The 72,089-nt window shown below is 42.9% G+C and overlaps 2 protein-coding genes across 10 annotated transcripts; one reads left to right on the top strand and one right to left on the bottom strand.

The window, feature by feature from the left end:
- Positions 1 to 12,932: 12,932 nt before the first annotated feature.
- On the top strand, positions 12,933 to 19,510 carry kcnj1a.1 (potassium inwardly rectifying channel subfamily J member 1a, tandem duplicate 1). The gene is made up of 2 exons (XM_021588233.2): positions 12,933 to 13,095; positions 17,599 to 19,510. Exon 2 carries the CDS (start codon positions 17,616 to 17,618, stop codon positions 18,714 to 18,716), a length of 1,101 nt encoding a protein of 366 aa, XP_021443908.1. The 5' UTR covers positions 12,933 to 13,095; positions 17,599 to 17,615; the 3' UTR covers positions 18,717 to 19,510.
- A 6,479-nt stretch (positions 19,511 to 25,989) lies between these two features.
- Positions 25,990 to 64,901, bottom strand: LOC110507857 (Friend leukemia integration 1 transcription factor). Of its 9 annotated transcripts, none has more exons than XM_021588229.2 (10): positions 64,674 to 64,901; positions 62,037 to 62,125; positions 53,689 to 53,900; positions 53,218 to 53,372; positions 52,264 to 52,467; positions 45,183 to 45,251; positions 29,494 to 29,553; positions 28,924 to 28,983; positions 28,741 to 28,788; positions 25,990 to 28,488 (listed from the first exon to the last, which is right to left on the bottom strand). In XM_021588229.2, the coding sequence occupies exons 2-10, from the start codon at positions 62,079 to 62,081 to the stop codon at positions 27,962 to 27,964; spliced, it is 1,380 nt and encodes a 459-aa protein (XP_021443904.1). In that variant the 5' UTR covers positions 62,082 to 62,125; positions 64,674 to 64,901; the 3' UTR covers positions 25,990 to 27,961. The 9 variants fall into 9 exon arrangements, with proteins under 9 accessions (XP_021443904.1, XP_021443903.1, XP_036820947.1 ...); XM_021588228.2 differs by having other exon boundaries at positions 53,218 to 53,375; positions 64,674 to 64,900; XM_036965052.1 differs by lacking the exon at positions 45,183 to 45,251 and having other exon boundaries at positions 53,218 to 53,375.
- Positions 64,902 to 72,089: the final 7,188 nt, after the last annotated feature.

Genomic DNA, 72,089 nt, shown 5'->3' with positions numbered 1-72,089 from the left:
TCCTCCCCAAAAACAGATCGATCAAAAACCCGTATCATCTCCTCCTTAAAGTCCTGATACTGGTTAGTACACTCAGCCCTTGCCTCCCAGATTGCCGTGCCCCACTCACGAGCCCGTCCAATAAGGAGAGATATGACGTAGGCGACACGAGCAGTGCTCCTGGAGTAAGTGTTGGGCTGGAGAGAAAACACAATATCACACTGGGTGAGGAACGAGCGGCATTCAGTGGGCTCCCCAGAGTAACACGGCGGGTTATTGATTCTGGGCTCCGGAGATTCGAAAGCCCTGGAAGTGGCCGGTGGATCGAGGCGGAGATGGTGAACCTGTTCTGTGAGGTTGGAGACTTGGGTGGCCAGGGTCTCAACGGCATGTCGAGCAGCAGACACTTCCTGCTCGTGTCTGCCTAGCATCGCTCCCTGGATCCCGACGGCTGAGTGGAGAGGATCCGAAGTCGCTGGGTCCATTCTTGGTCGGATTCTTCTGTTATGGTGAGTGAATGAGGACCCAAAAGCGAACTAACTTAAACAGAGCTTCTTTAATAACCAAACATAGGTAGGCTCAGATAGACCGGCAGATTCCGACAGGACAGGACAAGGTTACAGCAAACATGACGATAGTCTGGCTCAGGCATGAAACACAAACAAGAATCCGACAAGGACAGGAACAGAAACAGAGAGAGATATAGGGACCTAATCAGAGGGAAAAAGGGAACAGGTGGGAAACGGGGTGAATGGGTAGTTAGAGGAGACAAGGAACAGCTGGGAGAAAGCGGGGGAGAAAAGGTAACCTAACAACGACCAGCAGAGGGAGACAGGGTGAAGGGAAAGGACAGAGACAAGACACAACATGACAGAGTGAGGGAGAGAGAGAGGGAGAGAGAGAGGGAGAGAGAGAGACAGATGATGTGGAGAGAGAGAGAGATAGAGAGAGATTATGTGGAGAGAGAGAGAGATTATGTGGAGAGAGAGAGATATAGATTATGTGGAGAGAGAGGTAGAGAGAGAGAGAGAGAGGGAGAAGGAGAGAGAGAGGGACGTGGAGAGAGAGAGTGGGGTGGAGAGAGGATAGGGAGAGAGAGTGGGGTAGAGAGAGTATAGAGAGAGAGAAAGAGAGAGGGAGAGAGAGAGGGAGAGAGTGACTTGGAGAGAGAGAGTGAGGTAGAGAGAGAGTGAGGGAGAGAGAGTGGGAGAGAAAGAGAGGTAGAGAGTGAGGTAGAGAGATGGAGAGAGGGGGAGAGAGAAAAGTATAGGGAGAGAGTGAGGTAGAGAGAGAGAAGTAGAGAGAGAGAAGTAAAGAGAGAGTAGAGAGAGTTTATAGGGAGAGAAAGAATATAGGAAGAGAGAGAGTGAGGGAGAGAGAGAGAGGTAGAGAGTGAGGTAGAGAGATGGAGAGAGAGAAGTATAGGGAGAGATAGAGGTAGAGAGAGAGTGAAGTAGAGAGAGTGTGAGGTAGAGAGAGAAAGAGTATATAGAGAGAGAGAGATTATGTGGATAGAGAGATTAGGTAGAGAGAGATAGGTAGAGAGAGAGATTATGTGGAGAGAGAGAGAGAGAGGGAGAGATTTTGTGGAGAGAGAGAGATTATGTGGAGAGAGAGATAGGTAGAAGGATACATTATGTGGAGAGAGAGATAGGTAGAGTGAGAGATTATGTGGAGAGATAGGTAGAGATTATGTGGAGAGAGAGATAGGTAGAGATTATTTGGAGAGAGAGAGATAGGTAGAGATTTTGTGGAGAGAGAGATAGTTAGAGACTATGTGGAGAGAGAGAGAGAGAGGGATTATGTGGAGAGAGAGAGAGAGAGAGAGAGAGAGAGAGAGAGAGAGATTCTGTGGGGAGAGAGAGAGAGAGATTATGTGGAAAGAGAGATAGATAGAGAGAGAGAGAGATTATGTGCAGAGAGAGATAGGTAGAGAGAGAGAGATTATGTGGCGAGAGAGATAGGTAGAGATTATGTGGAGAGAGATATTATAAGGAGATAGAGGATAGGGAGAGAGAGATTATAGGGAGATAGAGGATAGGGAGGGAGAGAGAGATAGGTAGAGATTATAGGGAGAGAGTATGTGGAGAGAGAGAGAGATAAGTAGAGAGTATAGGGAGAGAGTATGTGGAGAGAGAGAGAGAGAGTGGGGTTAGACAGGGATGCAGCTTAAGCCCCACCCTCTTCAACATATATATCAACGAAGTGGTGCGGGCACTAGAAAAGTCTGCAGCACCCGGCCTCCCCCTGCTAGAATCCGAAGTCAAATGTCTGCTGTTTGCCGATGATCTGGTGCTTCTGTCACCAACCAAGGAGGGCCTACAGCAGCACCTAGATCTTATGCACAGATTCTGTCAGACCTGGGCCCTGACAGTAAATCTCAGTAAGACCAAAATAATGGTGTTCCAAAAAAGGTCCAGTCACCAGGACCACAAATACAAATTCCATCTAGACACTGTTGCCCTAGAGCACACAAAAAACTATACATACCTTGGCCTAAACATCGGCGCCACAGGTAACTTCCACAAAGCTGTGAACGATCTGAGAGACAAGGCAAGAAGGGCATTCTATGCCATCAAAAGAAACATAAATTTCAACATACCAATTAGGATTTGGCTAAAAATACTTGAATCAGTCATAGAGCCCATTGCCCTTTATGGTTGTGAGGTCTGGGGTCCGCTCACCAACCAAGACTTCACAAAATGGGACAAACACCAAATTGAGACTCTGCACGCAGAATTCTGCAAAAATATCCTCCGTGTACAACGTAGAACACCAAATAATGCATGCAGAGCAGAATTAGGCCGATACCCACTAATTATCAAAATCCAGAAAAGAGCCGTTCAATTCTACAACCACCTAAAAGGAAGTGATTCACAAACCTTCCATAACAAAGCCATCACCTACAGAGAGATGAACCTGGAGAAGAGGCCCCTAAGCAAGCTGGTCCTGGGGCTCTGTTCACAAACACAAACACACCCTACAGAGCCCCAGGACAACAGCACAATTAGACCCAACCAAATCATGAGAAAACAAAAAGATAATTACTTGACACATTGGAAAGAATTAACAAAAAAACAGAGCAAACTAGAATGCTATTTGGCCCTAAACAGAGAGTACACAGCGGCAGAATACCTGACCACTGTGACTGACCCAAAATTAAGGAAAGCTTTGAGTATGTACAGACTCAGTGAGCATAGCCTTGCTATTGAGAAAGGCCGCCGTAGGCAGACATGGCTCTCAAGAGAAGACAGGCTATGTGCTCACTGCCCACAAAATGAGGTGGAAACTGAGCTGCACTTCCTAACCTCCTGCCCAATGTATGACCATATTAGAGAGACATATTTCCCTCAGATTGCACAGATCCACAAAGAATTCGAAAACAAATCCAAATTTGAAAAACTCCCATATCTACTGGGTGAAATTCCACAGTGTGCCATCACAGCAGCAAGATTTGTGACCTGTTGCCACGAGAAAAGGGCAACCAGTGAAGAACACACACCATTGTAAATACAACCCATATTTATGCTTATTTATTTTATCTTGTGTCCTTTAACCATTTGTACATTGTTAAAACACTGTATATATATATATATAATATGACATTTGTAATGTCTTTACTGTTTTGAAACCTCTGTATGTGTAATGTTTACTGTTCATTTTTGTTGTTTTTCACTTTATATATTCACTTTGTATGTTGTCTACCTCACTTGCTTTGGCAATGTTAACACATGTTTCCCATGCCAATAAAGCCCTTGAATTGAATTGAATTGAATTGAGAGAGACAGAGAGAGAGATTATGTGGAGAGAGATATTATTTAGAGAGAGAGAGATTATGTGGAGGGAGAGAGAGAGAGAGAGAGAGATTATGTGGAGAGAGAGATAGGTAGAGATTATTTGGAGAGAGAGAGTATAGGGAGATAAGAGAGAGAGAGAGAGAGAGAGAGATAGGTAGAGATTATAGGGAGATAGAGGATAGGGAGAGAGAGGATAGGTAGAGAGAGAGGTAACGAGAAAGAGAGAGAGAGATCACAGTATACTTGAACAGAGCAATACTCAATCATGAGGCATCAAAGCCAAAGGATCTGAGTAATATTAAGAAATGCTATAGATGGAAGGAATGTAGTTTGGAAACCTACTAAATAACAATTAGGCAACAACAAATTCAATCCCTTTCAGACAACTTCCTGGACAAAAAGTTCCACTGTAATCGGGAAGGTGTAAACGTGGAAGTAGAAAATCTTAAGAGTATATTTGACCTCTCGGCTTCCCTATCAATTCTAAAAATCTCAAATAGAAAACCGAAGAAAATGGACAACAATGACAAATGGTTTGATGAAGAATGCAACAATCTAAGAAAGAAATTGAGAAACCTGTCCAACCAAAAACATAGAGACCTTGAAAACCTGAGTCTACGCCTTCACTATTGTGAATCACTAAAACAACACAGAAATACACAACACAGAAATACACTATGGAAAAAGAAGGAACAGCGTGTCAGAAAACAGCTCAATGTAATGGAAGAATCCAGAGACTAACCACTTCTGGGAAAATTGGAAAATACTAAACAAACAACAACACAAAGAGTTATCAATCCAAAATGGAGATGTATGGGTAAACCACTTCTCCAATCTTTTTGGCTTTATAACAAAGAACAAACAACAAAAACATATACATGATCTTCATACAAATCTGAACTATTAAAGACTACCAGAACCCACTGGATTCTCTAATGACCTTGAATGAACTACAGGACAAATAAAAACCCTCCAACCCAGAAAGGCCTGTGGTGTTGATGGTATCCTCAATGAAATGATCAAATATACAGACAACAAATTCCAATTGGCTATACTAAAACTCTTTTACATCATCCTTAGCTCTGGCATCTTCCCCAATATTTGGAACCAAGGACTGATCACCCCAATCCACAAAAGTGGAGACAAATTTGACCCCAATAACTACTGTGGGATATGCGTCAACAGCAACTATGGGAAAATCCTCTGCATTATCATTAACAGCAGTCTCTTACATTCCCTCAGTGAAAACAATGTACTGAGGAAATGTCAAATTGGCTATTACCAAATTATCTTATGACAGACCACGTATTCACCATGCACAGCCTAATTGACAAACAAACAAACAAAAACAAAGGCAAAGTCTTCTCATGCTTTGTTGATTTAAAAAAAAGCCCTTGACTCAATTTGGCATGAGTGTCTACTATACAAATTGATGGAAAGTGGTGTTGGGGGATAAACATACGACATTATAAACAAACAACAAGTGTGCGGTTAAAACAGGCAAAAAACACACACATTTCTTCCCACGGGGCCAGGGCTGAGACAGGGATGCAGTTTAAGTCCCACCCTCTTCAACATATATATCAATGAATTGGTGAGGGCACTAGAATAGTCTGCAGCACCCAGCCTCACCCTACTAGAATCTGTGTATTCTGTTTGCTGATGTCCTGGTTCTTCTGTTCCCAACCAAGGAGGGCCTACAGCAGCACCTAGATCTTTTGCACAGATTCTGTCAGACCGGGGCCCTGACAGTAAATATCAGCAAGACAAAAATAAAGGTGTTGGAAGAAGGTCCAGTCGCCAGGACCACAAATACAAATTCCATCTAGACACCATTGCCCTAGAGCATACAAAAAACGCTACATACCTCAACCTAAACATCAGCGCCACAGGTACCTTCCACAAAGCTGTGAATGATTGAAATCAAAGCAAGAAGGTCCTTCTATGCCATCAAAAGGAACATAAAATTCAACATACCAATTAGGATCTGGATAAAAATACTTCAATAAGTTATAGAAATCATTGCCCTTCATGGTTGTGAGTTCTGGGGTCCGCTCATCAACCAATAATTCACAACAAGGGACAAACACCAAATTAAAACTCTGCATTCTGAATTCTGCAAAAATATCCTCAGTGTACAATGTCGAACACCAAATAATGCATGCAGAGCAGATTTAGACCCCCCTAATTATCAAAATCCAAGAAAAGAGCTGTTAAATTCTACAATTTCTACAAAAGGAAGCAATTCCCACATGTTCCATAACAAAGCCATCACTTACAGAGCAATTAACTTAAAGAAGTTCCCCCTAAGCAAGCTGGTCCTGGGGCTCTGTTCACTAACACAAACAGACCCCACAGAGCCCCAGGACATCAACACAATCAAATCATGAGATTACTTGACACATTGGAAATATATGTTTTTTAAAACAGAGCACACTAGAGTACTATTTGGCCCTAACAGAGAGTACACAGTGGCAGAATACCTGACCACTGGGACTGACCCAAAATTAAATATTTGGCTATGTAAAGACTTGATGAGCCTAGCCTGCTATTGAGAGAGGCCACCGAAGGCAGACCTGGCGCAGTGCACACGGGTTGGATGCGCGCTGTGTTAAGAAGCAGTGCGGCTTGGTTGGGTTGTGTATCGGAGGACGCATGACTTTCAACCTTCGTCTCTCCCAAGCCCGTACGGGAGTTGTAGCGATGAGACAAGATAGTAGCTACTAACAATTGGATACCACGAAATTGGGGAGAAAAAGGGGTCAAATTCAACAACAAAAAAAACACAACAAAAAATATTTGTGACCTGTTGCCACAAGAAAAGGGAAACCAGGAAAGAACAAACACTTGTAAATACAACCTATATTTTTGTTTATTTATTTTCCCTTTTGTACTTTAACTATTTGTACATCATTACAACACTGTATATAGGCACAATGTGACATTTGAAATGTCTTTATTGTTTTGGAACTTTTGTGAGTTTATTTTTTTAAATTTCACCTTTATTTAACCAGGTGTAATGTTTGCTGTTAATTTTGAATTGTTTATTTCACTGTTGTTTATTATCTATTTCACTTGCTTTGAAAACTAAAGTCAATAAAATAAAATGTTATTGAATTTAAGGGCTTTATGTCAAGGTCATTAGAGCCATCAGCGCATCTCTCATGTAAAGCTCCCATTGGGGGAGAGGGAGAGGAGAGAGGGAGAGTGGATGGGATCTGGGTGCATGGGAAGTTTATATTAGCATGGTGTCAAGGGAGAAACGTATTGTACAGCAATTTTAAGTTTCAAGCTTGAAGACAATAGTTTATTTCCAGAACCATAGTATTATGTACATTTATTCTGGGGGACTTTTTATTCATTAATTCAGCCATTTCCATACCCATGAGTAGACATGTGATAAACTGTATTTACAATGGAGTTGCGCTATTTTTGTGAGCTACATTGGATCCCAATAGTAAATAGGAAAACTGTGTTTACTGTGCACACAACCCTAACCCTAACCCTAACCCACTCTATAAGAGCATGATGGGATACTGTGAATGGAAAGAAAATACATTACATGTTCTAACTAATTAATTTAGCCATGTACACTGAACAAAAATATAAACGCCACATGTAAAAGTGTTGGTCCCATGTTTCATGAGCTGAAATAAAAGATCACAGAAACGTTCCATACTGTATGCACAAAAACCTTATTTCTTCAAAATGTTGTGCTCAAATTTGTTTACATCCCAGTTAGTGAGCACTTCTTCTTTGCCAAGATAATCCATCCATGTGACAGGTGTGGCATATCAAGAAGATGATTAAACAGCATGATCATTACACAGGTGCACCTTGTGCTGGGGACAAGAAATTGCCACTCTAAAATGTGCAGTTTTGTCACACAAACACAATGCCACAGATATCTAAAGTTTTGAGGGAGCATGCAATTGGCATGCTGACTGTAGGAATGTCCACCAGAGCTGTTGCCAGAGAATTTAATGTTAATTTCTCTACCATAAGCCGACCGACCTCATAACCGCAGATCACGTGTAACCACGCCAGCCCAGGACCACCACATCCAGCTTCTTCACCTGTGGGATCGTCTAAGACCAGCCACCTGGACAGCTGATGAAACTGTGGGTTTGCATAACCGAAGAATTTCTGCACAAATTGTCAGAAACAGTCTCAGGGAAGCTCATCTGCATGCTCGTCATCCTCATCTGGTTCTTGACCTGATTACAGTTTGGTGTCGTAACCAACTTCAGTGTGCAAATGCTCACCTTCGATGGCCATTGGCACGCTGGAGAAGTGAGCTCTTCACAGATGAATTGCCGTTTCAACTGTACCAGGTAGATGGCAGACAGCTTGTATGGCGTTGTGTGAGCGAGTGGTTTGCTGATGTCAACGTTGTGAAGAGAGTGCCCCCATGATGGCGGTGAGGTCATGGTATGGGCAGACATAAGATACGGACAATGAACGCAATTGCATTTTATCTATGTTAATTTTAATGCACAGAGATACTGTGACGAGATCCTGAGGCCCATTGTTGTGCCATTCATCCGCCACCATTACCTCATGTTTCTGCATGATAATGAACGGCCCCATGTTGCAAGGATCTGTATACAATTCCTGGAAGCTGAACATGTCACAGTTATTCCATGGCCTGTATACCCACCAATTGAACACATTTGGGATGCTCTGGATCGACATGTAAAACAGTGTGTTCCATTTCCCGCGAATATCCAGCAACTTCGCATAGCCATTGAAGAGATCTGTCGCACTGCATGACGCAAATGGTGGTCACACCAGATGCTGACTGGTTTTCTAATCCACACCCCTACCATTTTTTTTAGGTATCTGCGACCAACAGATTAATATCTATTCCCAGTCATGTGACATCCATATATTAGGTCTTAATGAATTGATTTAAATTGACTGATTTTCTTATATGAACTGTAGCTCAGTAAAATTGTTGAACTTGTTGCATGTTGTGTTTATATTTTTGTTCAATGTAGTAAAAACAGGTCATTGAGAACAGCTATACAGTATTGCTGTAATTGATGGACCTGGAGGTTGACTGCACATCTCCTTCACATCCAGGGACCATTGGTCTGACCCTTTACTCAAGCCCTGTCCTCATTTACCGTGGACTGATGGGAGGTCAGGCCACAGGGTTGTTGGATGTGACCCTTGAAAATGGGTCAGACACCTCCCACCCTCCCTCCTTTGCATTCCACTGCATTTTCACAGGGTTCATTAGTTGTGATTGATCCTCTTGTCAGAGCGCATGGCACCCCAATGAACTGAAATGTTACCAGCTCCCAGGAACAAGAAGGACCATGCACGAGGACAAGGCGGAAGCAGAGCAGGGAAATCAGAGCACGCCAATGACTCACACCACATATAAACTCCTCATCATGGAAGAAACGGGACTATGGAGGAATGGAGGAAGGGAGGGAGAGATTGATTAAAAAACTTAAATGATATTCCATAATCACGCTGCTCTGCTGGCTGACTAAACAGTGCAACAGAAAGTTATAGGTTTTAACTGCTTTTAAGGTCAGTCCCTGCATTAATGTCTACAATATTTCTCCTCTTCACTAAATTATCCTTTTGCATTTGGTATTAAGCAGAGGGCCACCATTATTAATTGCATGGCAATGATACATTCGTAATGAAGCATATCTGTTGGCACCAGAAAATGGTTCAATTATTCATTTATCGTCTGTGATAGGACTGACTTCAATAAACACAAACATCTTGAGCATACAGCTCTTGTAGATCATTGCCTTGGATTGAGCTGCTGGTCAAAGAGTGAAAGGATATTTCAAGAACAACACCAGATTAGACCATCCATTTACCAGCCAAACATCAATATACGTACACATGTTTGTTACAAGAGCTAACTTATGGGAAAGAGAACATCTATTGGTGTTTAAATGATGAATTATCTAATCGTGCATGGACCTACTTCTTTTATGTGGATACATTATTCATCCAGGTCTACTCAATCTCATGTAGTGTGTTTTTATCCCGTTGTTCGGACACTTTCATTTCCTCTATGGGGATCTTAACATAAATCACATGGGGAGATAAAAGTTAACATTCCAGGACCACTGAACAATTTATCTGCGACACCTCAGTTAAAAAGATTGTCAGATTGTTTTTGAAGTACTGGTTCTCTAGCTTTCTACCTCCAATCAGAGACACTATTTAAATTGAGAACTGCAAACATTTCTCTAGAATATGGTTGGGATTTCAACTTCAAAACAGAAAGCAAGGATGCATTCGACTGGAAGACTAGACCACTTCCACAAGATTGTGTGTTGTGCGTGTGAAGGATAGCCCTGACACTGACACCGTGGAGAGAATAAGTATAACAGTAAATAATTGAAGAATTGCACTGACAGCTGCTGTGCTCTGTGTGCATGTACAGTTGCAAGTATCGCTGCAGGTTTGTTATTGAGGTGAATAACTAGTACCGGCTGTGGCTGTTGGCTGGGCTGGAGAAAGAGGCTTGTTGTGTAAGTCATCTCTTGTAACGGGGTTTTCTACCACCCAAACAAACACCAGCTAAATGTGAAGAACTGTACCTGTAATTGTAAATGAAAGGGGATCTAGTTATGGTGTGGTGGTATCTACAACAGCAGACATGGAGAAACTAAACCAGTCAGAGGGAACAATAGGAAGAGCTTGTTGGGCTTTAACTTAATGTTCTGTCTTACAAATGGTGCTCTTTCCACCTCTTAGTGGCTCATAACATTCTACAGATGTAGGATCTTAATTTGAGCCTGTTTGCAACAGCAAGAAAGCAAGAAAACAAAACAGGAAATGTGAATTATAATGTGGATTATAATGACTGGACATTTTTGTATGGGTTGATACATATTTCGTAAGGGAAAATCACGTCTGAAAGTGGTAATGACACATTTTTGAATACTTTTTAAACCTCAAAAACAACACAAGTTTAAAATGTCCTGCATCAGGGTGATCAAATTAAGATCCTACATCTGTAAGAAATTACATTGGCACTCATATCATAACACACGCCACTGCACCTTCACAGAACAGAACAGGGTGAGAAAGGCCGCTGGAGAAAGGAATTGATTTTCAGGCTCAGATTCAATTTAGGCCTTTTCTTTCACTTCGGTGTAATTACTTTCTTCAAGCTAGACGGCTTCTTAATTGTCATGAAGTCTTGGGAGGGGAGGACGTGCCATGGACCTAGGTAATGCAACCTGTTCTAGCAAGGCAGGGGAGGAAGGGAAGCATGCACACACGCACACGCACACGCACGCACGGGCGCACACACACACACACACACACACACACACACACACACACACGCACACACGCACACTCTCTATGTGACTCTGAGAGTCTATACCTGCACTTCTAAGATGCCAGCATGGGACTGGAGCGGTCTAGCATGGGACCGCAGTGGTCTAGAGCACTGCATCGCAGTGTTAGCTGTGCCACCAGAGACTCTGGGTTTGAGCCCAGGCTCTGTCGCAGCCGGACGTGACCGGAAGGTCCATGGGGCGACGCACAATTGGCCTAGCGTCGTCCGAATTAGGGAGGGTTTGGCCGGTAGGGATATCCTTGTCTCATCGCGCACCAGCGACTCCTGTAGGGGGCCGGGCGCAGGGCACGCTAACCAGGTCGCCAGGTGCACAGTGTTTCCTCCGACACATTGGTGCAGCTGGCTTCCGGGTTGGATGCGCGCTGTGTTAAGAAGCAGTGCGGCTGGTTGGGTTGTGTTTCGGAGGACGCATGGCTTTCGACCTTCGTCTCTCCCGAGCCCGTATGGGAGTTGTAGCGATGAGACAAGATAGTAGCCAATAAAACAATTGGATACCACACAATTGGGGAGAAAAGGAGGTAAAATACAAACAAACATAAAAACGTAAGATGCCAGCATGGTAACCTGCAGCCACAGTGTGTCTGGTGTGTCCTGAGGAAAGCCTGCAAGCCACAACAAGGTATAACAGGAACAGTACCGTTGATATTGGGGCGGCAGGGTAGCTTAGTGGTTAGAGCGTTGGACTAGTAACTGTTGCAAGTTCAAACCCCCAAGTTTACAAGGTACAAATCTGTTGCTCTGCCCCTGAACAGGCAGTTAACCCACTGTTCCTAGGCCGTCATTGAAAATAAGAATTTGTTCTTAACTGCCTTGCCGAGTTAAATGAAGGTATAAAAAAATATATCTACAGTGGGGAGAACAAGTATTTGATACACTGCCGATTTTGCAGTTTTTCCTACTTACAAAGCATGTAGAGGTTTGTGATTTTCTTCAACTGTGAGAGACGGAATCTAAAACAAAAATCCAGAAAATCACATTGTATGATTTTTAAGTAATTAATTTGCATTTTATTGCATGACATAAGTATTTGATACATCAGAAAAGCAGAACTTAATATTTGGTACAGAAACCTGTGTTTGCAATTACAGAGATCATACGTTTCCTGTAGTTCTTGACCAGGTTTACACACACTGCAGCAGGGATTTTGGCCCACTCCTCCATACAGACCTTCTCCAGATCCTCCAGATCCTCCTGCCATCCAGGACCTCTATACCAGGCAGTGTCAGAGGAAGGCCCTAAAAATTGTCAAAGACTCCAGCCACCCAAGTGATAGACTGTTCTCTCTGTTACCGCACAGCAAGCGGTACCGGATAGCCTCGCAATTGTTATTTTACTGCTGCACTTTAATTATTTGTTACTTTTATTTCTTACTTTTTAAGGTATTTTCTTAAAACTGCATTGTTGGTTAAGGGTTAAGCATTTCACTGTAAGGTCTACCTAGACCTGTTGTATTCGGTGCATGTGACAAATACCATTTTATTTTATTTCATTTGAAATGCAGTAACACTATTTGACTTAACAGCAAATACAAGCACGTGTGTGTGATTGTGCATGTGTGTGTACTGTAAACAGCTTCCTCTTGATCTAGACATTGAGAGCCCTGCCCAAGACACGGGTGGTGTAGCAGGGGGCAGTCAGGCTGGACCTGGGTACTGGCGCTGTGTGGGGTAAACACATGCCCACGCAACAGTCCTGCTGGAGGGCTGTACTGGTAGCCTACTTTATGTTTGTGTGTGTGTGTGTGTAAACATCACCTGATGTGATTCCAATCCCAAGTGGTATAAAAGCACACACATCTGTAGCACTGAGAGAGCTGTCAGAACACTAACTACAGTTCAAAGGGCACACCCTCAGAGACTGGCTGGGAGAGAGACGGAGACAGAGGGGATCCCGTGTGCAACACAACTTTGTATTTCCACAGTTTCCACACTGACAGGATCTCATCTTCTGTAGTTGGACCAGTATCATCCAGTGAGTACTTGGTATTCTCCTGTTATAACAACAGTGTAATGATGATATCTATCATGTTTCAATGCACCGACTTTGAGCCTAGGGTGAGCTTGCCGTGTTACAGCTACTCTCTTCTACAAATATGTGTTGCAAATATTTTTAATTGACATTCCACTAATGTTCTTCTTGCTTCCAAGAAACACTATCAGTGAAAAGTGACATGTCTGCCAGTAAACATATTGTATGTAATTTTATTTTATTTAACTTTTATTTAACTAGGCAAGTCAGTTAAGAACAAATTCTTAATGGGATTGATCTGACTCCACTCCAAGCTTTCTATGCAGGTGCATGTATTGGCTAGTTTGTGGTCTTGTAAATTGTTGAGGATCTTAACATTAAAAGGAAATGGTCCTGGGAGAAATATTGGTTTTATTGTTATTGTTATTTGCGATATTTACAGTAACCACAGTCTCTCTCTCAAAAGGGGAACATAATTTGCAAACTTTCTGACCTCTCACTGTGGATGCAAATTATACAACATCTGCTTACATTTATCAGTGTAAATATTGAGTGAAGTATTTAATTGGCTCAAACAATAAAATGTGAATAAATGTAGTCATGACATTGCACTTAATCACAAACTGATGATTACAAGGGTGGAAATGTTCCCTATTACCTTGTCATTGGTTGCAGAACAGTGTGTATTATGCCGAAATAAATGATTATATGATTTTCCAGAGGAAATCATTCATTGTCGAAGAGTTATTACTGGAATGACAACTGAACCATACAATACTAATAAAATTATCACTATTTCAAAAGTATATTATTGTAATGCATCAGCCAAGGATCATATCAAAGTAAACCTGAAATGATCTCAGAATTTGTGCAGAAGAAATAATGATTAGGTGTGAAAGGGTTGTGAGGTCCAGAGAGAAAAGCTTCACAACAAAACAGTGCGTGATTATTGGATTTTTGTTTGTGAAAGGCAGGACGTTTCCAAGCTTTGAGCGTAGAAACAAACGCACCAGCTTATGGCACTGGTCATTTTGTGCACAACACTCCATAACAAGCACACCACCATCCAACTCAGTGTTTGGCCTAACAAGCGCACCACCACCCTGACCCTGTAAATAGCCCATCCAACCAACCAACCACCACCTACTCTGTTTGTGGAGTACAGGTGATCTCAAATGGTTTTCCCTCTGGTTGCACATTTAACATGTTGAGGGAAATTAGGTAGAACTGAGTACGGTCTTAGTGCCAGCATCTGTCTGTGGTGGTAAATAAAGAACCACGAAAAGTATAGCTGAAAACTCTCTAGGGAAGTAGTGTAGCCTGCAATTTATCTCAATATACTATACTTCAGGAGAGCAAAATCTAGAGACTTCCATAGATTTCGTGCACCAGCTGTTGTTTACAAATATGCACAGACCGCCCCCTTCTCGTCCCCTCTTGTCCCCTCATATATCCCGCTAGCTGAAAATCCATGTTATCATTCAGCCACAATTCCGTGAAACATAGGATATTACAGTTTTTGATGTCCCGTTGGTAGGATATTCGTGTTCGTACCTCGTCTAATTTATTGTCCAATGATTGCACGTTGGCGAGTAATATTGACGGTAACGGCAGCTGCATTCGTACTCACCTTCTGCGGATCCTCACGAGGTATCCCACCCTGTGTCCTCTGTACCTGCTTCTCTTCCTCTTGCAAATAACTGGGATGTTGGCCTTGTCGGGGGTTCGGAGAATGTCCTGTACGTCCTGCTTGTTGAAGAAAGAATCTTTGTCTAATCCGAAGTGAGTGATCGCTGTCCTGATATCCAGAAGCTCTTTTTTGCCATAAAATACGTTTGCAGAAAAATGATGTACAAAATAAGTTAGAAATAATGCAAAACCCCCAACATAATAGCACAAAAGACAGGAGCCCTGTCAGCTCCTGTTTTTTCCCTGACTTTCTTTTTCTCGTCCACCGGGCTTTTGACCCTTGCCTGTCCTGACCCTGTACCCGCCCGCCTGACCACTCTGCCTGTCATCTGAGCCTCTGCCTGTCACTGAGCCTGCCTGCCATGCTGTACCTTTGCTCCACCTCTGGATAACTGATTTCAGCCTGCCCCTGTCCCTGACCCTGAGCCTGCCTGCCGTCCTGCACCTTTGCTACTACTCTGGATAATCAACCCCTGCCTGCCTTGACTTGTCGTTTGCCTGCCCAGTCTGCACTTGGGTCTTACCTTGATTCCTGATATCTTGCCAGGGACCATCAATCAAATAATTCTGTGCTATCTACAGTTGATGTTGGAAGTTTATATACACTTAGGTTGCAGTCATTAAATCTTGTTTTTCAACCACTCCACAAATTGCTTGTTAACAAACTATAGTTTTGGCAAGTCGGTTAATACATCTACTTTGTGAATGACACAAGTCATTTTTCCAACAACTGTTTACAGACAGATTATTTCACTTATAATTCACTGTATCACAATTCCAGTGGGTAAGAAGTTTACATACACTATGTTGACAGTTCCTTTAAACAGCTTGGAAAATTCTAGAAAATTATGTCATGGCTTTAGAAGCTTCTGATAGGCTAATTGACATCATTTGAGTCAATTGGAGTTGTACCTGTCGATGTATTTCAAGGCCTACCTTCAAAATCAGTGCCTCTTTGCTTGACATCATGGGAAAATCAAAAGAAATCAGCCAAGACCTCAGAAAATAAATTGTAGACCTCCACAAGTCTGGTTCATCCTTGGGAGCAATTTCCAAATGCCTGAAGGTATCACATTCATCTGTACAAACAATAGTACGCAAGTATATACACCATGAGACCATGCAACCGTCATACAGCTCATGAAGGAGACGCATGAAGGAACGTACTTTGGTGGGAAAAGTGCAAATCAATCCCAGAACAACAGCAAAGGACCTTGTGAAGTTGCTAGAGGAAACAGGTACAAAAGTATCTATATCCACAGTAAAACGAGTCTTATATCAACAAAACCTGAAAGGCCACTCAGCAAGGAAGAAGCCACTGCTCCAAAACGGCCATAAAAAAGCCAGACTACAGTTTGCAACTGCACATGGGGACAAAGATTGTACTTTTTGGGGAAATGTCCTCTGGTCTGATGAAACAAAAATATAACTGTTTGGCCATATTGCCCATTGTTATGTTTGGAGGAAAAAGGGGGAGGCTTGCAAGTCGAAGAACGCCAAAGCCCTGACATCAATCCTATAGAACATTTGTGGGCAGAACTGAAAAAGAGTGTGCGAGCAAGGAGGCCAACAAACCTGACTCAGTTACACCAGCTCTGAATGGGCCAAAATTCACCCAACTTATTATGGGAAGCTTGTGGAGGACTACCCGAAATGTTTGACCCAAGAGAAACAATTTAAAGGCAATGCTACCAAATACTAATTGAGTGTATGTAAACTACTGACCCACTGGGAATGTGATGAAATAAATAAAAGCTGAAATAAATCATTCTCTCAACTATTATTCTGATATTTCACATTCTTAAAATAAAGTGGTGATCCTAACTGACCTAAGACAGGGAATCTTTACTAGGATGAAATGTCAGGAATTGTGAAAATCTGAGTATAAATGTATTTGGCTAAGGTGTATGGAAACGTCCGACTTCAACTGTATATAGTTGTAGTAGGCTAGATGATTATGTTTTTTAGGAAGGTTATGGTTATCTGACTGATTTGGGCCAGTGGAGTGAAATGTTTCAACAATAACTTTTCTGTAATGACTTGGGGTCTTAACTATGGTATGTGCCCAGGATTACAGGATTGCAGGATTTACGTGTAGATTCACATGTGCAAGTGATACATAGCAACTGCTAGTAACTAGAGCAACACTTTAAGTAAGTAATACGACTGATGGTTGGGGCAGGTGAAATCATTTAATTGATCATAGATTGACAGGGGCGTTTGTGCTACTAAGTTGTTTCACATATTTATATTTTGATGAGAATTAAGGTCAGTGGGACTTTTACCTTATGTTTTACCTAATTAGTTCACTAACGATGTGTGAAATTAAGAATTAAAGGAGGTAAAACATGAACTATTTCATAAGTCTGGATCCAAGCGTGAATGTTACGCAACTCCATTATCTCTTACATCCTCTTATAGACCAATGCTTGGTTTGTCATTATTGCTTTACGAAAGTTGTGAAGGGCAGCAATTTAATTTGAAGAACAATGATATTGACGGCAAATGACATTATTTATCATTGAATTCTAGTTTATAATTTGTTCCATTCAATTCAAAGCATCCAAGAGTCTTGAACAAAATATGAATATTTAGTCTGCAGTTTTAAGACACCTTGAATTTCATGACTGGCGTACAGGGAGGTATAGGTTACAGGGTCGAATGAAGGTTTATCTTGAAGATTAAACATATTAATGAAAACCTCCAGTGTTCTGTATTAATAGTATCCAGTCTGTATATATCTAACAGTTCTTGGATGACAAGGATATTGATGTATTTGTCTGGGTGTGTTAAATAACAAATTGTCCTCTCTAACAGACGACAGGACCTAGAAAATGGTGTTTGGCATCCGGAAGCACATCCAGGACCACCTGGTGGAGCGAAGAATCCGCAGAAGCCGGCTGGTGACCAAAGATGGCCACTGCAACATTGAATTCGGCAATGTGAAGTACGGCAACCACTTTGCCTTCCTCGTGGACTTCTGGACGACCTTCGTAGAGTTCCGCTGGCGCTTTGTCCTCTTCTTCTTCATCGCCTCATTCACCCTGAGCTGGTTCATTTTCAGCCTGCTGTGGTTCTGGGTCGCCCGGAACAACGGGGACCTGACATGGCAGAACCCCCCAAGCAACCACACCCCCTGTATGTGGAACGTCTACGGTCTGACTACGGCCTTCCTCTTCTCCCTGGAGACCCAGACCACCATCGGGTATGGTGTACGCGCTGTCACCCCCCAATGTCCTGGTGCTGTAGCCCTCATCATTATCCAGACTCTCATAGGGGCCCTCATACACTGCTTCATGTGTGGAATCATCGTGTCCAAGATATCCCTCCCTAAGAAAAGGGCCAAGACCATCTCATTCAGTGAGATGGCTGTCATCTGTCCTAAGAAGGACTTCCTTTGCCTTATGATAAGAGTGGCCAACTTACGCAAGACCCTGATGATCGGGAGCCAGATCTACGGCAAGCTGTTGAGGACAACAGTCAAACCCGATGGGGAGACAATCATCATGGACCAGGTGAACATTGAGTTCAGGATGGATGCTGGGAAGGACAACCTCTTCTTTGTGTGCCCTCTCACACTTTACCATGTGATTGACAAGGCTAGCCCTTTTTTTGAGATGGCAGTGGACACTCTCCGTAAGCAGGAGTTTGAGCTGGTGGTTTTTCTGGAGGGTACAGCCGAGACCACCAGCTCAGCCTGCCAGGTCAGGACTTCCTTCATTCCTCAGGAGATCATGTGGGGTTACAACTTCCTACCCATCATCTCCCGCAGCAAAGAGGGCAAGTACAGAGTGGACTTCTCCAACTTCTCCAAGGTAGCGTCTGTTGCCACTGCACACTGTGCCTACTGCTTCCACAACATAATGGGACATCACCTCCCCTCCATTAATGCCATTGACAATGTTGGATTTGAAGTTATTGATATCCTAGAATAATTTAATATAACCAAGATGTGAACTTTTGGATGGCAATATGTGAAGATATTTTTTTATCTTGTAATATTTATATATACAGTAGGGTTTGAAATGATTGACACCCTTTATAAAGATGACCAATATTGACTTTAAAATAATTCATTCAAATACTGAGCTATAATTTATGCAATTATATGATTTTATACTAAGGAAATTGCTCAGAGAAAGAGATTTTGTTTAACAAGTAATATATTGGGGTCAAAACTATTGACTTCCCTAAGATTCTTATTTATAAAGTAGTCAAAAGTTTAGTATTTGTTTCCATATTCCTAGCACGCAATGACTACATCAAGCTTGTGACTCTACAAACTTGTTGGATGTATTTGCAGTTTGTCTTGGTTGTGTTTCAGATTATTTTGAGCTCAACAGAAATGAATGGTAAATAATGCATTGTGTCATTCTGGAGTGAGTTTTATTGCAAATAAGAATATAATATGCTTCTAAACACTTCTACATTATTGTGAATGGTACCATGATTAGAAATAATCCTGAATATATCATGAAGAATGATGAGAGAGAAAGTTACCCAGGGTCAAAGATCATACCCCTAGACATGCTAACCTCTCACCATTACCATCTTGACCCTCTGACCCTCTACTTTGTTCAATATTATATGCTTTGCAGAGACGTGGCTGTATGACTATTTTCGTAGGACTCTGCTGTTTCTCCTTTCAGCGGCATAGTCGGATGAACGCAGCCTCTGGCAAGTCCAAAGGGAGAGGGGTGTCTCTCTTCAAAATAAACAACTGGTCCTCCGCTTCCAGTGTGAAGAAAATCTTTAGCTTTTGCTCAACTGATATAGAATTCCTCATAGTAAGCTGCAGACCCTTTTATCTACCAAGAGAGTTCTCATCCGTAATCATTACGGCCATATATATTCCTCCACAAGCCAATATCACTCTGAAACTCAACAAACTGTATGAGACCATAAACAAACAAGAAACCAGAGCATCGGCTCTCGGACCAACAAGCTCCGAGACAGCTTCTACCCCCAAGCCATAAAACTGCTAAATAGCCATAAGACTGCTAAATAGTTCATATATAAACTGAGTGTACAAAACATTAGTAACGTCTTCCTAATATTGAGTTGCACCCCCTTTTGCCCTCAGAACAGCCAGGACAGCTTCAATTCAGTTGTGTCAAGTTGTGATACACACAGGAAACTGTTGAGCGTGAAAAACCCAGCAGCATTGCAGTACTTTGTACACTCAAACCGATGCGCCTGGCACCTAATACCATACCCCATTCAAAGGCACTTAAATATTTTGTCTTGTCCATTCACTGTCTGAATTGCACACATACAAAATCCATGTCTTATTTTTTTGTCATTTAGCCGACGCTCTTGCCCAGAGTGACTTACAGTAGTGCATACATTTTTCATGCTGGTCCCCTGTGGGTATCGAACCGAGTTCTACCAACTATCTTTAACCTGTCTCCCCTTCATCTACACTGATTGAAGTGGATTTCATGTGTCACCAACAAGGGATCATATCTTTCCCCTGGATTCACCTAGTCAGTCTATGTCATGAAAAGAGCTGGTGGTCCTATTGTTTTGTACATTCAGTGTATACACAAAATACACACACTACACTGACACTGACACTCTCACACGAAACCCACACACATGCACATACACTACATACATATGCACATAACACACTCACGCATACCGACCACACAAACACACATATACACACACACGCATAACAACACAACACAACACAACACACACACACACTTAGATACTTATATGTTCTGTTCTTTATTTTACTTTTATTGTTATATATCCTAATACTCATCCTTCCTTTATGTACAGATATACCTCAAATACCTTGTTATTATCTATTCTGACACTTATCCTTCCTTTATGTACTTATCTACCTCAAATACCTTGTTATTATCTATTCTGATACTTATCCTTCATTTATGTACTTATCTACCTCAAATATCTTGTTATTATCTATTCTGATACTTATCCTTCCTTTATGTACACACCTACCTCAAATACCTCATACCCCTGCACGTTGATCTGGTACTGTTAATACCTGTATATACTGTAGCTCCATTCTTGTGTATTTTACTCCTCTTGTGTTACTATTATTTGTTGTATTATTATTTTTTAACTCTGCATCTTTGGTGACCAGCAGGGTCAAATAATGATAATCACAGTGGTTGTGGAGGGAGCAACAGGTCAGCACCTCAGAAGTAAATGTCAGTTGGCTTTTCATAGCCTATCATTCAGAGTATCTCTACCTCTCCTGCTGTCTCTAGAGAGTTGAAAACAACAGGTCTGGGACAGGTTGCAAGTCCGATGAACAGGTCAGGGTTCCATAGCCGCAGGCAGAACAGTTGAAACTGGAGCAGCAGCACAGCCAGGTGGACTTGGGACAGCAAGGAGTCATCAGGCCAGGAAGTCCTGAGGCATGGTCCTAGGGCTCAGGTCCTCCGAGAGAAAGAAAGAAAGAAAGAGAACGAGAGAGAGAGAGAAAAAGAGAGAAAAAGAGAGAAAAAGAGAGAAAAAGAGAGAGAATTAGAGAGAGCATACTTAAATTCACACAGGACACCGGATAAGACAGGAGAAATACTCCAGATATAACAGACTGACCCTAGCCCCCCGACACAAACTATTGTGGCATAAATACTGGAGGCTGAGACAGGAGGGGTCGGGAGACACTGTGGCCCCGTCCGACGATACCCCCGGACAGGGCCAAACAGGCAGGATATAACCCCACCCACTTTTCCAAAGCACAGCCACCACTAGAGGGATATCTTCAACCACCAACTTGCCATCCTGAGACAAGGCCGAGTATAGCCCACAAATATCTCCCCCACGGCACAACCCAAGGGGGGGCGCCAACCCAGACAGGAAGTTCACATCAGTGACTCAAGTGACGCACCCCTCCTAGGGACGGCATGGAAGAACATCAGTAAGCCAGTGACTCAGCCCCTGTAATAACAATAAGTGCCATGGGATCTTTAGTGATCACAGAGAGTCAGGACACCCGTTTAACGTCCCATCCGAAAGACAGCACCCTACAAAGTGCAATGTCATCATTGCCCTGGGTCATTGAGATATTTTTTTAGCCCAGAGGAAAAGGTGCCTCCTACTGGCCCTCCAACACCCCTTCCAGCAGCATCTGGTATCCCAACCAGGAACCGAACAGGAGCAACCCTGCTTAGCTTCAGATGCAAGCCAGCATCAACATGATTTTAAATCGAAGCATAAGGAAACCTTTAGGAAACTTTATGCTGAAGTACTGAAATTCCCACAGAGGAACAAAAAAAATTTCCCTGTCTTAGGTCAGTTAGGATCACCACTTTACTTTAAGAATGTAAAATGTCAGAATAATAGTTGAAAGAATTATTTATTTCAGCTTTTATTTCTTTCATCACATTCCCAGTGGGTCAGAAGTTCGCATACACTCAATTTGTATTTGGTAGCATTGCCTTTAAATTGTTTAACTTGGGTCAAACGCTTTGGCTAGCCTTCCACAAGCTTCCATGAAGTTGGGTGAATTTTCACCCATTCCTCCTGACAGAGCTGGTGTAACTGAGTCGAGCTTGTAGGCCTCCTTGCTCGCACATGCTTTTTCAGTTCTGCCCACAAATGTTCTATAGGATTGAGGTCAGTGCTTGTGATGGTCACTCCAATACCTTGTCTTTGTTGTCCTTAAGCCATTTTGCCACAACTTTGGAAGTATGCTTGGGGTCATTGTCCATTCGGAAGACCCATTTGCGACCAAGCCTCAACTTCCTGACTGATGTCTTGAGATGTTGCTTAAATATATCCACATTATTTTCTTTCCTATGATGCCATCTATTTTGTGAAGTGCACTAGTCCCTCCTGCAGCAAAGCACCCCCACAACATGATGCTGCCACCCCCGTGCTTCACGGTTAGGATGATGTTCTTCAGCTTGCAAACCCCCCCCCCCCCCCCCCCTTTTTCCTCCAAACATAATGATGGTCATTACGGCCAAACAGTTATATTTTTGTTTCATCAGACCAGAGGACATTTCTCCAAAAAGTACGACCTTTGTCCCCATGTGCAGCTGCAAACCGTAAGCTGCCTTTTTATGGCTGTTTTGGAGCAGTGGCATCTTCCTTGCTGAGCGGCCTTTCAGGTTTTGTTGATATAGGACATGTTTAACTGTGAATGTAGATACTTTTGTACTTGTTTCCTCCAGCGTCTTCACAAGGTCCTTTGCTGTTGTTCTGGGATTGATTTGCACTTTTCCCACCAGAGTACATTCATCGCTAGGAGACAGAATGCATCTCCTTCATGAGCTGTATATACTTGCATACTATTGTTTGTACAGATGAACGTGGTACCTTCAGGCATTTGGAAATTGCTCCCAAGGATGAACCATACTTTTGGAGGTCTACAATTTCCTTTCTGAGGTCTTGGCTGATTTCTTTTGATTTTCCCATGATGTCAAGCAAAGAGGGACTGTTTGAAGGTAGGCCTTGAAATACACCCACAGGTATACCTCCAATTGATTCAAATTATGTCAATTAGCCTATCAGAAACTTCTATAGCCTTGACATAGTTTTCTGGAATTTTCCAAGCTGTTTAAAGGCACAGTCAACTTAGTGTATGTAAACTTCTGACCCACTGGAATTATGATACAGTGAATTATAAGTGAAATAATCTGTCTGTAAACAATTGTTGGAAAAATGACTTGTGTCATTCACAAAGTAGATGTCCTAACCGACTTTCCAAAACTATAGTTTGTTAACAAGAAATTTGTGGAGTGGTTGAAAAACAAGTTTTAATGACTGAAACCTAAGTGTATGTAAACCTCTGACTTCAACTGTATGTTTGTCCTCTCTAGTTTGGGCCCTTTCTTTGATTGCTGAAATCCATTCTTCTTTTTATAAACGTTAAATCAAATACAACCACCGACTGTTTCCTTGTTGAGATTCAATTGGCACATGTGCATTTGAGCTGACTTTGCATCTTAGAGCAACAGCATTGAGAAAACAGTCTGTGTATTTGATTAACGTTTATTGAAAAAGTATTGATTTCAGCAAACAAAGGCACAAACATCAGTACAAGGTAAGTGTTTCCTTTAAAAAATTGTAAGTATTGAGCTTGGGCGAGTTCCACAAAACCTGGTTTCTGCTCCACTCCGTTGGTGTTCATCAGAAACTTCCTTCACCATGGAATGTAGTTTAGTCAGCTACCATTAGCATTGTCTTTACATTATGAAGGAAACTAAATGAAAAACATCTCTTTTAAACAATACCACACTGTTGTATAGGCTACTGAATAGCAAACTGTGCCTTCATTTAAAAACAACAAAATTAGTGTTATTTCTCAACCAACCTGAAATGTCATCACAGTGACAGCATTTTGAGACAAAAGACTTGAATATGCTTTCCTACCAAATTGGCTACTGAACTTGAAGACAATTCTGTCCATTACTAAATGGTCCTTGCTATCCGGGATCCTTGAGACGTGCCTACCTCATTGAAGTTGAAATGTAAAATTGTAAGGGTTAAGGTTAGGTTCAGGTAAGGGTTATGGTTCAGGTTAGGGTTAGGGTAATAGTTACGGTTAGAGTTAGAGTTTAGGATAGGGTCGTTCCAAGGATCCACCCTAGCACTGACAAAACAAAAGAAGATTTTTGTATGTTTATATGAATATTGCTAGCAACAAAAGAATAAGCTAATTTGAAATTACCTACAGCAGAAAATAGAATATCTTCTTTCTAATGATGTCAACTTTATTTCTCAACTCCTAATATTGAGCAAATTACACTCATTGGCGCTCATTACACTCACTGAAGTGTCTGACATAGCCTTTGAAAAAGCACCCGCACGGACGGGTCACACAAGTGCCACTGGCTGCTGCTAAGCTTTCTTGGCTTGGACATACATTTTTGCCAACACATGGCTCACCTTTGTTTAACCAGGCTAAACAGCTGCTTTTAGCTAAATGTCTTTAGAGTTACTTTTTGTTCTATCAAATATATACATTTTAAAATGTTGGTTACTTCTAACGGCCAATATAATTCACCTGATGATCAGACAGGACATGTGGAACAAATTACATTTCTTAACATATGATGGAGGTCCCTGGGTCACTGGTTTGTCACGGCACAGGTCCCTGGGCAAGACAAGGTTGAAGACTTCTGATCTAGGGTGGTTTACACGGTGAAGTGGTCCCCCGCATTGGCCAATACTAGCCACATGGTGGCGACAGTGAATCGCTTTTTCCCCTGTGGTGATGTGCATGACTGCCATTGTTGATTTTGAAGGTGGTATGGGATGGATGTGATGGATGTGACCTTCCCTGTTGAATGGCATACAATCACTTTTTTATCACGCCCAAGCTATTTCACAACCTTTTATTAAATCCATGCAGAAAATCAAAGCTTTTAAATCCACGCAGAAAATCAAAGCTTTCAATGGACATCACATTAAACATTTCATATGAAACGTATTGCCTGATGAGACCTGTGTTACTTAACCGACCCTACATGATACATCGATATATGAAATTGATAGTATAGGATAGGAAAGTGTTTTTCTCCCCTCTCTCTCTCTCTCTCACACACACGCACGTGCACACACACCGACAACCCATGCTGTTATTTTGTACGACTCCATTGTGCGTAGGCTTGGCAGTATACTGAATACATTACTGTAAATAACGCAGTTACCATTAACAGAGACCTGACATCATCTATGATAACAAGAGGACAAAGGCCCCACCTCTCATCCTTGTACCTCTCAAGTTGGGAAGGAATCTCAATATACCCTTCTGAGGCTTACATAACACTTCTAACACCCCCCCCCCCCCCCCCCCCCCCAGCTAACAGGTACTGTAGGAAACTGGGTTGATGGTTGGTGTCATTATTCTAAACATCAGAGAAACCCATAAAGTATTTCCTGTTTCTCTTCTCCAGAGGAAATGTATTTTCTCCACAAATAATTTTTTTAACACTGAAAATCTAAAAATGAATGAAATTGGGTTATAGTCCGGTTGAAATGGCTAGTAATGATGATTAAGTATTGATTGAAACAGAGCTACACCATGAATTTCATGTTGTAACTTTGCCTAATAGCTAAAGAGCACTATTCTACTTTCTGGCAGACAATGGACCAAGAGAAGTAAATCTGTTCAGAAGTAAAAACTTTTATTTTGTCCCCCCCAAAAATCCTATTTCAAAAGGTATTACTTAATACATCTCAGGAATTACAACAATAATAAAATGGTTAATTGCAAAATTACATAATATTTATATATTTAATATCCAAAATACATTGCATATATGAAGTAACAGTTCCCTTTTATTGAACATTACTATTTATGAGAGGTGGGCGTAAAGGGTACATTTTTGATGATTACCTTCATGTTAAATTGAACAAATTCTGTTTAGTTCAAACCACTAAACCAATGGAGCTTCAAGAGATGCTTCCTGTGAATATTAGGGGTGTCTGCACTCATTTGTATAATATACCTGGCCATTTTAAAGGCACAGACAAAAGCTGCCAATTTCTGGGTGGTTGGCTTAATGGTATGAGACATGGAAAGTGTTGTTGGCCTATTTTAGAATTAAAAGCAACCATAATCATGGTATATACAGAATAACAGATTGACTATAAGTATAGGATTATGATTCAAGCAGGCATTTGTGGTATTTGATAATAACTAGAACAAATCTTGTGTTCACTAATTTAAAAAATGTAAAAAATAAAAAAGGTAAAAATGTATTGCCCAAATGTACAGATATAAAACGTTTAAAAATGTTGAACATACTACATATCAGTAACGGACTTTTAAAAAATTGCATTTTTGACCGAGGTCAACTCGTATTAATTCTCTTGACTTTTTAAAACTGTGTCACATATGAAAATAACTCTGCATAATTTATACAGTAAGTTGCTTTAATGCCTAGTTGACCGATTTTCACAAAACAATAAAAAATATGTCTGACAAACGCACAGCGTTCGCGAATCTGAGGATTTCTCTGTTTTCATCCTTTCTTACTTTACTGGTTTTGTTCTTTATTTAGTAAACCATTTATTTTCAAGAAGTACTGAGACAAAAGTCCAGATTCAGCTGTTTAAATACACTTGTTTCTTTCATACAACAAACTTTAACCATCTGAAAATGCGCGTTTTAAAATGGCAGTGCTGTATGAATGCACAGAGACAGTTAGGTGAGGGTTGACATGACACAACATAGTGCTGTGGTAAGTCACTCTGTGTCGACACTTGACTGGCCTGGACAGAAGAGGGAGAGACCACCGTGAGACACGTAGCTCTTCTAGAAACAACTGTGATTGTCAAATTGATGATGTGTTCCATGGACCAGAGGGCATTCACATTAATAATGACTTATATCCTGGAATGGAAAGAACCAATGGCTGAAGAGGACAAACATAGTTACTGTAACAACAGTTAACTGGTGTGTGGCCCCCTGAAAACATAGCTACAGTGCTTCACATCCAACTCTGGTCTCCAACTCGCCTACTTCCAGTTTGGAGGATAAGTTAAGTGTGAATCAATGGCATATTCCAGTTGCCAATATTTCATTTTCATTCAGTGCTGAGAAGTCCTTTTCTTTGGAGCCCTACCTCCACAGTTCTAGATGAACACAGTTCCATACATAAAGAGTTGCAGACGGACTGACAAACTGATAACAGAACATCAGGCAGACAGACATGATGTGGATCTGAGACCCCAGAGACGGAAACGAGGAACAAGGCAGGAGTTTCACTGTATGAGAAAAATGTAAATTGAGTCCCATAGAGAATGGGTCCATGTCTGTGATCAGGCACATAGTAGGTATGAGAGCCTCTATGGTCTCTTGATAAGGCTGCGTCTGTGTGGGTAACCGTGTCCAGATTTTGGGGGCACTCTGAACTGGCCCATGGGTGCAGCTTTCAGGGGACAGAAAGGCAGAAAAAACACAGACGCACTGTTACGCACATCAACAAAAGAAAACAAACATGGAAACAGTATTGTCTTGTAAATAAGTAGTATTCCATTTGGATCACAGCATCCAGTTTTTTTTTATACTTCATTTAGCGTCCTTCATTTTGCAAGTTAAGAGCAGACTTTGGGTGGAGGCGGAGAATCCCCCTTTCTCTCGGTCTTAGTTTAATTTCCTTGCGAGAGTGCAGGTCAGCCCTGGTGTGGTTCGTTTTGGGGAGAGGAGGGGAGGTTGGGGGAAGATGTCACGATGCAGTGGGGTTTAGTAGTAACTGCCCAGGTGGGAGGGCACGTGGGAGTTAGGGTGGCGGGGGACGCTGTGGTTGGGGTAGATGCCCCCTGGGGAGCTCCAGTATGGAGCGGTGGGTCCAAAGAAGTTAGAAGAGGTGACGGGCATGGAGGGAGGGTGTGGGGACACGAAGTTGACCTTCTGCTGGTGGGCATGGTAGGAGGGCACGTATGCCAGGTCCGAGGGGTATTTGTACATGGAGGACTCGGTGGGGTGGGGCTGCAGGGCCTGGGCGATGCCGTGGAAGTCAAACTTGTAGGCGTAGCGCTTGCCGTGCACCTTGGTCATGATGTTCTTGTCGTAGTAGTAGCGCAAGGCGCGGCTCAGTTTGTCGTAGTTCATGTTGGGCTTGCTCTTCCTCTCGCCCCAGCGCCTCGCCACCTCGTCAGGGTCAGTCATCTTGAACTCTCCGTTGGTGCCCTCCCAGGTGATGCAGCCGGCATTGGCGCTGTCTGACAGGAGCTCCAGCAGGAACTGCCACAGCTGGATCTGTCCTGAACCTGACCAGGACACACACAGGTCAAATCAACAGCTGTTCTATAACTGAACACCTAACAGCCAGTTGATCAAAGACCCATAACTCATTATGTACTTCCTGAATACTGCAATAAAGTAGAATTCCAACAATTCTCAGCAGATAAAAATGTCAATATTAAAGAGCAATACACAGGGGACATAATGAAGCAATGTATGTTGGGAAATGTAGTTTACATTGAATATATGATTGGTCTCATTCATTCTCTCGTACCTACCTGGGTTGGCCAGTCGACTGCTGGTGGGCCCCAGGATCTGGTAAGGATCTGTGGAGAGAGAGAGAGGTCTGTTAGTCTGCATCTATTAGGTTGACACTCATCCCAATGAGATGGGTGTAACCCACTGTCTTAGGTGGAGTGCACACACATGATGGAAGGAATGAGCAGGGTGAAATACATTACCTGGCTGAGGTCTGGGCTGTTCAGTGGACTTGGACACGTTCTGTGTGACCACCGGCGAGCCTGAAGAGGGAGGGGTTGGGAGGGGAAAGAAACAGGAGGAAAGAAAGCCAGTTGGGCGGTCATGGATAAACCACGGTACACATCTTAATGGCACGTCAGCCCCGTTCCAAAGAAAACAGGGCAGTAACTGGTGGCTAGGGTAAGTGCTTAAAGTTCCCAGAATTCAGGGTTTGACGACTGAGGATTTAATCATTGCGTGCTTGGGTTGAGAGTGGGCTCTCACAAATTGCTCTATGAAACTTTGAGCTTTGGGGCGGAAGGTAGCCTAGTGGTTAGAGTATTGGGCCTGTAACCGAAAGGTTGGTGGATCAAATCCCCTTGGTCAAAATCTGTCGTTCTGCACCTGAACAAGGCAGTTAACCCAGGCCGTCATTGTTAATAAGAATTTGTTCTTAACTGACTTGCCTAGTTAAATAAAGGTTAAAAAAAGAATATGATGGGTAGGACCATATATGAATTCCTTGTGTGGTTAGTCTTTCTGCGACTCAGTAAAGTAAAGAGTATGTTCACCTTTTCCATTGTGCATGTTGTTCGACCATCCAGTCCGCCGTACAGCATCATATGATGGGTCTGAGAAGCAGAGAGAGAGAGAGAGAGATTTGTCAATTTACTGCACTTCCTAACATTTAATATTGGAGTATTTCATTTATTTCTCCTATAGACGGGTTGGCTGACATCGTCACGAAAATGATGCATAAGCATCGATGAGGCAGAAGGCCGTGTGGTGTTATGATTCTGAACCGTCAGATAGCTAGCAACAATTACAAGAAGATGCCATGTATTTATGTTTCCAATAAACATTGGAGGTGAAAATAGTTTACATGTTGTCAAAAATCTAAACCAACCCCTGACTGTTTTGCCCCATAGTTGTGCACACATCGGTTTTGTTGCTAAACAACCAGCAGCCTATACACGAGTGGGAAATAAACTGATTCTAACTCGACGACAGGAACCCTCCACCTCATCTCATAATATACACTAGTCCTGAATTAAAAGGGGTAGTGGCTCTTTTCGATATGTGGCTGTGTATGTTCTTGACTGTGCTCTCTGCCTCCCCATCTGCAAGCAAACCCATCTCAGGAACACAACTTGGCTTTATACGAGCAACGAGATTGTCACAGAAAAAAGGCAGGGAAATGATGCCAAGAGCCGGCTATAAAAAGGTTTGCCTGCCTATCCAAGCCTGTCCGAGAAACCATGTGCAGCAGGATATCTGGCCCAGGTAATGTGGGTTTATCTGGCATACAACTATGTCTCAAAACTAGAGGAACCAACAAGATGTCTTCGATAAAAGGACCGTTTCATGAGCAGGTTGCACCATGGTGACCACAAACAGGAGGGGAACATACACACATACAGACACACAAACAGGAGGGGAACATACACACATATAGGAGGGGAACTTACACACATACAGACACACAAACAGGAGGAGAACATACACACATACAGACACACAAACAGGAGGGGAACATACACACATACAGACACACAACAGACAGATAGACATCCTAGAAATGGATGATTGTAAAATGCTGCAAAAGTAACTGAGTTGGAAAGAATTGCCCCACGTTTGCGTGGTTCACAACTGACTGAATGTGGTCTGGGAAGCTGGATTGATACCAGATGTAATCAGTCTCCTTGACATGTGCAGATATAAAAAAGGATGTATATTTTCTCCATCAAGGCATCAAAAGCAGTACTGCACATTCTAAATTGAAAGTAGAATCAATTTAATCTTCATTTGACTGGCAATGACTGTAGCACCCCTGACAGTTAGCTTTGTTACCGGCTAAGACTGTACCACATGCAGAGAGTCACTAGACAAGAGGACATAGCCAGTGAAGCAAGACACACACCTAACCAACGTAATGTCCTACTAATATGACATATAGCTGATATAATGTCCTACTAATGTTACATATAACTGATATAATGTACTACTAATGTTAAATATAGCTGATATAATGTACTACTAATGTTACATATAGCTGATATAATGTCCTACTAATGTTACATATAACTGATATAATGTACTACTAATGTTAAATATACCTGATATAATGTACTACTAATGTTACATATAGCTGATATAATGTATTACTAATGTTACATATAACTGATATAATGTACTACTAATGTTACATATAGCTGATATAATGTACTACTAATGTTACATATAACTGATATAATGTACTACTAATATGACATATAGCTGATATAATGTACTACTAATGTTACATATAACTGATATAATGTACTACTAATATGACATATAGCTGATATAATGTACTACTAATGTTACATATAGCTGATATAATGTACTACTAATATGACATATAGCTGATATAATGATATAGCTGATATAATGTCCTACTAATATGACATATAGCTGATATAATGTACTACTAAAGTTACATATAGCTGATATAATGTCCTACTAATGTTACATATAGCTGATATAATGTACTACTAATATTAAATATAGCTGATATAATGTCCTACTAATATGACATATAGCTGATATAATGATATAGCTGATATAATGTACTACTAATGTTACATATAACTGATATAATGTACTACTAATATGACATATAGCTGATATAATGATATAGCTGATATAATGTACTACTAATGTTACATATAACTGATATAATGTACTACTAATGTTACATATAGCTGATATAATGTACTACTAATGTTACATATAGCTGATATAATGTCCTACTAATATTAAACATAGCTGATATAATGTACTACTAATGTTACATATAACTGATATAATGTACTACTAATGTTACATATAACTGATATAATGCCCTACTAATATGACATATAGCTGATATAATGTACTACTAATGTTACATATAGCTGATATAATGTCCTACTAATGTTACATATAGCTGATATAATGTACTGCTAATGTTACATATAGCTGATATAATGTCCTACTAATGTTACATATAGCTGATATAATGTACTACTAATATGACATATAGCTGATATAATGTACTACTAATGTTAAATATAGCTGATATAATGTCCTACTAATATGACATATAGCTGATATAATGTACTACTAATGTTACATATAGCTGATATAATGTCCTACTAATATTAAACATAGCTGATATAATGTACTACTAATGTTACATATAACTGATATAATGTACTACTAATGTTACATTTAACTGATATAATGCCCTACTAATATGACATATAGCTGATATAATGCCCTACTAATATGACATATAGCTGATATAATGTACTACTAATATGACATATAACTGATATAATGTCCTACTAATGTGGCTCCCTCTGACTCATCTAGAACTGGTTGAGATCCATGTCATGACCTCTCTAAACATTATCCAACACTGCCCTCTTTTGGTCAGAAGCATGCTGCTCTTATATAACAAACATTTGGAAATGCAGACCTTCCACTGGTTTACTTCAACCAACATTGAATAAATCAAAATGCACGTTCACTTTAGTGTTGAGTACTTCTCCACCACAAACTTGATTCAAAGCAGTAATAGAAAAAAACACTCTGGCTTTCTAAAAGGCAATATAACTAGAAAGTGTTTTATTGTCTCTCATAAATTATAAATTTACAATGAAAATTGGAAAACATTTCGCATTCAATCACATCTCGGAACACTTTCACAGGATGTTATTTAAACGTATTGCCTTGTACTCATGTGTGTTTGTGCTTTATAAAAGTATTGGATGAAATACCACAGTGTGCCATCGCAGCAGCAAGATGTGTGACCTGTTGCCACAAGAAAAGGGCAACCAGTGAAGAACAAACAACATGTAAATACAACCCATATTTATGTTCATTTATTTTCCCTTTTGTAATTTAACTATTTGCACATCATATGACATTTGTAATGTCTTTGTTCTTTTGGAACCTTTCTGTGTGTAATGTTTACTGTTAATTTTTATTGTTTATTTCACTTTAGTTTATTATCTAGTTCACTTGCTTTGGCAATGTTAACACATGTTTCCCATGCCAATAAAGCCCTTAATTGAATTGAGAGAGAGAGAAAATAACAGTCGGGGTCTCAGCAGAGGCGGTCAGGTCCATGCTGCAGTGGGCTTGTGGGATAGTCTAGGAGCAACGACTGGAGGAGAGTCCTAAGAGAGTTGTGTTTCCTGCCTGCCTCGCCTGCAGACAACCTCTCTTTGTTTTACTGCCCCCCCCCCCTCCTCCCCCCCTGTGAAAAAAAACATACAGGGGCTACCTCCTTCCAACAGAAGTGTCACAAACAGAAGGGGGTGAGAGAGAGAGAGAGAGAGAGAGAGAGAGAGAGGGAGAGCGAGAGAGAGAGAGAGAACCAAGAGACCCAGGCAGACGAAACACAACATTGGAATGTGAAAAGAAAACAATGGCGTTGTATCCCGCTACTGTCTGATAAAGAGTGGAGGATGTGATTGGATAGACTATGCTCGGCTCCACTACGTAGCCTTTTGACATGAGAGAGGGTCACATGCCTGCAATATCCTCATATTAAGGGTTCACCGCTATAGACAGTGGGGAAGTTCCTATACCTGATTCGATTAGGGTCTGAGTCAGACCAGAGGGGCAGGGGTGGACATGAGACGTAAGTGGGACACCATTCAGCAGAGGAGATGAGAGGAGAGATGAGGAGCCAAGAGGAAGAGAGGAGAGGTGGGGAGAGGAGAGGGGGCAGCCAGGCAGACAGACAGGGAAGGACGACCAGAGTCCAGATGAGCACAGCAGGTCAGGAACACAGTCAGCCATGCAAACTCAACAGACACCCCAGAAGTATGGCACGTTGGAGTCCCTCTCCCTCTTTTTCCAGGCTCTCTCTGAGTGGAGCCAGTTTCCACTCTGGGCTGGGGTGTGGTGCAACGCTCACTCGTCCTGGGAGACTTGCAGACCAGCTATTCAAAACAAGGGCTGAGAACCAGCGAGAGAGAAGTCTAGTCATGGACCACTTTTAACCCACAGTCTCAGCCAAAGACACAAACTCAGACAGAGCATGGCTCTTTATACTGTATACAGGTGCTTTATTGAAAGCCAGCTGTGTGAGAAAAGGAAATAGATATTTGAGGAAGAGGCAGATGCCAATCTTTAGCTTACACAATGGACATACAATGGAATAGAGTACTGTATGTATACCTGGCTATACTGTACAAACAATGTAAATCAGCAGTCCTCCACTTGGGAGGCCATAGAGGGAAAGATAAAAGACAAAGAATAGCCCATCAATCTCTAAAGCTTCCCTCTCTGTGAACACTGAGGAGCCATGTGGTAAATCACTGAATCTCCAAACTATCTCCCTGTACCCTTTAGCTCAACACACATGCAAGCAAGCACATGAACACACACACTTTTCATGGCTGCTGCATTCCATGTTTTATTTGCTAACTATTCATAATCTAGCTTTTTACATCAGACAGTCTGGAAAAGATTTGGAGGTCTCCTGCTGAATAATGGTGCTTACTATACCCTGAGAGAGCTGAGATGGTATGTGACCCTTTTCTACAGGCAATATGACTGTGAACATCTGGCGATAGAAAGTTGATAAACGTCTCAAAGCTGGCATTTCTTGAAGCAAAAGGAGCACTGTTACTATGGTAGCCCATAATAGAAATCACTTCTGTGTGTTGGGGAAATGGTGTTGAGGGGAGTTCACCTGCTGGGTCTGCCATTCAGAATACCAGCCACTGAAAACCAGGAAGGATCGGGCAGAGGTGACACTGCAGAATCTTATTGAGCATGTCTATTGTTTTTTGTCTATGTCTATTGTCTAAAACTCCCAAAATAAAATCATTTTTAGAAAGAAATTCTTATCGAGCATGCCCATTGGCCTGATGGTATTAACCAGGGTGAGAAAAGTGTAGCTCAGCGGTGAAATAGAACAGTGTAGCTCAGCGGTGGACTAGAGGGAATAGAACAGTGTAGCTTAGCAGTGGACTAGAGGGAACAGAACAGTGTAGCTCAGCGGTGGACTAGAGGGAATAGAACAGTGTAGCTCAGCGGTGGACTAGAGGGAACAGAACAGTGTAGCTCAGCGGTGGACTAGAGGGAATAGAACAGTGTAGCTCAGCGGTGGAATAGAACAGTGTAGCTCAGCGGTGGACTAGAGGGAACAGAACAGTGTAGCTCAGCGGTGGACTAGAGGGAATAGAACAGTGTAGCTCAGCGGTGGACTAGAGGGAATAGAACAGTGTAGCTCAGCGGTGGAATAGAACAGTGTAGCTCAGCGGTGGACTAGAGGGAACAGAACAGTGTAGCTCAGCGGTGGACTAGAGGGAATAGAACAGTGTAGCTCAGCAGTGGAATAGAACAGAGTAGCTCAGCAGTGGAACAGAACACTGTAGCTCAGTGGTGGAATAGCACAGTGTAGCTCAGCAGTGGAACAGAACACTGTAGCTCAGTGGTGGAATAGAACAGTGTAGCTCAGCAGTGGAACAGAACACTGTAGCTCAGTGGTGGAATAGAACAGTGTAGATCAGCGGTGGACTAGAGGGAATAGAACAGTAGCTCAGCGGTGGACTAGAGAGAACAGAACAGTGTAGCACAGCGGCGGACGGGAGGGAATAGAACAGTGTAGCTCAGCGGTGGACTAGAGGGAATAGAACAGTGTAGCTCAGCGGTGGACTAGAGGGAATAGAAGAGTGTAGCTTAGCGGTGGACTAGAGGGAACAGAACAGTGTAGCTCAGCGGTGGACTAGAGAGAACAGAACAGTGTAGCACAGTGGTGGACTAGAGGGAATAGAACAGTAGCTCAGCGGTGGACTAGAGAGAACAGAACAGTGTAGCACAGTGGTGGACTAGAGGGAATAGAACAGTGTAGCTCAGCAGTGGACTAGAGGGAACAGAACAGTGTAGCTCAGCGGTGGACTAGAGAGAATAGAACAGTGTAGCTCAGCGGTGGACTAGAGGGAACAGAACAGTGTAGCTCAGCAGTGGACTAGAGGGAATAGAACAGTGTAGCTCAGCGGTGGAATAGAACAGTGTAGCTCAGCGGTGGACTAGAGGGAACAGAACAGTGTAGCTCAGCGGTGGACTAGAGGGAATAGAACAGTGTAGCTCAGCGGTGGACTAGAGGGAACAGAACAGTGTAGCTCAGCGGTGGACTAGAGGGAATAGAACAGTGTAGCTCAGTGGTGGACTAGAGGGAATAGAAGAGTGTAGCTTAGCGGTGGACTAGAGGGAACAGAACAGTGTAGCTCAGCAGTGGACTAGAGGGAATAGAACAGTGTAGCTTAGCGGTGGACTAGAGGGAACAGAACAGTGTAGCTCAGCGGTTGACTAGAGAGAATAGAACAGTGTAGCTCAGCGGGGGACTAGAGGGAACAGAACAGTGTAGCTCAGCGGTGGACTAGAGGGAACAGAACAGTGTAGCTCAGCAGTGGACTAGAGGGAACAGAACAGTGTTGCTCAGCAGTGGACTAGAGGGAACAGAACAGTGTATCTCAGTGGTAGACTAGAGGGAACAGAACAGTGTAGCTCAGCAGTGGACTAGAGGGAACAGAACAGTGTAGCTCAGCGGTGGAATAGAACAGTGTAGCTCAGCGGTGGACTAGAGGGAATAGAACAGTGTAGCTCAGCGGTGGACTAGAGGGAACAGAACAGTGTAGCTCAGCGGTGGACTAGAGGGAATAGAACAGTGTAGCTCAGTGGTGGACTAGAGGGAATAGAAGAGTGTAGCTTAGCGGTGGACTAGAGGGAACAGAACAGTGTAGCTCAGCGGTGGACTAGAGGGAATAGAACAGTGTAGCTTAGCGGTGGACTAGAGGGAACAGAACAGTGTAGCTCAGCGGTTGACTAGAGAGAATAGAACAGTGTAGCTCAGCGGGGGACTAGAGGGAACAGAACAGTGTAGCTCAGCGGTGGACTAGAGGGAACAGAACAGTGTAGCTCAGCAGTGGACTAGAGGGAACAGAACAGTGTTGCTCAGCAGTGGACTAGAGGGAACAGAACAGTGTATCTCAGTGGTAGACTAGAGGGAACAGAACAGTGTAGCTCAGCAGTGGACTAGAGGGAACAGAACAGTGTAGCTCAGCGGTGGAATAGAACAGTGTAGCTCAGCGGTGGACTAGAGGGAATAGAACAGTGTAGCTCAGCGGTGGACTAGAGGGAACAGAACAGTGTAGCTCAGCGGTGGACTAGAGGGAATAGAACAGTGTAGCTCAGTGGTGGACTAGAGGGAATAGAAGAGTGTAGCTTAGCGGTGGACTAGAGGGAACAGAACAGTGTAGCTCAGCAGTGGACTAGAGGGAATAGAACAGTGTAGCTCAGCAGTGGAATAGAACAGAGTAGCTCAGCAGTGGAACAGAACACTGTAGCTCAGTGGTGGAATAGCACAGTGTAGCTCAGCAGTGGAACAGAACACTGTAGCTCAGTGGTGGAATAGAACAGTGTAGCTCAGCAGTGGAACAGAACACTGTAGCTCAGTGGTGGAATAGAACAGTGTAGATCAGCGGTGGACTAGAGGGAATAGAACAGTAGCTCAGCGGTGGACTAGAGAGAACAGAACAGTGTAGCACAGCGGCGGACGGGAGGGAATAGAACAGTGTAGCTCAGCGGTGGACTAGAGGGAATAGAACAGTGTAGCTCAGCGGTGGACTAGAGGGAATAGAAGAGTGTAGCTTAGCGGTGGACTAGAGGGAACAGAACAGTGTAGCTCAGCGGTGGACTAGAGAGAACAGAACAGTGTAGCACAGTGGTGGACTAGAGGGAATAGAACAGTAGCTCAGCGGTGGACTAGAGAGAACAGAACAGTGTAGCACAGTGGTGGACTAAAGGGAATAGAACAGTGTAGCTCAGCAGTGGACTAGAGGGAACAGAACAGTGTAGCTCAGCGGTGGACTAGAGAGAATAGAACAGTGTAGCTCAGCGGTGGACTAGAGGGAACAGAACAGTGTAGCTCAGCGGTGGACTAGAGGGAATAGAACAGTGTAGCTCAGCGGTGGAATAGAACAGTGTAGCTCAGCTGTGGACTAGAGGGAACAGAACAGTGTAGCTCAGCGGTGGACTAGAGGGAATAGAACAGTGTAGCTCAGCGGTGGACTAGAGGGAACAGAACAGTGTAGCTCAGCGGTGGACTAGAGGGAATAGAACAGTGTAGCTCAGTGGTGGACTAGAGGGAATAGAAGAGTGTAGCTTAGCGGTGGACTAGAGGGAACAGAACAGTGTAGCTCAGCAGTGGACTAGAGGGAATAGAACAGTGTAGCTTAGCGGTGGACTAGAGGGAACAGAACAGTGTAGCTCAGCGGTTGACTAGAGAGAATAGAACAGTGTAGCTCAGCGGGGGACTAGAGGGAACAGAACAGTGTAGCTCAGCGGTGGACTAGAGGGAACAGAACAGTGTAGCTCAGCAGTGGACTAGAGGGAACAGAACAGTGTTGCTCAGCAGTGGACTAGAGGGAACAGAACAGTGTATCTCAGTGGTAGACTAGAGGGAACAGAACAGTGTAGCTCAGCAGTGGACTAGAGGGAACAGAACAGTGTAGCTCAGCGGTGGAATAGAACAGTGTAGCTCAGCGGTGGACTAGAGGGAATAGAACAGTGTAGCTCAGCGGTGGACTAGAGGGAACAGAACAGTGTAGCTCAGCGGTGGACTAGAGGGAATAGAACAGTGTAGCTCAGTGGTGGACTAGAGGGAATAGAAGAGTGTAGCTTAGCGGTGGACTAGAGGGAACAGAACAGTGTAGCTCAGCGGTGGACTAGAGGGAACAGAACAGTGTAGCTCAGCAGTGGACTAGAGGGAACAGAACAGTGTTGCTCAGCAGTGGACTAGAGGGAACAGAACAGTGTATCTCAGTGGTAGACTAGAGGGAACAGAACAGTGTAGCTCAGCAGTGGACTAGAGGGAACAGAACAGTGTAGCTCAGCGGTGGAATAGAACAGTGTAGCTCAGCGGTGGACTAGAGGGAATAGAACAGTGTAGCTCAGCGGTGGACTAGAGGGAACAGAACAGTGTAGCTCAGCGGTGGACTAGAGGGAATAGAACAGTGTAGCTCAGTGGTGGACTAGAGGGAATAGAAGAGTGTAGCTTAGCGGTGGACTAGAGGGAACAGAACAGTGTAGCTCAGCAGTGGACTAGAGGGAATAGAACAGTGTAGCTTAGCGGTGGACTAGAGGGAACAGAACAGTGTAGCTCAGCGGTTGACTAGAGAGAATAGAACAGTGTAGCTCAGCGGGGGACTAGAGGGAACAGAACAGTGTAGCTCAGCGGTGGACTAGAGGGAACAGAACAGTGTAGCTCAGCAGTGGACTAGAGGGAACAGAACAGTGTTGCTCAGCAGTGGACTAGAGGGAACAGAACAGTGTATCTCAGTGGTAGACTAGATGGAACAGAACAGTGTAGCTCAGCAGTGGACTAGAGGGAACAGAACAGTGTAGCTCAGCGGTGGAATAGAACAGTGTAGCTCAGCGGTGGACTAGAGGGAACAGAACAGTGTAGCTCAGCGGTGGACTAGAGGGAATAGAACAGTGTAGCTCAGCGGTGGACTAGAGAGAACAGAACAGTGTAGCACAGTGGTGGACTAGAGGGAATAGAACAGTGTAGCTCAGCAGTGGACTAGAGGGAACAGAACAGTGTAGCTCAGCGGTGGACTAGAGAGAATAGAACAGTGTAGCTCAGCGGTGGACTAGAGGGAACAGAACAGTGTAGCTCAGCGGTGGACTAGAGGGAATAGAACAGTGTAGCTCAGCGGTGGAATAGAACAGTGTAGCTCAGCGGTGGACTAGAGGGAACAGAACAGTGTAGCTCAGCGGTGGACTAGAGGGAATAGAACAGTGTAGCTCAGCGGTGGACTAGAGGGAACAGAACAGTGTAGCTCAGCGGTGGACTAGAGGGAATAGAACAGTGTAGCTCAGTGGTGGACTAGAGGGAATAGAAGAGTGTAGCTTAGCGGTGGACTAGAGGGAACAGAACAGTGTAGCTCAGCAGTGGACTAGAGGGAATAGAACAGTGTAGCTTAGCGGTGGACTAGAGGGAACAGAACAGTGTAGCTCAGCGGTTGACTAGAGAGAATAGAACAGTGTAGCTCAGCGGGGGACTAGAGGGAACAGAACAGTGTAGCTCAGCAGTGGACTAGAGGGAACAGAACAGTGTTGCTCAGCAGTGGACTAGAGGGAACAGAACAGTGTATCTCAGTGGTAGACTAGAGGGAACAGAACAGTGTAGCTCAGCGGTGGACTAGAGGGAATAGAACAGTGTAGCTCAGCGGTGGACTAGAGAGAACAGAACAGTGTAGCACAGTGGTGGACTAGAGGGAATAGAACAGTAGCTCAGCGGTGGACTAGAGAGAACAGAACAGTGTAGCACAGTGGTGGACTAGAGGGAATAGAACAGTGTAGCTCAGCGGTGGACTAGAGGGAATAGAACAGTGTAGCTCAGCGGTGGAATAGAACAGTGTAGCTCAGCGGTGGACTAGAGGGAATAGAACAGTGTAGCTCAGCGGTGGACTAGAGGGAACAGAACAGTGTAGCTCAGCGGTGGACTAGAGGGAATAGAACAGTGTAGCTCAGCGGTGGACTAGAGGGAACAGAACAGTGTAGCTCAGCGGTGGACTAGAGGGAATAGAACAGTGTAGCTCAGTGGTGGACTAGAGGGAATAGAAGAGTGTAGCTTAGCGGTGGACTAGAGGGAACAGAACAGTGTAGCTCAGCAGTGGACTAGAGGGAATAGAACAGTGTAGCTTAGCGGTGGACTAGAGGGAACAGAACAGTGTAGCTCAGCGGTTGACTAGAGAGAATAGAACAGTGTAGCTCAGCGGGGGACTAGAGGGAACAGAACAGTGTAGCTCAGCGGTGGACTAGAGGGAACAGAACAGTGTAGCTCAGCAGTGGACTAGAGGGAACAGAACAGTGTAGCTCAGCGGTGGAATAGAACAGTGTAGCTCAGCGGTGGACTAGAGGGAATAGAACAGTGTAGCTCAGCGGTGGACTAGAGGGAACAGAACAGTGTAGCTCAGCGGTGGACTAGAGGGAATAGAACAGTGTAGCTCAGTGGTGGACTAGAGGGAATAGAAGAGTGTAGCTTAGCGGTGGACTAGAGGGAACAGAACAGTGTAGCTCAGCGGTTGACTAGAGAGAATAGAACAGTGTAGCTCAGCGGGGGACTAGAGGGAACAGAACAGTGTAGCTCAGCGGTGGACTAGAGGGAACAGAACAGTGTAGCTCAGCAGTGGACTAGAGGGAACAGAACAGTGTTGCCCAGCAGTGAACTAGAGGGAACAGAACAGTGTATCTCAGTGGTAGACTAGAGGGAACAGAACAGTGTAGCTCAGCAGTGGACTAGAGGGAACAGAACAGTGTAGCTCAGCGGTGGAATAGAACAGTGTAGCTCAGCGGTGGACTACAGGGAACAGAACAGTGTAGCTCAGCGGTGGACTAGAGGGAATAGAACTGTGTAGCTCAGCGGTGGAATAGAACAGTGTAGCTCAGCGGTGGACTAGAGGGAACAGAACAGTGTAGCTCAGCGGTGGACTAGAGGGAATAGAACAGTGTAGCTCAGCGGTGGAATAGAACAGTGTAGCTCAGCGGTGGACTAGAGGGAACAGAACAGTGTAGCTCAGCGGTGGACTAGAGGGAACAGAACAGTGTAGCTCAGCGGTGGACTAGAGGGAATAGAACAGTGTAGCTCAGCGGTGGACTAGAGGGAACAGAACAGTGTAGCTCAGCGGTGGACTAGAGGGAATTGAACAGTGTAGCTCAGCGGTGGAATAGAACAGTGTAGCTCAGCGGGGGACTAGAGGGAATAGAACAGTGTAGCTCAGCGGTGGACTAGAGGGAATAGAACAGTGTAGCTCAGCGGTGGACTAGAGGGAATAGAACAGTAGCTCAGCGGTGGACTAGAGGGAACAGAACAGTGTAGCTCAGCGGTGGACTAGAGGGAATAGAACAGTGTAGCTCAGCGGTGGAATAGAACAGTGTAGCTCAGCGGTGGACTAGAGGGAATAGAACAGTGTAGCTCAGCGGTGGACTAGAGGGAACAGAACAGTGTAGCTCAGCGGTGGACTAGAGGGAATAGAACAGTGTAGCTCAGCGGTGGACTAGAGGGAACAGAACAGTGTAGCTCAGCGGTGGACTAGAGGGAATAGAACAGTGTAGCTCAGTGGTGGACTAGAGGGAATAGAAGAGTGTAGCTTAGCGGTGGACTAGAGGGAACAGAACAGTGTAGCTCAGCAGTGGACTAGAGGGAATAGAACAGTGTAGCTTAGCGGTGGACTAGAGGGAACAGAACAGTGTAGCTCAGCGGTTGACTAGAGAGAATAGAACAGTGTAGCTCAGCGGGGGACTAGAGGGAACAGAACAGTGTAGCTCAGCGGTGGACTAGAGGGAACAGAACAGTGTAGCTCAGCAGTGGACTAGAGGGAACAGAACAGTGTAGCTCAGCGGTGGAATAGAACAGTGTAGCTCAGCGGTGGACTAGAGGGAATAGAACAGTGTAGCTCAGCGGTGGACTAGAGGGAACAGAACAGTGTAGCTCAGCGGTGGACTAGAGGGAATAGAACAGTGTAGCTCAGTGGTGGACTAGAGGGAATAGAAGAGTGTAGCTTAGCGGTGGACTAGAGGGAACAGAACAGTGTAGCTCAGCGGTTGACTAGAGAGAATAGAACAGTGTAGCTCAGCGGGGGACTAGAGGGAACAGAACAGTGTAGCTCAGCGGTGGACTAGAGGGAACAGAACAGTGTAGCTCAGCAGTGGACTAGAGGGAACAGAACAGTGTTGCCCAGCAGTGAACTAGAGGGAACAGAACAGTGTATCTCAGTGGTAGACTAGAGGGAACAGAACAGTGTAGCTCAGCAGTGGACTAGAGGGAACAGAACAGTGTAGCTCAGCGGTGGAATAGAACAGTGTAGCTCAGCGGTGGACTACAGGGAACAGAACAGTGTAGCTCAGCGGTGGACTAGAGGGAATAGAACTGTGTAGCTCAGCGGTGGAATAGAACAGTGTAGCTCAGCGGTGGACTAGAGGGAACAGAACAGTGTAGCTCAGCGGTGGACTAGAGGGAATAGAACAGTGTAGCTCAGCGGTGGAATAGAACAGTGTAGCTCAGCGGTGGACTAGAGGGAACAGAACAGTGTAGCTCAGCGGTGGACTAGAGGGAACAGAACAGTGTAGCTCAGCGGTGGACTAGAGGGAATAGAACAGTGTAGCTCAGCGGTGGACTAGAGGGAACAGAACAGTGTAGCTCAGCGGTGGACTAGAGGGAATTGAACAGTGTAGCTCAGCGGTGGAATAGAACAGTGTAGCTCAGCGGGGGACTAGAGGGAATAGAACAGTGTAGCTCAGCGGTGGACTAGAGGGAATAGAACAGTGTAGCTCAGCGGTGGACTAGAGGGAATAGAACAGTAGCTCAGCGGTGGACTAGAGGGAACAGAACAGTGTAGCTCAGCGGTGGACTAGAGGGAATAGAACAGTGTAGCTCAGCGGTGGAATAGAACAGTGTAGCTCAGCGGTGGACTAGAGGGAACAGAACAGTGTAGCTCAGCGGTGGACTGGAGGGGTGTGTTAAACATTTATTTGTCTCTTCCTCTCCCCCTACCTAGATACACCCTTTTCCTGTGAGCCAGGATATCACTGTTATTGCAGCCTGTTCTAGTGTACTGTATGTGGTGGTGACTTCACAGTCCACATGTAAAGGATATGTACCTCATTTCACAGACACTAATATAGGCTTAGGTGGGTCTGACTCACCATGTCTGGAACCAACAGGACCCTGAACAGCTCCTACCCCCAAACCATAAGACAGCTAAATAGTTCATTAAATAGTTAACCAAATAGTTACCTAGACTACCTGCATTTTTACCTTTTTAACTAACTTTTTTGACTCATCATACGCTGCTGCTACTGTTTACTATCTGTCACTTTATTCCCAGTTGTACAGTATGAACATATCTGCCTCAATTACCTCACACCCCTGCACATCCACTCAGTACTGGTACCCTGTGTACATAGCCAAGTTATCCTTACTCATTATGACTCTCACGAACACCTACAGTACATGTGGGTTGCTTTGCTCTAGTACGTCCACAGGCCTCACAAAACTCATCTGAAGGTCCCCCGGTGCCAGTTGAAAAAATGTATGGAAGTCTATATGGAGACTGTTTAGTTGCAAGAATCAGGGGTTATATCTCTCAGATATAGGACGCACACTTCAGAACAAACGTCCTTTAGATTTTTAGTTTGGGACTGTCTGTTGTGAATCTGTTGTTCAATGCATTTGTATGGGCTTTTTTTTATACTTCAAGGGGTATTCCAATTCAAAATCAAATAGCCACATGATCCTTGGTATGACCAATTCCATATAGCTTAGTAGAACCCCCCCCCCCCCCCAGACATGGCTTAGACTGTTATGGGTTTTTGAAATATATTCAGAGGTTTTTAGGGACAATAAGTTCACATTTTAGCTGTCTGCAAAAAAACTGTCTTCCAGCGACCTGATCGGAAAGAATGAACAAGCCTCATAAACACCAAACACAGAATGCTAATCTACACATTAAAACACTGAACAGTGACCTAGACTGCTCCCAAACCCACACAAATACAAATCCCCTCTAAAACATTTCCTCCCCACCACCACATGTTCCCTCCTTGATTGAGTCAAAGTTGTGAAAACAAAAACAACTCATCTCCCTTTCTGTCTCCTCCTCTCTGTTTGCATTGTGGCTGAACCACCTGTCCTTTAAATACACCCCTCCACAAAAATGACCTTAGTCGTTCTATCTCCCTGAGCCCCCCACCCTATCCTGCTTTATCTCCTCCTGTGGATAGTGAGGTTAGCCACGGCGTGCCTTTTGTCTTGCTAATTCCCTTCCATTCTGAGGTGGCACTCACTTTCCCCCATGTGCAGGTAGGTCATGAATAGCACAGACTGGGGTAGTGCTGCCTGGTATTATTCCCCTGTACAAAAGATTCACCTGTTAATAACTCTGCCTGGTGCTGCCAGGACCTGGGTGTCGGGGCAGCTGCTGCCTCTGTGGTAGCAGACAGAGAGGGGCGTGCCGCAGCTCTATTGTTTTGGCTAAATGAGAACACTCTTTCTGTCCTCTCTCTCATTCTCTCTCTCACTCTCTCTCAACATATACCTGGCTCTCTTCAATACAGGAAACATAGTCCCCTATAAAAAAACAACTCTGAAATAGAAAACAGTTGCCCATATTTAACGTTAGCAGTAAGGTTTTGGAAGATAATGCTGTCCTACCTTCTTTGGCAGCCAGGCTTGGAGACTGATCCATGTGAGATGGAGTGTTGTAGGATAATGATGAGCTACCTGCAACATGCCAGATAGGCACAACATCAGAGGTGTATGATTTTAAAGTTCACAGTTATCTGTGCATAGGGCATGATTAATAAAAAATACTGGCTAATAGGTTATACAGTATAGTATACTAATTCAAGTATTAATTTTAATGATTCATTATTCATTATGCACTGAGTGTACACGACATTAGGAACACATGCTCTTTCCATGACATAGACTGACCAGGTGAAAGTTATGATCCCTTATTGATGTCACCTGTTAAATCCACTTCAATCAATGTATGAAGGGGAGGGGACAGGTTAAAGGATGATTTTTAAGCCTTGAGACATTTTAGACATGGATTGTGTATGTGTGCCATTCAGAGGGTGAATCGGCAAGACAAAATATTTAAGTGCCTTAGAACAGGGTATGGTAGTAGGTTCCAGGCGCACCGGTTGGAGAGTGTCAAGAACGTCAATGCCGCTGGGTTTTTCATGCTCATCAGTTTCCAAAAAGGGTATATCAAGAATGGTCCACCACCCAATGATATCAAGCTAACTTTACACATGCGGGAAGCATTGGATTCAACTCAATATTAGGAATGTGTTCCTAATGTTTTGTACACTCAGTGTACAACGGTTAGCTGTGAGTAGTAACACTGGACAATACCCAGAGGGTGGCAGTAAGAAGATCATTGATTTCTGTAAGTAGATCTCAATTTCCTTTCATTTGAGATGCCTCTTAAAATTATACTTAAAAATTGCCCATGGTACATTGTAAACAATTAATCCATTCTACCCAATAAAGAATCGACCCAGCAATATTTTAATATGTAATCCTTTAAACTCGGAACGCTGTGCTGAGTCAACAATTTCACCACAAACCCCCTGACTATTAAAGTCCAGAAACCAAGACTACAGTATGTATAATAGCATGATTGCTTTTCATTTCACCTTATAGAGCAGAACTGTGCTCCGCATTCCTCTGCTGACACAAGCAGCACCAAAACGCTCTCTTAATTTTAGCTGCCCCTAGGCATAAATCAGAGAGGAAAAACAGACCAAAAATGCACTGGGAAAACACCAGTGCTACTACTGCTATAGAGAGTGTAAGATTGAATACAAAGACTACTACTATGGGGAGTTGCTAGTTAGAAAGGAACTCTAGGAGATTTTCTGAATGGGCAGGAGGAGATGGAGAGATGAATAATAGTATAGGCTACAACTTGGGAAGCTTTGGAGTGGCGTGCCTTGACTCATTTTGGAGGGTGTAGGGGAATGAGAGGGCCCACAGCAAGGCAGATCTGGGGGCTGTTTTTAGGGGGGCTGGTGGAGGGAGGCGGGGGAGGGGGACTCTACACACAAATTCTAACCCCAAACCCCATTCTCGCTCCACCCCAGCCGACCCCACCCCAAGGCTCTGGTCCTGATTTGGACCTGTGGCCGCTGAACAGGGGAAGCATTGTGTGAGATAGGGTCCCTACACAGCAATCAAACGCAGCTCCCCATACAAACATTATTCCACACTCTCAGTGTAAGCGCATAGGGCAGGCACGGCACCGACTCTTCCTCAGGGAGAGTAAGAGAAGTAGAGAGAGAGAGGGAGAGGGAGAGGGAGAGAATGAGAGAGAGAGAGAAAGGGGGGTAGGGTAAACCCCTCCCCTACTGCGTTCCACATGGGGGCCGCCCCAGAGAAAACAGATCCAAAAGAGAACACTGGGACCCCGATTATAAGGAAGAGAGAGAGAGAGAGAGAGAGAGAGAGAGAGAGAGAGAGAGAGGAAAAAAAATATGGGGAACGCCAACACTGACACTTTAGGCGAGGGAGGCTTGGCTACACCGCCTATTTATTTGGACGCGCTCTTCACCCTTGAAAAACAAACACTTCCCAGTAATCTGACTGCACATTGGGATGACTGGCTAATGTTCAGCCTCCTCCAACCAAGCAACATCTGCCCAGAGTCTGTTCCTCTATTACAAAATAACTTCAATAGCATTGTTTAATTTTCTTTCTTTTCAATGAATGATGACTCTTTAAAATGCCCCCTGCCCTTAATATAATATTGACAGACATCCCTGTGAGATGGTTAGACGTCATTGGCCTTTGCTGAGTCCTGGCTTGTTGTTGATCCTACCAAGCTAAAATCTATACTACCCCCTCAAACATGTAAATACCCTTTTCTCCATCAACAAACTGAGGGGCACCCACATGGGCGGTGAGACTAGTGCCCCTTAAAAGGAGGGCTAGGAGACCCCATTCACTAGACTACATTAGCCCATTTCCCTGTCCAATCCAAACCAACCAGGGGTGCTGTATAATGGTACCTAACAGCTAACAACAGAGGCAGGCAGACAGGCCTCTGAGCCCCTACACTGGAGTGCTAATCTGCCAATAGAAATAACTAATGCAGGGAGACCTCCATAAAAACCTAAAGAGAGAGAAAGAGAGAGAGAGAGAGAGAGAGACTGGCTGCAAAGGAGAGCACTCCAGACCACCTTTTCCTCTTCAGCCCAGATGTTTATGGTCTGCATAAACTATTGAGGGCTTGAGAATTTCCCCACTCTGCACCAGCAGCAGCAGTAGGATCAGGAGCAGAGGCAGCCCGGGAGGCTGGAGGCTGGATCAGGAGCAGAGGCAACCCAGGAGGCTGGAGGCTGGATCAGGAGCAGAGGCAGCCTGGGAGGCTGGATCAGGAGCAGAGGCAGCCCGGGAGGCTGGAGGCTGGATCAGGAGCAGATGCAGCCCGGGAGGCTGGAGGCTGGATCAGGAGCAGAGGCAGCCTGGGAGGCTGGAGGCTGTATCAGGAGCAGAGGCAGCCTGGGAGGCTGGAGGCTGGATCAGGAGCAGAGGCAGCCCGGGAGGCTGGAGGCTGGATCAGGAGCAGAGGCAGCCCGGGATTGCTGGAGGCTGGATCAGGAGCAGAGGCAGCCTGGGAGGCTGGAGGCTGTATCATGAGCAGATGCAGCCTGGGAGGCTGGAGGCTGTATCATGAGCAGAGGCAGCCTGGGAGGCTGGAGGCTGGATCAGGAGCAGAGGCAGCCTGGGAGGCTGGATCAGGAGCAGAGGCAGCCGGGGAGGCTGTATCATGAGCAGATGCAGCCCGGGAGGCTGGAGGCTGGATCAGGAGCAGAGACAGCCTGGGAGGCTGGGAGCCCAGACGTATCACTTTCTCCACTCCCTCCTGTCAATCCATCCAGCCACACAGAGCAGACCAGACCAGAGCAGGGACAGCTGGGAAAGAAAGCAATGCAGCTATTCTCCTATGGCACTCAATCAAAGCCACTTCAGGCCATTTCCACGCACTTCAATAAAAACTCCCACTCTTTCGTTCTCTCTTTTTCTCTCTCTCCCCCTTTCTCCTGTCTCTGTGGCTGAGGATACAGTCTCTCCTTGATGGAGGTTTCACTGTTCTGTGCTTGGTTTGTTCCAGCACACATGGTATCAAACCGACCTACATGGGTGCAATAAAGCAAACAGTCCTCAGTCCCTCCCTGACAGACTAATTTGAACAAATTCTCAAATTGCGCCCCAAATTGAAAGCACATTGCAGAAAAGGCGGCCATCGCGTATAAAAATCTGGATAAGTGACCAACTATGGGGCCAAAATAATGCACAGGCAACCACCCTTATTACTGTTCACAGCTGGAGACAGAGATTCAGATATGTGCAGAATGTCTTGCTGGCATGTGCATTTATTATATTACTCCCTGTGTATGACTAAGAGTAATCAGACAGGTGTGTGATGTTACTGTTAGCTTATAGCCGCAGGGAGGGGAAATGTCCATGCCCTTCTCTGGCCTACAGTGAACAAGCTTAATGACACTGAAGAATGTTAATCAGAGTTTCAATAAACCGACCCCAAAGTAACACACATGGTGTACACAGATGTGAATGAAATGATTCCAGCTCGTCGAGGACGGACCGTCGTCGGGTTGGGAAGAGAGTGGAGGGGGGAGGATGGGAGAGGGTGAGGCATCAGACTGCCTGTAATCACTAAAAACTTCCAGGGCCTGCCTCTCCCTCTCCTTTTCCCTCTCCTTCTATATGTGTGTCTGAGTCTGAACTGAGAGCTCGGCTCTGCTCCAGCTCTCCTCGTGAGTGAAGCCAGTGGTCTGCATTCTGGATGGGCTAGCTCCTTGTCTGTGATTGTGTTTGTTTGTGCTGCGGGGGGGGGGGAAGAGATCGGCTTCAGTTTCCAGGATAAACCCTGGAAGCTCTCTACCCTCATCTGACATCATGCCTTTACTAACACAGTTCCTCCCACCTCAACACGAGCCCCCCTCCCAATATATGTCCTATTGGTGCTCATTTCTCAAGGCCTGCCACTGGTCAGCCAGGCACGGGACGAGGAGAGAGCATTTGTCTCATGGCTTGGGAAGGGGTCCAAAGCAATTTCAATGGCCGAGCGGAGGATTCCGAAACATCTCTTCTGTTTCCAAAACACACAACAACTAAATCAAAAGAATTGTGGTGGGGGGAGAAGACGCAGTGCAGCACGCCTAAGCCAGGCTAAGTCCCGCAGCAACCGTTCCTAATGAAAACTGCTCTGCAGAGAGGGCCCGGTGGTGGTCAGTCAGACACACAGAGCCTCCAATCCATGCTGCATTGTAACACAATGGGGCTGTTATACTCACGGCAGTCATCCCCATTCCCTGGACCCAGACGCCACACACAGCATAGATAAAACTGTTGACACCCACCGAATAAAGTTCCCATTACATCACAGCAAGACCCATCACAATTTTTAAGAGAAATGTTAAACCATTAGTTAACCATTTGGGTCTCCACCCAAATGGTGGAGTTTTGCAGCTGCAGCTGCTATTCTTGCAGTACAGTGCAAACAGCAGAGGATAACCGTCATACATACAGTAGAGGGTGAGATATATTTACTGGTTTACTGAAATAACTGATTTTATGGATGGCATCCAATATTATGGCTTAGTCTGTTTTTTGATGGCCATCCACCAACTCCATACAACGCAGTGGATGTCTATAAAACCTGAACTATACAGCACAGCACAGAATGGTACACAGTCCCGATGCTCTGTACACTATTCCAGATGCTGCCTGTCCTCCTGATATCTTGCGTATAGATGGCATTTGCATTATGGTGCAGAGAAACCTTGTTTCTTTACAGCCGTGTCTCGCTGCCAAAACATGCGAGGCTGTAATGTACAAAAGGCCTTCCAATTAATCAGTAAAGCTGCCTCCATTGTATATTACAGATACACTTCCTGTGCTCTGCTGAACACAGACCTCACTCGCTCACGTGATTCCTGAGGCAATGCACATGGGCTTCATCTTACTGTGGCATATGTGGAATAAGGCACTCCTAAATGGAGGGAGTACGGGTTACAGTCCAGAGATGATGGTTATCTACAGGGAAAAAACTCTTAAGTCCTCATGGCTGCAATGGCTATATGTGCCAAGGCCTGCAGGGCGACCATTTTGAAGAAATGGGGTCCAGGTTTCCAGTAAGGCTGTATCATTGTCTGGCGAATGTAAAACGATGACTATGATGACAAAACACAGTGAGTCATGTTATTCCCCTTGGTTTGGCATTCTTACCCTCAGTTGACATCCAAAAACAGGGGCAATGGGCTGAGAAACAGACTGAAATGTCTGTGCTATTTATTAAGCCTCCTCTACTCTTTATGAAAAACCAATCCAGGCAAAATAACAATGTAAAACATTACAAACGGGTAAACCGCGTTTTCTGGCATTCTCACATACCCGGGTGAACGAGACTTGATGTACAGTATGTCAATGTGAGACTGCAGTACAAACTGTCTAATGGAAGAGACAGAGAACTTCTGTTTTGGTCAATTTATCACTGTTTGTTACGACATTGAGAACAAAGATCACTATGAAACTACAGTTCTACACCTCTATGATCCATCAGACAGATACTGAACAAAATTATAAACACAACATGCAACAATTATATGAACTGAGTTACAGTTCATATAAGAAAATCAGTTAATTTAATCTATGGATTTCATATGACTGGGAATGCAGGTATGCATCTGTTGGTCAAAGGTAGGGGGTGTGGATCAGAAAACCAGTCAGTATCTGGTGTGACCAACATCTGCCTTATGCAGAACGACATGTCTCCTTCGCATAGAGTTGATCAGGCTTTTGATTGTGGCCTGTGGAATGTTGTCCAACTCCTAATCAATGGCTGTATGAAGTTGCGGGATATTGGCGGGAACTGGAACACGCTGTTGTGCATGTCAATCCAGAGCATCCCAAATATGTTCAATGGGTGACATATCTGGTGAGTATGCAGGCCATGGAATAACTGGGACATTTCCAGCTTTCAGAAATTGTATACAGATTCTTGCGACATGGGGCCATCCATTATCATGGTGAAACATGAGTTGATGGCAGAGGATGAATGGCACAACAATGGTCCTCAAGATCTCATCACAGTATCTCTGTGCAGTCAAATTGCTATTGATAAAATGTATTGTCCATAGCTTATGCCTGCCCATAACATAATCCCACCGCCATCATCAGGCACTCTGTTCACAAAGTTGACATCAGCAAACTGCTCGCGCACACAACGCCATAGGCTGGTTGAACGTCCTGCCAAATTCTCTAAAACGACATTGGAGGCAGCTTATGGTAGAGAAATTAAAATTAAATTCTCTGGCATCAGATCTGGTGGACATTCCTGCAGTCAGCACGCCAATTGCACGCTCCCTCAAAATTTAAGACATTTATGGCATTGTGTTGTGTGACAAAACTGCACATTTTAGAGTGGCCTTTTATTGTCCCCAGCACAAGGTGCACCTGTGTAATGATCATGCTGTTTAATCATCTTCTTGATATGCCACACCTGTCAGGTGGATGGATTATCTTGGCAAAGAAGAAGTGCTCACTAACAGGGATGTAAACAAATTTGAGCACAACATTTTGGCGAAATAAGGTTTTTGTGCATATGGAACATTTCTGTGATCTTTTATTTTAGCTGGGACAAACACTTTACATTAATATTTTTGTTCAGAATAGGTCAATTAAAATGGCTGCCAGAACTTACTTTCCCTGAGATAATTGAGATGAGAGAGCAGGACTTCAGCGTTGTACATGGTGGTGAGTCGGAGGAAGTCGTCCTTGCTCATCTTACACAGTTCCTTGCCGTCTGTGTTTTGGAGCATGGCCGTGTCCATCTCCAGCAGGCCGTACTCCTTGATGGCCCACTCCAGCCACTGGCGGACATGATCCTGAGACCACAACGATGGATCTGGAGGAAGACAAGGGGACAGAGGTAATGTACTGTAAACATCACTGGACAATCTACCATTTTCACAGTGATTGAGAATGCAATTCAAGTTTTAGTGTCATAATTATTTCCAAATTATGGCTAATGTATTCATCCGTTATTGTCACTTGTTTATTCATCTAGTTATTCATTCATCCATCTTTCAATTAATTTATGTGACCCATCCTTTCCCAGATTGTGTAGCCTATGTAATCATGCACCTGCATATATTCTACAGTATATCTGATGTACAATAAGTCTCTTCCAAGACTGACAGAGAGAGAATGTTTCCCAAAGCATCTATCCCTCATAAATAACACTCTGTAATATGTGAATCAATTAGCTAATGTAAAGAGCTCTTTGACTGGACAGACCTCGGTTGCCTCTATGTGTTGAGTCATGCTCCCATGAGTAAGCTAAAACATGACTAACAAAAGCATCAAAGATCCTTCCCCTGTGGCCCAGCTAAATAGATCTGAGGCTAATAAAAACATTTCTATGACATCAGAAAATGAATGCCAATTGAGAGCCTGTTTATACGCCCTCCATCTGACTATGAAGAAAAACTACTGAGAAATAAACATTTCTCACAGCCTGGAATGGAGAGTCATACAACTTGTAGGTCTAGTTTATGAACAATTAATAACATGAGAAATAAAATAAAAACAATTTGAAATGTTTGTTAATTATAAAGAAATACCATGTGGTTTGTATCATAGAAGTCACTGTTACCTGCGGGGACGATCACTCTCCTCTCATTGGTAGTCATGTTGGGGGGCGGAGCATTCTTCTCGTCCATGTAGCTTCCGTAACTCATCTGAGATGTGTCGTTGCCCCCCACCAGCTTATTGCATTTACCCCCCACACTGCAGTCCACTGGGGACTCCCTGCTGCACAGACACACAGTGTCAATGTCAGGGAGAGACATCTTTATATGGTCTCAAAGTGTGTATTAAAGGGAGATGAAAATGTTTTGAAATATAGACAACCACAGGGCCAATGGAGTGGAGCTAGAGAGCCCAATGGAATGTAGTAAGTGTCAATTTCTGCAAGTGGCCAAAAATGGTATCTAACTGTGCACAAGCAATTGTTATGATCAACTGTCCTTTTGAATCTAGACTAATCTAGGGAACATCAACTCTACTCAGCAGAGATTAAGACATGGAGTCTAGTGAGATGGACTTTGCATACTGCTGAACATACCTGGATCCATTGATGTGGTCATACTCTCTCTTGACATTGACTCGGACTGGCTGGTTAATCCACTCTTGCTGAGGGGGTAATGGGTGGATTTTGTGGGGCTGGACGTAGTCCTGTGTGCCAGATGCAGTCATGTCTGTCTTGGGTAGAGGGGCAGCAGCAGCGTAAGGAGGCTCGAACAGGGACTGGTCTTCACTCACCACTGACAGTGCCTCCTGCAGGCCAGAGGAGGAACAGGTTATAGCGGGGCTCCTCTAGAACAACAGAGAGAACCTGTGATCTCACAACTTCAATCTCTCACTTGTTGTAGACTCATTTTGTTTAGAGTAATTATGTGCAGTTATGTCTCATATCACAATCTGGCAATCTGGTGCTTTGTGTATAGAGCAATTGGGCCTATTTAGCAACTACAGCTTCCTGTTGATGTTACCATGACTTCAAACATGACTACAATTCGGATGACTACTACACACAACAAGATCTAGTCTGAGTTTTCCTTCCACAGAGAAGGAATGGCAGCTGAAGACTCAACTTTTTTATTTTTGTAATTTTTTTATTTTACCTTTCTTTATTTTACTAGGCAAGTCAGTTAGTTAAGAACAAATTATTATATTCAATGATGGCCTAGGAACAGAACTGCCTGTTCAGGGGCAGAACGACAGATTTGTACCTTGTCAGCTCGGGGGTTTGAACTTGCAACCTTCCGGTTACTAGTCCAACGCTCTAACCACTAGGCTACCCTGCCGCCCCAACCGCCCCAACTGGATCAGTTCTACATTGACAGCTCTGCTGGAGCAATGTACGTTTATTAAATAAAACAAACGTCTCCACTGAACACTCCTCTGTCTTTGTCCACGTGTTCCGTCACATGCCTGGTAACTGATGCATGGAATACATATCAGATCTATCATTGTCAGAGATGTATAAGGGCTAATGGGAATACAATACATGCTATTCACAATGATGTGACATACAATAACCCATACACAGAGCCAAAGAGATGTAGAGTACGTATGAGATATACAGGTAAATGGCTGCCTGTATAGACTGGGGCAGCCTCTTAGCTAAATCAGTTTTAAACCCTCTGTTTACTATGAATAAGGAGCTGGTGAGGCCTGCCTTGCCTCAGCTCTGTCAATGAATCATTTTAATGAAACAAAGCAGTAGCAATAGAGACAAACTGATCTAGTGTCATTAAAGTTAAGCCATTTCAAGGATTATGCTCACGTCTGACACACATCTGATCTGACAGCAAGATAACATACTCGATCAAGACAATGATGTGCCATTAGCACACAGTTCTTCCCCTGTCGAACAACAAAGTATGTACGCATCAAAACACTTTGTTCATGAAATAGCAAACATGGATAAAAAAAGGCTAGTCGTGCTACATTTCAATGAGTCCTAACAAGTGAAAAAGTGAAGCAGAGTTAGCCTGAAGTTCCAGTGATACATACAGTGGCCAGTCTGCTGTTTACAGCCTGTGTACTCATTTCCTGAGATGTCTATCTTGGGACGGGGATTTCTATCTTCACCGCTAATCAGAAGAATACACATATTATATTCACGTACAGTACGTTTCAGCAAACTAATGCTACAAAGTACATTCACTAACACTGACTGTATGTGTCTGTGATGTGCCAGAGGTTCCAAACTGACCAAGGTGACAGCTTTTGAGGCCATTCATTGGGAGGGCTGGAGGGATAATACTGTGAGACAGCATCAGATAACGCAGTCAGAGTTGGACAGACATGTCTGTGATTTCATCAGTCAAACCATCATACTGTAGCTGGACACTGGCAGTCTGGCAGCCATATACCCTATCAGAGTGGTTTATTCAGCAGCTGGCCAGGGCTGTGGATTATATGTTGAGAGCAGTGAGGGAATGTGCAGCTCTGCTATTATGGCTGTTGCACATTACATTTACACTGACATATCAGCACCTGCCATGTAATCCATGATTGGCAAGTGGCATGTGCCGATCAAGATTACAGGTTTTAAAAATAGTGTGAATGTATGCACTTCCAAACAGTCTAACACACCACTCTGAGTCTATTTGGTATGTGTGTTCTGTATCAGTGTGGAACACACACCGTCTATGGTACGGGTGGGACAGAGATACAGTTAATTGATCTACATTTGTCTCTTCTGAACATCTTGTGCCAACAACCCTTCCCATCTAGGCTGTTCAAATAGCCTACCATTTTTTTTCTCAGGGAACAATAATAACTGCACTCCAAGTCTTGCTTTCTCTAAATTATTTACTGTACATATCAATCATTAAATGGTACATGGGGTGCCATTATCATCTCAAAATAGTGTAATGTTGTTCACCACCCTCATTCATAAACTAACAGATCTTTCTAAACTATTCTTGGGAAACTGACAGTGGAAGCTGCCACGTGCCTAGGCCACCACAGATGCTTTACAGCCAAACAGCCTGCCTGCATCATGTCGCGTTTTGTTAAAGGGTTTGTGCGCCAGTGCCTAGTGCGCTACTTCCAGACTGCACAGGTCTATTTTGTTGTCCACAAACACTCATCAGCATCGTTGCGATTCAGGGGGCATTCCTGTCCTTTGTTTGAGGAGGAAAGGGAAACCTGTCAGGAAACCAGATTGTGTAGAGCAGGAAGCTCTCATGGCTCGATAACACCCCCCCCCCCCTTTTTTTATGACTAAAGTCGGAATACAGTTAGTAGTCAATCAAATATACACAGAGACATACATAGTCCTGATACATTTATAATAATGAGTCATTATTGTTGTTATAGTATTGTCATCAATAAATGATAGGATAATATAATTAAACAATGATTTCACAAGGCCTACATTTTTCTATTTTGCATGTTTGAGTGTTAAACAATCACAAACCAGTCGGGTGAGAATTATTTAATATAAATTAAACATTTCTGTGCAGTCAACGCTTATACTGTTCAAAAACTTACACCTCACCCAGCCGCCACTTCAACCACACAAACCAGCTTCTTTCAACCAGCAAAGAAAACACACTGACAGACAATACGTTTACATGGCTATTATAATAGTCCAGTTCGTTGGATATCGGAGCAAAATAACTCGGCCATGTCTACAGGACAATAGGCCATGTCTACTCAAACTCAAGACACAATACCGTGTTGTGAAATGCAGGGACCTAACCATCAAACATCTGCATAGCAATGCATCTGGAATTTCAATACCGGAGGCTGCATGGCTAACCGAAAACCGCGCTTGAATACCCGTCCCTCTATAATTAATTACTTTTTTGTGTTCAATATAAGCATACATACCCAGGTGAGCATGTGAGCCTTTTGTTAATAGTGAATTACAAGGAGATGCGCAGTTTTCGCTTCTCAATTAACCCGTGATATTTCCAAATTACATTTTGGCCATTGATAAGGCTACTAAAAATGGCAACTGTTCTAACACTCTTTTTACAACCGAAAATATGCGTATAAAATCTATGGTTTTACGCAGGGATTGTACTTCCTTGTATATCCAGCATAATAAACGACATGAACCACCAAAACACCATCATTAACGTTTTGAACCATGAACTGCGAGAGGATCCCCGGTCACCGTGCCACCACTATTGCGCAGCCCCTTCTTTGACACATCATACATTACTTGACAAAGAAACGCAAGTTCATCTAACAGTACAGCCATATATCGCCTACATATTGCTTAATCCCTCCTCATCACTATATCAACTGGAGAAATATAATTGCCCTACATTTTGTTATATAAATACATACTTTTCACTGAATAAAATAAGCACTTTGTTTAATTCCAGACGTGAGTCTACGCGCTCGCATCCAACCAAATCTTATTTTCACTTTCAGAGTTTCCTAAAGGAAAAGGAAACTTCGAGATAAAGAGGAAAATAGAATGACATCTGGTTACCGATTTCGGAGCAAAATAAAAAGCCGTTCATTGCCCAACATTGTAGGCTACTTACTACTCACAGACATAGCAACTCATGCTAAAAGGAGGCGCAACTCCGAAAAGCAAAGCTTTCACAAACTCGTACACCCCGTCCTCCACCCTTACCTTAATAGTTCCGTCCATTTTGCGCAATTTTCAGCGGACCCCAACAATATTCCAAACATGACACGCTCCTGAATTAATTCCAGCCCCCGATATATCTCAGAGAGAAAGAGACAGTTAACCGGATGTTTTTTTTTCTCTACATTTGGGAAGGGAAGTCACCGCTTTTGAGAAGGAAGCTATGTGTGTCACTTCAAGCCCTGCCTTCATTGCAGTTCCAAAAAGCAGGATACTTGTCACAAAGAGATAAGCAGGGAAAACAATTGCGTGTTCCCCCCTGTTAATGTTTTTACTCGGAAACTTTTATAGAATGGTTGCCAGCGTTATGCATATGTTGCTGTAGGCTACATTTGAGTATTTTTGTTATCCAAAAGTCACAGACACTGGCAAATGAGTTTGTTTCAGCAATTCCATCAATTTACATGTATTATGTTACATTTACTTTCCAATTAAAAAGTTATACTTTTAACCGCTATAGGCTGTTATGGGATTCCATTATGTTTTATAATATCCGTATGTATTGCTTTAAAGCAATGCGTGAAACATTTTTCCACAATTATGATTTTACTGTAGCCCAAATCATTCCCAACTCTATTAACTTTTTATATTCACGTTTCCACTGCGAGATAGATATATAAAATAGAGTTTCAATTTCAAAGCAGACAGATGTTTTCCTCGAGAGTGCTGATGAAATGAACTGTAAATCAAACCAATAGGAATACGAACTTGAACTACCTGTGGCGAGGGTTGTTGCGATCTAGGCTACTCTTTGTTATAGCCTTCCAAGCCTCTGTGAAGTTTTCCTAATAAAACCCAAGCACGCAGCGCCCCAGAGGCATAATATCAAGGTCTGCTCTACACGTGTGTCTGCATCAAACACAGGAGGGAATGATAATGGATTGTATATTTCCAAATATTGCTAAGGGGAACCCCGTCTCTTAATATGTTTGGAGATTAGTTAATGAGTAAATGTGTATGGTTTTCGTTAAAGTAATGATGAAGTGTAATTACTCCCATGTTATGTTATTACATTGTTATTACATTATTATAGGCTTGTAATATGATTTTGATTGTTGTTGTTGTTATTATTATTATTAGACCTAGGCTATAGTTGAACTACTTTTTTAGGCTACTGGACCCATGGACAAAAATCTCCAGTCCCCATCCCCAACTATTTTCCCTCTACATTTGTCATTTCAGACACAATTTCAGCGCAGATGCTAGACATGGAGCCAGCCCTGAACGTGACCAGACCAATGGGCTCTGCCTGGGGGAGCGGCCAGGCCACAGAGCCGCCAAACGGAGCCTGCGACGCTGCCACTGACAGACTGGCCGACCTGTCTGCTCTCGACTTGGGGGTCTGTTGGGGGAGAGGTCCCGTATATACCACCACATCTGGATCCTGCTTGGGGTCAAGGCTTCTCCTGCCTGAGGCCAATTCAGCCTCGTGTAAATTAAGGGAGACACCTTGTTTAACTATTTAGTGGCCGTTACATTTTCTTATTCAAGATTCCTGTTTTGGTTTTGTATTGGAGTTAGGCCGAAAGAAAGTAGGCCGAATGAATGTCATGGTATACTATTCATTATAAACTGGGTGGCTCAAGGACTGAATGCTGATTGGCTGACAGCCGTGGTATATAAGACCGTATATCACGGGTATGACAACACATTTACTTGTACTGCTCTAATTACGTTGGTAACCAGTTTATAACAGCAATAATGCACCTCGGAGGTTTGTGGTATATGGCCAATATACCACGGCTAAAAAGGGCTGTATCCAGGCACTCCGCAATCCCACACCTCCTCGTACGTTATTGCGTAATTATAGATTCCATTCATTTTAGACCCGTTTGCAATAGCAGAGGGTATGGCTTAGCGTTTTGAAAATAATACATGTTTATTATTTTTAATAGCCTGTTGGCTAGTAGGCCTAATAGTGAATGACTGTCACTGTATGGGCCATATAAGTAGGCCTATTTCAAATATGCCTAATACCCCGTAAAACGCAAACAAAATCTTCTGTGATTCGTTGACACCTGAGGTTACTTCAGGTATAATGTGACCAAATTCTGAAATCACTTAGCACTATTGATTGAGTTGGTCACAGAGCCATAGTAACCGAGGCAAATCGCTAACAAACTAAAGACTAAGTAAGAGCAGGCTATAGCTAATCAAATTATTCACTCCATTACGCACGGAACATGCATGCTTATGCAAAGAGAGTGGTAACAAATATTTTCGGAGGCCAATAAACAGATGCAAGTTGGTTTATACAGCGAACCACAGAACATCTGACTTGACGCTGAAATCTGACAGCCAGACATTTCCTACCACGAGCCTTGGGAAGCCCTAGCACCTCCATTGGACAATACACGTGGGTTAGTTTCTGTTTATGCTCATCGTGAATTTATAGCACTTCACAACTTCACATGCTTACAAATGTTCATAATAGCCGATTAAGACCTAAAACGTCTCCATTAAGTTACCAAATGATCCAAGGATAAATTATGACGGTGATCATTATGACGGTATTATTATAGGTTTTCATTTGAATTATTAGGCAAGATTATTAGCCTACTGAAATAGGCCTATGTTTATATTATTCGTGAACAAATATTAATTCATAAAAGACAAAACAAATTCCATTAGGCCTAGGCCTACAGGTTGTCTGTTGTGACTTCTATAAATTAATTTATGTGACAAACGTTTTAGGCCTATTATTCTAACCACTACATAGACATAGACATGGATCGGCCATTTAAGATTGTTCATTAGACTTGAGAGTTCAGGTAAATCCCTTCTCTTTCTCCGGCAAAAATAAAGCCCAAGTTAAAATAGTAAAAAAAGCAGAGTCCGAACCGTTTGGTCCCTTGCTCCTGGCCATAATTAATTGGAGATGTACTTTTATTGGAGAGCTTGAGTCTCGCCTGGCCTTAATCAAACAAAACCAATGCTAGACCATGAAGTAGAATATTTCTTACACATGTGTCTTGAGAAGTGCCTGGTTCACATTCTGAAGAATTCATATCTTCCCCCAAATGCAAAATAATTCAGTGAAGGTTTAGATTAAAACGAGGGCAATGTGATATTAATTGAACTGACGAACTTGGTGTTCAATATTGGTTGTTTAAGGAATCGTAAGCATTCAATGGTTCACTTAAGAAAACTTTACATAGGTTCCTGGATTTGTTTCCCTGTCATTGACTTGTTGTCTTATTTAGGGAGCAGAAAGGCTCATTTCAAAGCATATTTTCTCCTCAAACATTCCTTGCTGTTCAAATGTCCCAAAACAAATCGGTAATTGTTCAGAGAACTCAAGCAATGTGGCCAGTGACATTTTCTGCAGAGCGCTACAAGCGGTATGGATGTATGAAAATAGCCCTTATATACAAAGGGAAATAAGTCGACAAAGTACAACAAGTCACTCTTGGAGTATTTTGAGTATAAAGATATTATTACTTGACTAAGCACAAATGCTTGACTAAGCACAAATGTTAATTTTCATAAGCATACAGGCTCCGCCTATATGCAATTGGTCTTCGACCAATGATCTATGACAGAAAGACATGGCATCACATTTCCTATACAATTTTAAAACAGCCAGATTCCCATAATAGCCTACGGCAATGTTGATGTGTTATGGTGAGCACTCAATGACAGGTAGGCATACATTCCCATAATACATGGCGACTGAACTTACACTGATAGTTTCTTAAACGTAGGTTATGGCATGCCTTGGATTGTGCACTTTAATATAGGCTATAAGATGAACAATGGGAGTGCATATTTCGTTTCCAACAAATCGTCCCAAGGCCTATACATTGTCAGGTTGCAGGAATTCCACGTTGTACCACGTGATTCAATGCACAGAGTTTTAAACGTGAAAACCAGATGTCCACTATTTGCTTTGTTTACATTCTTTGAGACTGTGGCGGAGAGAGAAAAAAAACTGCATGATGTCAAATATAACAATGTGCTATAACGGTCCCGCACTGGAGGCAAAGACATTCAATTAATCGTGATGTCCAGACAAACATTATACAGTAGGCTAGCATAACATGTTTGAATGCAGGCCTATTCTTGCATAACGGTTATAACATGGTAACAACAACCGAATAGAGAGAGACAATTGTGACAATATTTAATTGATACCTATCATATTAGGCCTAGTGTATGCTTACCGATAGCTATTTAAAGAATGACAAGAAGATGCTAATTATTCACAAAGGATCATCATGAATAGAAAATTAGGGAGGACCCAGACCGTCCAGCAAAATTACCTGCTCGAAGAGAAGATATTGTCTTACCTTGACGTAAGACGAAGTGTCAGGCACCGTCTGAAACATGTTCATAGAACTGAGAGGGTCGAGAGGTCTTCAACACTGTTCAACGGGCCCTGGGGAGAGGAATATTAGCACAAAAAAGGGGAAAAAGTGAAAAAGAGCAATATATTCTAAAATAATAAGGCAATAAAATAATTATAAACACACAAATAAATATAATTGTAAAACATAGTAATAATATGCTAATAATGTGCACAATAATTATACTAGTTGGCTAATGTGAACAATAAAACTATTTCTAATAATTATGGGCATATTGATCATCAATTGTGGTTCAATGCAGACGAAAATAATCAATAATGTAATAACAATGTAATGACAAATAAAACCTATAGTGTAGGGAATAATAAACATTATGTCATGGCAATATGTCATGTCTGATTGGTGGAAGAATGACTCAGCTTCCTATTGGTAAAGAACTATAGTATAGGCTAGACGTAACACTGGAATCACAAATTCTCCCGCTAGACGTAACACTGGAATCACAAACTCTCCCGCCCACTCCTTCAGTAATGCATTAGACCATAAACAACTTTTCTTCATAATGCACTAATATCCACACATCCAGTATTCAAGCTTCATTCATCCATTAACTCATACTTCATTGACTCTTTTGCTAGCTAATTTTTTAATGTTAAATTAAATAACTTGTATTTTCAGGGCCCCATGCAAACTTTTGTGAATGTTCAATGGCAGTGATACCTCCTGAAAATCTTCCCCTCAGGCTGATAGTTCCGTTTTCTGCACTCTGGTTGTTATCACGTTAGCTTTGTTTTGATCTTTTTTCTAATCGCCCTCAAGTTAAATGATTTTTTTTATGTATAGGCCTAGCCTCAGGCCACACATTAAATTAAATAAACAATTTGAAAACCTTTTGCTATTGTTCATGTTGTTGTGATATCAGGGTAAGTTATTGACAAAGTTATCAATAACCAACACAGCTAGAGATCTCTGGAGCGCGCCAGGAGCGCCTTGCGGTTTTGTGATTTGCGTTCCATTCTGTGAAAGCACTTCCACCAAAATATATAATAGGTTCAGATTTGGTTCATAGGTCCACTGTAAATTATTGGACTCAGACTTGATTCATTCAGCCGTATGACCGTCCGTGCACTGTTGTTTCCTTCATCACATATTTAGTGGCACAATGATAATCTAATAACCAGTCACATATTCGCATCCATAATACCACTGTTCATGATGATCGGAATCACTACCATGGTTGAATGACTTTAACTTGCTCGATAGACAACTCAGGTGGAGATCCCAAACCCCAACCTTCCCTACTTTTCTCCTTACCAGCTTACCACATATTGAAACACTTTTCTCGTTAATAAGTGCAGCTTACAAAGTCTAGGGTGAAAGGGCAGCTCGAGGACGAAGTCTTTGGCCGTTCCCTCAGTGTGGAATGATTAAGAAGATTGGCACGTGCAACATTTAACATTTAACATTCCTAACATCAAGCAAATTACACTGAGACAAACACTGGTCTCCAAAAACAGAACGAGTGAATAAGGAAAACTAACTTTTTATTGTCAATGCAGATTGCAGCCATAGCCTAATTAATTTCGACTCGTCCGTTGACAGGAGACACTCACTGTCACTGTGAAAACTGTGAATAACGAAAGGTAAGTTAGCACTTGTCAATATAGGCCTACAATACATGGCGCAGGGACCCCAAAACAACAGCGGCATTATGTTAAAAACAACCACATAGCAAAAATACGACGAAAACAGATAGACCCCTACACATCCAGAATTCATGTTATAGCAATCTCTACATAAGTAAATATGAAACACACGAACTGACTAGTGTGTGATCAGATATTTTATAGGCCCACACTCACATATTTATGGAATACTTTCATGTTTGGCTGAAATGTTTTGGTTATTGAATTTCTGCCGCATCACCTCGGCTACTGGTATATTATCTAAGGGGCTTATGATCGTGGCACTATTGATAATTGTTGGTGACCACTATTTTTTATATATTTTCAGCTTCTGGAGGCAAACGTTAGGCTCGCCTCATAAAGTTTCCCAAATGCATCCAATTTCTAAACGGTAAAAGAGCATAGAATTCCGCATCTGTAGCCAATTAGGCGACTCGCGGCTCAGGAGGACTGTTGAATAACTGCAGTGGCTTTCCTCCGAGACAGCCCGTGGGCTGAAAGCCTCTAGTGTTACATTTTAAGCATCTTACCTTGCACAAGCGCGTGCTGTCATCCATCATAAATGAGAACGAACTGATTTTCCCTAATCTATGCACTTTTTCTAACCACAGTTCTCACTCATCTAGAAACCTTGAAAGCGAGTTATATTAGGGCAAACCAAAACACATTTCGAAAACAAACTTGTAAACGAAAAAATGTAATTTTTATCGGATGATAGCCTGAAAAGCATTTGTTTAAGCTAAATGAAACCAGATCCGAAGACTGGCATGGAATCTTGATAAATTAGATAGTTTTATGAAAAGGCATGAATCTAGAATTAGTAACAAAACAGTGGAATTGATTTATGGTCACCAAACACGCTGCATGCACAGGTTTGTGGATGGTTAGAAAAGACAACGAGTAGCATTCTTACAAATGGAATTTCCTCACCCACCTGTCGTTATGCTGTCATTCGTCTATTCTTTCAGTTGAATTATTTCCCAATTGAAAGTATTTGTCCCGTCTATTCAAAGTCGGTACCATGGATGACAGTAAGTTATTTTTAGAAGGCGTACACAGGGTGTATGAATGAGAACCTTACTGTGATAAGAGAGCCGCCAGTCGGCAACCAATTGGAAGAGAGCGAAAAACTTCTCATTGCGTTTAGTGTGAGAGGGAGCCGGAGTTGCAAATCAACTGAACATGAAATAGAAGAAATCTAGAAGACATAGGAACAGCACCATAAACAAAGCAGGTCCTTTGAAATGTGAAAAAGACTACGGCTTAATGTCATTCCGCCCTCCTTTCGTAAACTATTGACTAAATAAAATATAGGCATTTTTACACACCTGTCCATGCAAGCTATGTGTATGTTATGGATAGAACAGGACATCGAATTAACTTTGTACAAAAGTTAAATAAAATGCTTTATCAAAATAAATATCATGCCAACTTTGAAACCACAAATTATATTTTATTGATATCATCCCTATGAAACAGTTTCTGTTGTTTAACATCATGTTATCTCACAAACAAACAGTGCAACATCATGTCTGATGGAATTCGTTTTCCTCCCCTTTACGCATTTACAACAGCGAAGGCCCATTTAATTAAATGCCAATCCATTAGAAAAAAAAATCAGAATTTCTCAGATTTTACTTTGGAATGTATCTCCAGCAAAGCAGATGTTCTTTGGGGCATATATTTGTTCATGCTCCATCGCCCCCTCCTGTGATAGTTCCCGCCCCACAGGAATAACGGCAGCCATAGCAGGATCCGCGCTTCACGGCCTCGTGACAGAAACACGCGTCTCCAGTGAGAGTCTTTCCTGTTCAGTTGACCCCACTCAGTTCACCAACTTCCTTTCCTACACAGTGCCCTTATCCTCCACCCAAGAGTCCGTAAAAGGATGTTGGGCAATTCACTGGGAAAAAAAGTTGACCATGCATTGGATTTTACAGCCTCGTCAAGGTCGTCATTTCATGCAGGACTACCAAAGTTAAATTGAGAAGGTTTCAATAGTTATCTACAATAGCCTTAAAGGAAAATGTCAAAATTGTACAGCTCTCCAGCACCACCCCAACATTAACATATGTGAAAATGGCAGTTTCTATGTTTTTTTTGTAAAAAATAGCGAGGAAGATAAGTGTTTGCAATGACAACTCAGTATGTGATTTTAACCAATTATGAGTAGGCATTGCCTGTTAATAGCATACTAATCAGTTGATGATGTCACTGGAAACGCTAAACTTCCTTTATTCTTTTTTACTGCAAAATATAGAAACGTGCATTTTCACATACTGAGTATAAAAAACATTAAGAACACTTGCTCTTTCCATAACATAGACTGACCAACAATGCTCCCTCCAAACTGCATGGTTGGCAAACACTAGATTGAACTTCACTCAACTTTCTCTCAACTTTTTTTAGAGTTTTCCCCTTTAGTTAACACTATCAATGTTTTGCTCAACTGTGTGAATTGTGCTTGAATCAACGCAATATTAGCCACTTTCAATGTAACATACCGAAACAAAACAAACTACGCAAGACTTAGTATGTAAAACTAACTGTGGGAGAGCTACACTAGGCCTATATGCAAATAGCTATTGCCATAAATTGATCTGTGCAATTCACTTTGAATTGCTGTATTTATAGACCTTTATCCGTACACAACACACTGACGTATTGGCTGCAGTAAGAAAGCCATTGCCATCAGAAACCCATTCAACATAGCCTAGATTTACATTTTTATTACATAAAAAAAAAACGTTTTGGGTTCTCATATGCTTACAATGATGTTTTGATTCTTGCTTGAACAGTCACTAAGACTATATTTGGTTGTGATCTTAGCAAAATAACTATTTTGGATGCAGCAGTTGTTAGCTGAATGCTAACACGCTCATTGATATCGGCTGTAGCAAAAGACAGCCAAAGAGACATTTTACTGGTTGAAGTTGAAGTATTTTTTAAGTATAAGAACTATCCTTTGTTCTGCCACCAACTTGCACATTGCCCATCGCCCTTTGCAAAGACAGAAAGGGGTCTATATGATCAACAACAAAAAGTAACGATTGATGGCCAGACAACTGCTTGAGTGGGGCATTCGCGAGTAGATGCGCTTCTTTTGATATCAAAGCGAGAGCTGCATGTACACACCTGTGCACATTTGTTCATATTCTTTGCTAGTTAGTGAGTTATTAGCCCAGCCATAGCTAATTTCTAGGCAACAATGGGGGGAGTGGTTGCTTCCTATAAGAGCCCACATTTTGTAAAAATGTTTTTCCCTTTAATGTCTATTCTGGTCTGTAGGTGAATGAAAACACATTTAAGGTTTGGTTGTCTGGGTTGATTGCAGCCAAAATACTTGTTCAATGCTGGTTGCCACCACATGACCTTCATATAAGGATGGTTGGTATACTTTCAGGATGTGGTTATGTTGGAGTTATCCACTGCCCAGGTGAATAAAGCCAAACATACTACTCTGGAAATGTGGGAAGAAGCTGCTTCAGAAATCTCTCATTTGCTGTAGAAGGTGCTGGTTTGGGATAAAATGACTTTCTTGATGTTGCTATTTATACTGGTCATAAATCTAACTGTGTGTACTTTTTATTTCATTGTAGAGTTGTATTTATTTTTTAAATATATATCTATTTTTATATATGTTATGCGTTGACCCAGGTTGGGGATGGGGTGGGGCTACCAGGGGTATGTTTGGGATGGGAGGTAGGGTTATTCTTGCCTTTGTGACACAATAAAAACACATTTTCACAAAAAAGAAAAACCATAGTAATGCTAATCTGATGCTAAATCAGAGAGATGCCATCCAATCTGCCTTCCAATCTAACTTCAGAAAGTTCCTAAGAAAAACAACCTCACAGTTACCATTGCTTAGATTTGTATTCAATTGTAAGCTAGTTGTGCACCTGAGGATGGTCATTGTGATGTTACAGTTACACAATCTGCATATTTTCAATTGTTACAGTAGCTAAGCTTTAGCTTTCTCTTTGTATCTCTTGGCTCTAGCCATTCACTTTGTCTTGCTCTGTAAGAAACATGTCTTCAGTCAGGTCTGTGCCACATCTCCATTCCACTGGCAGGCCATGGCCCCCTGACTGGTGTTAACATCATGGGTTGTTCCAGAGTTCTACACCCTCTCCTGGGATTTCACCAAAACAGTTGTGTTTAGGACTTTGTGGCAGCAATGTCGTACAGACAGCTCTGATTACATCGACTGGAGTAAATGAAGCCCCTTACTGACTCTGAACTATAATTGGTTATTTATTTGGAGGAACTACCAGGAGAGATGATCTGGAGATGGAGATAGCTCCCACTGCAGCCCTGTTTTTAACTCCTCAGGGGCAGAGAAAATGGGAGTGTGGCACCAGGCAAGGCAAGGCAGGGCGGAATATGACATATTTTCACGGTAGCCCCCGTCAAGCCCAGATGCAGCGCAGTTAAACCCAAAGACCCGTGACTTCTGGGGAAGGGAGTTCTGGTCCTAGGAGAGGGGTAAAGGAGGGAGTGGGTGGGGTGGAGGGGGGCTTATGGACTATGAGTAGAGAAGACTATAAGACCTATATAAGTCTCATCGTTTGTCTTTTCATGAAAGACTGTTACAGTTGAATATCTTGAAAAATAATCCTTCAGATTCATGGTATGTAGTATAAATTCAAAGACGAGAGGAAAATGCCCCATCAATCCCACCCTGTGTAAACAGAGGCACGCTAACATGTGTCATATTAATTAGCAGGGGGAAGTATTCAATTAAAGCGCTGCAGTCATTTCATGAGGCAACCATTTATGAAGGTAACGGCATCCCTATAAATTAACGGGAGGCCGGCGAGCCACCTGATGTGTTGCCACTCATCACGCTCCTGAGAATATCAATAATACACCCTCTTTGACCTCATGGAGGCATAAGCAGTCCCTTATATGAAGGCCTCGCTGGCTTCGGCTCGAGGGTTATCTTTCAGACAGCACGTTGGGAGAGGACCTTTGATGCTTTAGATCAAAGTTTGGCGTGGAGACAAAATACATGCTCTCATTATACACAACATGTTCTGCTCTCCGTTTAATCAAAATCCCTGAAAGGATGGCTGTGTGTGGTAAATACATGCCTTACCATTGTTTCACCATACCTTCAACGTGTAGCCCCCTTGTAATCAAATAGTACTTATCCTGTGTGTTTATGTTTCTCTGTGTGAGTACAGAAGTGCAAAGAAGGCTGACATTTTTCCTTACTGCATATGGGAACCAAGGTGCTGTTTTACACACTTACTGAAAATATAAACACTCAAGGGGATTCATCCCTGTATAAACTACATGGGAATGAAATAAAGCCTTCAAAAAGGCATATACTGCATGAAAAAAAGAGGGAGCGACCAGTAGAGAGTACTGCCACTTATGAAGCCTAAATCATCCCTGGAATATAAATCTGCTGACCGCTCATCCTTTTACAGCATTTTAAAAATAACTTAAAGAAAAACACACGCTGAAATGAATATGCTGTCACCTCTCATTTTGGTCTAACTGCTTTGCTCCTGAAGAAGGTGGCTGAAGGCGTTAGGGCTCTCAGGTTTACCGTGCCATGCATTCTCAGGGATTTACTTTGAGGCCCCTGTCCCCCCCAGACATGTCTGACAGCCTGAACTCTCTCAATGTGGGCTGTTTACCAGACTACAAAAATCATTAATCTGTGCTTTCAGACGGTCAAATCTGGATCTAATAAACAAACCCACTACTGATCTCCCTCTTTTAGGAGTTGTTACATCTTCAGACCACTAGAGGGCTCTCTGGTCCAAGCTAGAGCAACTCACCTAGCTTAGTGTTGTAGCCATCTTACAAAGCATTTTGAAGATAAGAAGCAGTCCCAAGACGTGTAATTATAGATGTGAACAATATGTTCAGTTTCATTGGCAGATCTGCACGACACTTGACAAGAAATTAGTATATCCTACTACGCCTTTATCCTTTGACTTATTATACCCCAAAATACAGACATTTGCTGTACTTTAGTGAAGTATTTTAAAACAAAAACAATTCAAGTGCTGAAATTAGGTATCTGACTCAACTTCAACATGAAAAGAAAGTGTATTTGTTTCCAATCTGACATCTTTAGAAGGTTGAGCTGTTAATGAACCAAAAGATAACAATGGTTCAAAGCAGAGCTTCCCACCTCTCTCTCTCTCTCTCTCTCTCTCTCTCTCTCTCTCTCTCTCTCTCTCTCTCTCTCTCTCTCTCTCTGTCTGTCTCCCCCCCCCCCCCCCCCCCCCAGTTCGCCTGCAGTACTAACAAATGTGTGAAATGGTAAACAGACGCTGCAGTTTACTGATGCCAAGCCAACCAGACAGCCAGGCCGCAACAACAACACACATTCTTCCAGAAGACAATACTTCAAAGAGGAGATAGAGAAAGAGAGAGAGAGAAATACAAATTCCATCTAGACACCGTTGACCTAGGGCACACGAAAAACGATACCTACCTCGGCCTAAACATCAGCACCAGAGGTAACGTCCACAATGCTGTGAACGATCTGAGAGACAAGGCAAGTAGGGCTTTCTAGGCTAAAATTCGACATACCAGGATCTGGCAAAAAATCCTTGAATCAGTTATAGAACCCATTGCCCATCACCAACCAAGAATTCACAAAATGGGACAAACACCAATTATTATTATTTTTTTTACGTTGTACATCCTCCGTGTAAAACACCAAATAATGCATGTAGAGCAGAATTAGTATGATACATGATACCCACTAATTATCCAAATCTAGATAACAGCCTTTAAGTTCTACACCCAACTAAAAAGAAGCGATTCCAAAACCTTCCATTAGAAAGACATCACCTATGAACCAAGAGAAGAGTCCTCTCAGCAAGCTGGTACTGGGGTTCTGTTCACAGACACAAACAGACCCGACAGAGCCCCAGGACAGCAATACAATTAGACCCAAACAAATACTGAGAAAACAAAAGGATAATTACTTGACACATTGGAAAGAATTAACAAAAAAACTGAGCAAACTGGAATGCCATTTCGCCAGACCACTATGACTGACCAAAAATTAAGGAAAGCTTTGACTATTTACACTCAGTGAGCTTATCCTTGCTATTGAGAGAGGCCGGGTAGGCAGATCTGACTCTCAAGAGAAGACAGGCTATGTGAACACTGTCTCCAAAATGATGTGGAAACTGACCTGCACTTCCTAGCCTCCTGCCAAATGTATGACCATATTGTAGACACATATTTCCCTGAGAATACACAGATCCACAAAGAATTAAAAAACAATTACATTTGGATAAACTCTCATATCTATTGGGTGAAATACCACAGTGTGCCATTACAGCAGCAAGATTTGTGACCTGTTGCCACAAGAAAAAGGCAACCAGTGAAGAACAAACACCATTGTAAATAAAACCCATATTTATTTACTTTCCCTTTTGTAGTTTACATTTTTGCACATTGTTCCAACACTGTGCATGTCACGCCCTGACCTTAGAGCTTTTTATGTCTCTATTTTGGTTTGGTCAGGGTGTGATTTGGGTGGGCATTCTATGTTCCTTTTTCTATGTATTTGTATTGCTTTGTTTTGGCCGGGTATGGTTCTCAATCAGGGACAGCTGTCTATTGTTGTCTCTGATTGGGAACCATACTTAGGTAGCTTTTTCCCACAGGGTTTTTGTGGGTAGTTATTTCCTGTTTAGTGTTTGCACCTTACAGGACTGTTTCGGTTTCATTTATTCTCTTATTTTGTATGAGTGTTCAGTTCAATAAACAAACATGAACACTTACCACGCTGCGCTTTGGTCCGACTACTCTTCCTCATCCGACGACGAAAACCGTTACAGTGCATAACCATAATGTAACATTTGAAATGTCTCTATTCTTTTTAAACTTTTGAGTGTAATGTTTACTGTTCATTTCTGATTATTAACATTTTGTTTTATCTATTTTACTTGCTTTGGCAATGTAAACGTTTGTTTCCCATGCCAATAAAGCCCTTTGAATTGAATTGAGAGAGAGAGACAAACCAATTTGTGTAACGAACCTCGTCCTCCTCTTCTGAGGAGGAGAAGCGAGAAGGATAATTGTGAAGTGGTAATTGTCCATAATGTTCATTTTAAAACAAACTGAACACTACGAAATACAAAACAGTCCTGTGTGGCGACAAACACTGACACGGAAGACAAACACCCACCACCCAAAACTGAAACCCAGGCTACCTAAGTATGATTCTCAATCAGGGACAACAATTGACAGCTGCCTCTGATTGAGAACCATACTAGGCCGAACTCAAAAACCAACATAGAAAAACAAACATAGACTTCCCACCCAATTCACGCCCTGACCATACTAAAACAAAGATAAAATAACA

This window comes from Oncorhynchus mykiss, chromosome 27 (assembly GCF_013265735.2).
Source record: "Oncorhynchus mykiss isolate Arlee chromosome 27, USDA_OmykA_1.1, whole genome shotgun sequence".
NCBI classification, from domain to species: domain Eukaryota; kingdom Metazoa; phylum Chordata; class Actinopteri; order Salmoniformes; family Salmonidae; genus Oncorhynchus; species Oncorhynchus mykiss.
This window is presented reverse-complemented; position numbering and strand designations above follow the sequence as displayed.

Bases quoted from the DNA above. Each gene is read 5' to 3' on its own strand.
- LOC110507857 (XM_021588228.2), bottom strand. From the start codon at position 62,081: ATGAACATGTTTCAGACGGTGCCTGACACTTCGTCTTACGTCAAG. The intron at 53,376-53,688 runs GTATGTTCAGCA...GTGTCTGTGCAG, and splicing joins GACCACATCAATGGATCCAG to CAGGGAGTCCCCAGTGGACT. The intron at 45,252-52,263 runs GTAAGTTCTGGC...GGCATGTTGCAG, and splicing joins TCTCAATTATCTCAGGGAAA to GTAGCTCATCATTATCCTAC.
- kcnj1a.1 (XM_021588233.2), top strand. From the start codon at position 17,616: ATGGTGTTTGGCATCCGGAAGCACATCCAGGACCACCTGGTGGAGCGA.